Source organism: Denticeps clupeoides, chromosome 18, assembly GCF_900700375.1.
Source record: "Denticeps clupeoides chromosome 18, fDenClu1.1, whole genome shotgun sequence".
Lineage (NCBI taxonomy): Eukaryota > Metazoa > Chordata > Actinopteri > Clupeiformes > Denticipitidae > Denticeps > Denticeps clupeoides.
In genome coordinates this window covers 2704246-2773933 of record NC_041724.1, presented here as the reverse complement: position 1 = coordinate 2773933, position 69688 = coordinate 2704246, and the positions used below count along the sequence as shown (strand labels likewise).

General features: G+C 49.1%; 5 protein-coding genes across 5 annotated transcripts; 2 read left to right on the top strand and 3 right to left on the bottom strand.

Moving 5' to 3' along the window:
* Nucleotides 1-16333: 16333 nt before the first annotated feature.
* Nucleotides 16334-27030, bottom strand: kctd8 (potassium channel tetramerization domain containing 8). Its single transcript, XM_028960303.1, has 2 exons — nt 25913-27030; nt 16334-17502 (listed from the first exon to the last, which is right to left on the bottom strand). Exons 1-2 carry the CDS (start codon nt 26718-26720, stop codon nt 16994-16996), a joined length of 1317 nt encoding a protein of 438 aa, XP_028816136.1. The 5' UTR covers nt 26721-27030; the 3' UTR covers nt 16334-16993.
* Nucleotides 27031-32692: 5662 nt separating this feature from the next.
* loxl3a (lysyl oxidase-like 3a) lies at nt 32693-43191 on the top strand. The gene is made up of 14 exons (XM_028960877.1): nt 32693-32934; nt 33756-34218; nt 34298-34461; nt 36808-37019; nt 38941-39133; nt 39208-39388; nt 39708-39862; nt 40435-40605; nt 41444-41603; nt 41678-41921; nt 42179-42294; nt 42395-42531; nt 42859-42970; nt 43055-43191. The coding sequence occupies exons 2-14, from the start codon at nt 33927-33929 to the stop codon at nt 43126-43128; spliced, it is 2211 nt and encodes a 736-aa protein (XP_028816710.1). The 5' UTR covers nt 32693-32934; nt 33756-33926; the 3' UTR covers nt 43129-43191.
* Nucleotides 43192-43364: 173 nt separating this feature from the next.
* On the bottom strand, nt 43365-46112 carry tubb4b (tubulin, beta 4B class IVb). Its single transcript, XM_028960878.1, has 4 exons — nt 45889-46112; nt 45013-45121; nt 44822-44932; nt 43365-44740 (listed from the first exon to the last, which is right to left on the bottom strand). Exons 1-4 carry the CDS (start codon nt 45943-45945, stop codon nt 43680-43682), a joined length of 1338 nt encoding a protein of 445 aa, XP_028816711.1. The 5' UTR covers nt 45946-46112; the 3' UTR covers nt 43365-43679.
* Nucleotides 46113-47643: 1531 nt separating this feature from the next.
* On the bottom strand, nt 47644-54911 carry aup1 (AUP1 lipid droplet regulating VLDL assembly factor). Its single transcript, XM_028960254.1, has 12 exons — nt 54677-54911; nt 53422-53559; nt 53029-53179; nt 51121-51311; nt 49760-49832; nt 49487-49560; nt 49257-49323; nt 49033-49138; nt 48811-48954; nt 48535-48695; nt 48362-48450; nt 47644-47957 (listed from the first exon to the last, which is right to left on the bottom strand). Exons 1-12 carry the CDS (start codon nt 54784-54786, stop codon nt 47912-47914), a joined length of 1350 nt encoding a protein of 449 aa, XP_028816087.1. The 5' UTR covers nt 54787-54911; the 3' UTR covers nt 47644-47911.
* A 6585-nt stretch (nt 54912-61496) lies between these two features.
* Nucleotides 61497-66859, top strand: kazald2 (Kazal-type serine peptidase inhibitor domain 2). The gene is made up of 4 exons (XM_028960787.1): nt 61497-62099; nt 62824-62984; nt 64052-64199; nt 66683-66859. Exons 1-4 carry the CDS (start codon nt 61610-61612, stop codon nt 66796-66798), a joined length of 915 nt encoding a protein of 304 aa, XP_028816620.1. The 5' UTR covers nt 61497-61609; the 3' UTR covers nt 66799-66859.
* The last annotated feature ends 2829 nt before the right edge of the window (nt 66860-69688 follow it).

Here is a 69688-nt window from a genome sequence, read left to right as displayed (position 1 = left end):
TTTGCATTTTGTGCATGGCCATTTTAAATGCACTTTCAAACTGTGATCAGGAAGTGAAATCAGAACCCTGTCTTTAATTGAGTGTTTAACATTTACGCAGCAGACGCCCAAACGGCTACAGTCAAAGCACCAGACAGACCCAAAGAGCATGTGGGATGAAGTGAGCGAGCGATGATGATAAATAGGGTGTCAGCTGCCCCACGCATCCTGCTGAATGTGGAAATGCCAGATTCATTAGGAGAGGTTTTGATACTCCCTGCATGTCACGGCTGCACGAGGCTTTGTAGTTACTCAGCAATCAATATTTTGCATCTTATTTCCCTGCACGCATCCCTCTGGCCCATCTGCATACATGTAAACGTGTCATTTTAAACTCCATCTTACAGTCTGATGGTGGCGAATGCCAATAAGTGCAAAAAAAAAAAACGGCACGTATCTCTGCCCTGCGCCCGCTGCAAGGTCGACCCGGCAGCGCCACGCCGATGCCCTTGGATACTCTGCAGGGATCGCTACATGTGCCCTTAAATGTGGACAGCAGCCAACCTGGGCCAATGGCAAAGAGCCCACCTGCAGTGAAGTGGCGTGTCCGACTCATCCCTACAGTAACGAAGTGGCGCCCAAACGACGGGAGGGATCTGAGCCGCGAAACAAACCTCCCGCCACCAGCCACCGTTTAACGTGTCCTCGTAGTGAAGGTTCGACAGACCCACCATCGAATGTCATGTTGGGTCAGTGGATTCCGCTGTGACATACCCAAACAGCATCTCCGTGTTTGTATAGCATATAATATAGTATATTTGTATAGTGTGTGTGTGTGTGTGTGTGTGTGTGTGTGTATATATATATATATATAATACAATTCGATTTTTATTCTTCAGAAGATTATAAACATGCTGATGCAAAAAGGTGTTTTCCATTTCAACTCCAAAAGACACTTTCTTTGATGGGTTATTGCTCTGGATTTTTTCAAATATTTTAATTTTTTAAAATCCTTTTCAAGTATCACAATGTGCATTCTTTTTATTGCATAATATGTAAAAAGTTCTATTTGTGACATTGATACTCTAGATTCAGTCATGTTATTTATTATTAGACATACTCATCAGATATCTGCAATTGAATTAATATGACATGAGTCCAGTTTGTAATCAACAATGTCTAAGAACTGAAATGAAATTGTCACGACTACGGACTTACGGGGGAAGGAAGCGCAGAGGTCTGACATACTGGGAAGGGGGTTTTATTATACAACAAATAAACAAACTCAAAGAAATACAAAGAAACAATGGCGCGATGGCCAAAAACAGTTTAAAATAAATCAAGAACTGAAACAAACCCGTAGGCGTGTGGCGATTGCCAGAACTCAAAACGCATGAAACAAAACTAGGTCAAGTTCGTGCAGCGAGTTCACGAAAATGCCAGCGACCCCGAACGGGCGGAAACTTCCGGCATTTATGGGGTGGCAGGATTAAATTCCGGTGTGGAGCCCAGCTGCAGGCAATCCTGACAGAGCCCCCCCTCCAAGGGCTACGTCCTCGGAGCCCCAACAGTACCATCAGTGGAGGCGGCGGGGCGGACGGCGGCAACCACAGGGCTCCTGCCCTGCTGTATCCTCCACTTGGAGGACCCGGTCCCTCGGGCTGGCTCCCCGGCGTGGTCAGGCGTGGCGGCCCCGGTCCCTCGGGCTGGCTCCCCGGCGTGGTCAGGCGTGGCGGCCCCGGTCCCTCGGGCTGGCTCCCCGGCGTGGTCAGGCGTGGCGGCCCCGGTCCCTCGGGCTGGCTCCCCGGCGTGGGCAGGCGTGGCGGCCCCGGTCCCTCGGGCTGGCTCCCCGGCGTGGTCAGGCGTGGCGGCCCCGGTCCCTCGGGCTGGCTCCCCGGCGTGGTCAGGCGTGGCGGCCCCGGTCCCTCGGGCTGGCTCCCCGGCGTGGTCAGGCGTGACGGCCCCGGTGCCTCGGGCTGGCTCCCCGGCGTGGTCAGGCGTGGCGGCCCCGGTGCCTCGGGCTGGCTCCCCGGCGTGGTCAGGCGTGGCGGCCCCGGTGCCTCGGGCTGGCTCCCCGGCGTGGTCAGGCGTGGCGGCCCCGGTCCCTCGGGCTGGCTCCCCGGCGTGGTTCAGGCGTGGCGGCCCCGGACCTCGGGCTGGCTCCCCGGCGTGGTCCCGCTTGGCGGCCCCGGACCCTCGGCCTGGCTCCCCGGCGTGGTCCCGCATGGCGGCCCCGGACCCTCGGCCTGGCTCCCCGGCGTGGTCCCGCATGGCGGCCCCGGACCCTCGGCCTGGCTCCCCGGCGTGGTCCCGCATGGCGGCCCCGGACCCTCGGCCTGGCTCCCCGGCGTGGTCCCGCATGGCGGCCCCGGACTCCCGTACCTGCACACAATAATCAGGGCCGATCCATCTGGGTACGTGTGGGCCCCTGTCTCCACACGTCCCCTCTGACACTTCTTGTGTCACCCCCTGCACCGCGCAGGGAGATTGTCCCAGAGCCTCCGGCGACTGTTCCAGGCACCCCAGGCTGGTGCCTTCTGGGACTATGCAGCCCCTCTCGCTGCACGGCCTGGTGCCAAGGGGGGGGCATTGCCAGACCATCCGGCTAGCCCCTTCTGCGTCCGTTGGGACAAGCAGGCCCTCTTCCTGCCTGTCCCAGCTGGGTCCTCATGCCTACCCGGGGGCTCTATGGCGCTCCACCCCTCTGGAGGCAGACGCAGGCCCATGCCTGGCCCGCCCTCCTCACTGGCTACCGGAGGACCCAGCTCCATCGCTTCCCCACCTCCCCTCCCCTCAGGAGGAGTCCCCAACCCGAACTGCACCCCCCCAAAAAATTCTTTGGGGGAGCACCCCCCCCGGCTGGACTTAGGGGTACCTTGGGGCTCGTCCACCTCGCCTTGGACCGGTGCAGTCAGGTTGGGAACTCCCTCCCTGGGGTTCGGCTCTGCTGCTGGGTCACCATCTGGTGGACACAAAGAGGGGAAGTGGGGGCGACATACGGACACATATGCCACGCACACACACACAGACAGAGACAGACAGAAGAGAGGGTCGTCTGGCTCCCCCTCTGAGCACTCCGGGACCTCCTCAGGGGGCACAGCCAGGATCTCGGGAGGCGCGACCTTCTCGTCGCCCGCCAGTGCTTGGTCTTCTTGCCCCGGATCCTGACTGGCGCTGGATGTGGTGGAGGGGCAGAGTTCGATCCCTGGCTCAGGCTCTGGCCGATCAAACTCCGCCCTCAGTCTCTGCTGGAAGTCCCGAAAACTGCTGTCTGTCTCTCCCTGCTGCCAGAGGGCTGCGCTCCAGCCCCATGCTGACCCAAGCAGACACGATAGGATGGTGGTGGTCTTATCAGTGTCTGCTGCCCCACTGAAGGGTCCCGGGACAATTGGGCTGTCCCACACGGGGCTGGGCACGTCGCTGGAGATGGTGGTAGGTGTGTGGTGTGGAGGGGGGTGGACGTCTTCTCCAGCAGGTGTGGGCGCTGGTGCTGCGCTGCCATTTCGCTGGGGAACGTCCGGGCAGAGGGAAGGCGGGTCGGCGACTGGAGCAGGAATGGAGGATTCCCTGCGAGGCAGTCCCGGCAGCGCAGTTGCTGGCTGGCGACCTCCCGTCGCCCTCTTCCACCAGCTTTCCTCACACTGCTGGGAGGGACGTGGGTTTCCACGGACCTCGTGACGATCCTGGATGGGCGCGATGGGCGGAGCCATCCCGGCACCGACTGCCCAAACGGCGTCATCCTGGTCGTCGTCCGTGTCCACCTCGTACCCCCGGAAGTCACATGGGTCATCACGGACGCCGCGATGATCTCGGACGCGCACGCTGGGCGGAGCCATCCCGGCAACGACCGCCCACCGAAAATCCACGTCATCATCGCTTTCGTCATCCGTGTCCTCCCACCGGTGACTCCGAGTGTCGTCCACCCTGCGGACATCCTGGACCCATGGCGCGATAAGCTCCCATGGGCAGAACTCTGGCCATTCGGGCTGGAGGCTGCCCACCTCCTCGCTGGAGGAACGCCGCCGTTGTTGTTGCCGCTTCTCACCCCCCTGGAAGTGACGTGGGTCCCCACGGACCTTGCGACGATCGCAGACTGGTGCGATGGGCGGAGCCCAACTCTCGTCTCCCGTGCTCTCGTCGTCGTCCGTGTCGTCCCAGTCCACGGGGAGCCTTGCCAGCAGAGCGCAGAGTTCTTGGCTCGACATGCCGAAGATCGTGGGGGTCGCATCTTCTGCGCTCGCTGCCCACGTCACTTCCTCGCTGCTGCCGACGCCAACGTCCTCGCTCCGCCCACTCACCCGCCGACGTTGTCGCTTCCGGGTTTCGCGGAGTTTCCCGGGGGTGACGTCATCACGTGGCGCCGCGTACCACGGCTTCTCGGGGAGAAAACGCTCCACCAGAACGGGCGGCGCGTCTCTCCCCTGGTGTCCGCGTTCGCCGCGCCGGGCTGCGTCCTTCGCGGCGTTTCTTCTCCTCTGTTTTCCACCTCCGCGCTTTTGGGTGGGTCGCTGGCATTCTGTCACGACTACGGACTTACGGGGGAAGGAAGCGCAGAGGTCTGACATACTGGGAAGGGGGTTTTATTATACAACAAATAAACAAACTCAAAGAAATACAAAGAAACAATGGCGCGATGGCCAAAAACAGTTTAAAATAAATCAAGAACTGAAACAAACCCGTAGGCGTGTGGCGATTGCCAGAACTCAAAACGCATGAAACAAAACTAGGTCAAGTTCGTGCAGCGAGTTCACGAAAATGCCAGCGACCCCGAACGGGCGGAAACTTCCGGCATTTATGGGGTGGCAGGATTAAATTCCGGTGTGGAGCCCAGCTGCAGGCAATCCTGACAGAAATGAGTTACAGACTCTAGCAGCCAAACAGCAGACGTTATTGTCAGAGGAATCGCCTGAGCAATTATTATTTTTTAGATCTGCCAAAACACACATTTTCCAGTAGGAACGTATTTCCCCGCTGAACCAAGTGTGTCTGATGGAGTAATGCGCCGACACAGCCGGTGATGGGATGGAAACCGGAATGTTAAATCCGACCCGCCGGCTCCGGGAACGGGGGGGGGGGGGTCAAATAAGCTCCGGGGCGGAGCACATCCTCCCCATCCCTGCCAAACCCTTCGCCCGGGCACAAGGGCACCTGCCAGTCACCTCGCACTAATCCACAGAACAAAGAGTGCGGCGCTCGGCCCACAGAGCTGTGAAATCACCAAGGGGACGGATTCTTATTTATTTTCGCTCTCCCCGGACCGGGCCTCGGGATGGCAGATGCCACCTCTCTTGAGCAGGACCGGCCATCTTCGGTGTCGGGATGGACTGCCGTTATCATTGGGGAGCAGGTGCTTGGCGACTAATTCTGCCAGTCGTGACCTTCAGACGCTCTGATCCAAAAACCAATTTGGCCTATCTGCTGTGATAATGAAGACATGCATGTTAGCGCATGGCGGCCGTATCGAATGTTTTATCGTGACATCTCGGCGCATCGCGCAGAGAGGAAGAGCCGCTTATCGATGAAGCCTCCCACGGGCCCATCTCCATTTATATTGAACTGCAGCCAACTGCACGCCCTTCACAGTTTAATAAGAGCGCCCGTCGAAAATCAAACATGCTTTAGAGCTGCCGGAATTCTGAGATCTGGCCCCCCCAGCAGGAGAGATTCCAAAAAAAAAAAAAAAGAGCTTAACCATTTCATTCTCATCATGCTCATCAGCAGAACTTCAGTTCAGTTTTCAGTCTGATTGTCCAGAAGAGGGTCTCGCAGGGAGGAGAGCTATGATGGGGGTTCCCAAGGCCTCCCCAAGAAAACAGGACGATACAATCTCACCAGAGGTTCTTGGGCCTTCCCCGACATCAATGCCCAGTGACACTTTCCTTAACAGAGATGCATTGGCAGCTGCTCGTAGGACATTCCTACGCCATACCCAGCCAACCCCAGCTGGCTTCTCTTGATCTGGAGTAGTAGCTGCTGCTCAACTCCAAGGCTTGCTGAGCTCCTCATCCTGTCAAGTGGAGTAACTCCAGCGACCCTGCGAAGAAGCCTCGTTTTGGTCTCCTGGTTCAGGACAGTTTGAAGACCTGTGAACATGACCGTGAACTGTTGTTCAAACGACGGGCTAATCCAAAACGCCATTCCCCCCGCTCTTCTCACAGCAACCAGGTAAGCAAGGAAATGGATTATGGTACAACAATGAGAGCGGAGGACATTTTCCAGCCTGCACCGGCGTTGGCTGGATGGCGACGGTGGTGGTGGTAGCGGTGGTAGCGTGGGGGGATTTTCATTTGCTGCCAGGAGGAACGTGAGCTTCCTTGTCAGCCTGAGACAGATTTTCTCCGTCTGCCGTCAGGAGATTAGCCATCTCCCTTAGCCGTGAAAAAGCCTCTAATCCCAGCCTCGCCATCCAACATTCCGCCCCTCAGCAGCCTTTTATTTAGTCATTCTGATGTCTTCCGTATGAAAACTTTTCGGATTTATAGAATTTATAGACTTATATATGCAAAAGAAAATCCTTCTAGATGTTGCCATAGAAAGAATACGGTACGCACAAGTGACTGCATTGCTTTGACTTCTATAGCAAACAGTTCTATAGCAACTATGGATGAGTGGGTGCACTCAGGCGTGGACGATTCTGCATCAACGCAGCACAGAGCATAATCGATCGTATCATAATGACATTACTTGGTGATTTTTCTCTCGGCGGTATAAAAATTCGAGTTACAAAGTAGTGCCAGCAGTGACTGTGGCCGCCTGATCTGAGAACAGCGAAATATCCAAAATGGACGCCCTCTGAAGGCCATGCGCCTTTTTGCTGAGCTTTGTAGCTGCGTTCGTGAAGTGAAGTGATTGTCACATGTGATAAACAGCAGCACAGCACACGATGCACACAGTGAAATTTGTCCTCTGCATTTAACCATCACCCTGAGTGAGCAGTGGGCGGCCATGACAGGTGCCCGGGGTGCAGTGTGCGGGGACAGAGCTTTGCTCAGTGGCACCTTGGCGGATCGGGATTCAAACCGGCAACCTTCTGATTACGGGGGGCGCTTCCTTAGCCGCTAGGCCACCCACTGCCCCGCATGCAGTGATTCTGATGTCTTCCGCATGAAAACTTTTCGATTTATAGAATTTAAAGAACTTATATTTGCAAAAGAAAATCCTTCTAGATGTTGCCATAGAAAGAATACGGTACGCACAAGTGACTGCATTGCTTTGACTTGAAAACAGTTCTATAGCAACTATGGATGAGTGGGTGCACTCAGGCGTGGACGATTCTGCACAATCCATCGCATCATAATGACATTACTTGGTGATTTCTCTCTCGGCGGTATAAAAATTCGAGTTACAAAGTAGTGCCAGCAGTGACTGTGGCCGCCTGATCTGAGAACAGCAAAACGTCCGAAGTGGACGCCCTCTGAAGGCCATGCGCCTTTTTGCTGAGCTGCGCAGCTGCGTTTGCATGCAGTGTTTATTTGACGCCAGCCGAACGCTGGTGCTTAATGCAGCCCGCGCTCACCAGGAACACGGCGGGCTCAGGCGTCCGCGTCGCTCGTCTCAGTGGCGTATTTTAAAACACCGCGCGAAGTTACGTACAAAAATGGATGAGGTGCATTGTGACGCGCTGACAACCGCAATCGAATTGAATGGTGAGGCCAGTGAAGGTTCGCACCCTTACAGTGCACCAGGACGGGCAACTGACCTAAAGAAATGAGCAGAAGGCGAATGCACGCCAGAGTGCAGCGGCGTGGCGAATCTCTGCCGGAACGTGCCGGAAAGGAGGGGGGCGGGGAAGATAAGCTGACAGTAATTGCTGGCAATTTTTTTTTTTCTTCTTCTTCTTTTTTCGCTTTGATGGAGGAAGAAATAATGCCGCGGCTGCACACACAATTTTCTGCCAATTATCTCGCCGTAGCCGCTGAAGAGAGAACTCCTTTGACTTGAGCGGGGCGGCGCTGCCGCGCCCCGGCGGAGGCCTCGGCGGCTCGCGGTGAACCCCGGGGCTTGCGCCTCTCATCAGGAGGGTTCACGCAAGGTGTCTCGAGATGAAGCCGCCATCTGGAAACACGACCGGCGTTCAAAAACAGCGGCTCGCTTCAGCCCGGAAGACTAATTCAGTCTAGCGCAGAATATTCTGCGGTTCCGCCCCTTTGCCACGATTGAATCCGTCTTTCCTCGGAGGCCGACGGACTGAAAAACCTGCCCGACGAAGTGGGCGTAATTCTGCGAACCACAGCTACCCCCACCGAGTCATTACCATCGGGCGCCGTCCTTCTCCATCAAAAGGACATCCTGAGATGAATATGGGCCAGGCCTTGGCAAAGACTTTTTAATTCCAACCCCCCCCCCCACATCGCCCCCCCCTTGTGCATTGCGCCGGCGTTCTGCCGCCTCGGCGTTTCCCGCCTGCAGCCGATGGTGATGAATGGTGATCGGGGGAGAGGGCCGTTATCATTTGTTACCGGCCTGCAGCAAACAGATCGAAGCAGAAGGTCCGGTTGCTGCGTTCGCTGACACATTTGTCTACAGACACTTAAGCTCCGTCTCGGGCGCCGGATTGGAAGGCCGGTGTGAAGTTATGTCTGTTTCACGTTGGATGCGACAGACACTGGACACAGCTTACTGTAGACGACATTTTTTGGGGAGCAGGTGCTTGGCCTTTACTCATAGTTCGAAATTTTAAGGCAAATTATTTAATTAGCTAAATCCTGTAGTTACTATGTAGTTACTAAAGGTAGTTAGCATAGTGGACTTTTTTAATAAAGAATAATGTACAAATTTTGGAATGATATTTGTGTGATAAGGAGTGGTAGTAACATAGTGGGTAACACACTCGTCTATGAACATGAAGACCCAGGTTCAAACCCCACTTACTACCATTGTGTCCCTGAGCAAGACACTTAACCCTGAGTGTATCGGGGGGGGGGATTGTCACTGTAACTACTGACTATGTCGCTGTGGTAAATGCTGTAAATGTAAATATTAATATACACCATATTTTTTTAGATGAATAGACTGTAACATATTACAAATCATGTATTATTTTTTTCAGTTTCTTTAATTGGTCTTGATTATGCTGATTAGTGGTTCAATTTGGGCTCAAACTGTTTTGTAAGTGACAGAACGAAATTGTTTCCCTCAAAGTCTCAGTCTTGTACATTACTTGACCAGAGAACCTTAAATGAGACAATATGCCAGTCTTGCGCGCTATTGCCAGTGTAAGTGAATAAATCACACGACCAGCACTAACGATTCAGTAAGTAAGAACGAATTAACCACAGCGCACACACACACACACACACACACACACAGAGACCAGACAGCTGCTTATCTCAACTGCTGGGGTTTACACGAGGGCTGCTCTCGGTGTGAAGAATAGCACCACTTTGTTTTGATCTCTATTAGAGCTCCGCCGCATAAATGTAAAGCGGCTCTGGAGGAGACGAACTCCCGCAGGTCGAGATTAGACACACGGGCGCTGAATAGCTGGCAGTCAGCACTGCTCTATCGCCGAAACAATATCCCGTAGTGTCCATTGTCAGCAAGATAAAAGGGAGGAAGTGAAGATTTGAATCGCACAACCTGCTGAAGATACCGGGACTCCTGAGAGCAGAGGAGTGGCCCAATCTCACCGAGCAGAAAGCAATTGTGCGGCGGGCCACAAGGCAGCAGAAAACGGATGTGGGGAATCCGGCCGATAGCGCATCCAGTCATAACGCTTCCCTGTCAAGTACTCTCAGGGTCCATTTTGATGCTATCGGTTCAGCCGACTTCTGGGACGAAGGGATGAAGAAATCATGTGAGGCTCTTGCACCATTGTATGGTTTTAGTTTACATGCAGTTATATAGTATCTTGTCTGAAAGGATAATTCCCTTATTCATGGCCTCACCTTCTACTCAGTAACACTAAATCACTCTAATCCTGGGATTCATGAAAGTTTAAGCATAAGACTTTACAACTTTGCTCTTTGTCCCTTTTTATGTGAAAAATACAGACACGAAAACATAAAAAGCTTCAGTTTGTTGTGATGTAAAGGGGCGTCCGGCTAGTCACTGCGTTATCTGCACTGTGGTCTGTAGTGAAAATCACATTTACATTTACGGCATTTGGCAGACGCCCTTATCCAGATTTCAAGTTCCCATCGATGAAGAGATCAATTCCGGTTCACTAGGACCCCCAACTATGAATACATCTTTCTATTCACTCTGTTGTAGATTCTGTACACAAGTTCGACAATAAGAATGTTACAAGTTAATCTAAATTTTCTCGAAAGAGGAAGGTCTTGAGCTGTCGTTTGAAGGTGCTCAGTGACTGAGCTGGAAGTTCATTCCACCACCGAGGGGCCAAGACGGAGAAGAGTCTAGATTAATGTTTTCCTTTTACCTTCAGAGATGGAGGGACCAGGCGAGCAGTACTGGAGGCTCGGAGTATACGAGGTGCAGTGCGAGGTGTAATAAGGGATGTGAGGTAGGATGGTGCTACTCCATGTCTGGCTTTGTAGGCCAGCATCAGTATTTTGAATCTGATGCGTGAAGCTACTGGGAGCCAGTGGAGGGAACGTAGCAGAGGGGTGGTGTGGGAGAAAATCACGCCAGAGGACCAGTGGTTATTACAGAGATGAACAAGGTGGAGGTTCATCATTCGTTTCTACGGGCTACTCGCATTTTAAACCTTCTTCTGGGTAGTTATCCAGGAGACATACTGGATCATGGAGCGAGCCTTGTATTCTACGTCATGTTTAGCACCAGTAAAATAGCGGCTTGTGGAGGTGAACTGCTCCTGTGGATGTAGGGGTGGGGAAGTATTCAACAAAGCAAGACATCATGATGTATGCTGCTATCCAGTATCGATTTACACAGAATGTGTGAAAAAAGAACATTGTAACAGAACAGCAGTGATGTTAAAATGCTGATATAATGCAATTTTTTTATCATATATATGTGGCGATTTCAAAAAAAAATTTCTTCTCCAGTTATACCAATGTCATGATTGCATGCATGGTTGTGAACAGTCTTGCAACGTATGGAGAATCACTAAATTCACAGAATTGCAAGTTTATGGGGTCCTCAAGGTTCCCCATTCTGGGCCGGATTTTTATCTCCAGTGTGCATCTTCCTAATTTCCTGATTGTGTGCACCTGTTATGTTTAGTATAAATGTATCCATTTTGTGCGCTGTCCCCGCCTGTCACTGTGTATTTCACTGTGGCCCCTGTACTTATGTCAGTTATTACTATCTGTCATGATCCATATTTTTCCTGGAGCTCTGGGCCAGGATTTCCGTGTGTTCCTTGTCCTGTGCTTCCTGATTGTCCTGACTGTATCCAGCTGTACAAATAGTATAAATGTACTTTGGATGTGTTTTGTTGACATGTGATTATTGTCTCATATATATTATTGTTGACATGTGATTATTGTCTCATATATATATATATATATATATATATATATATATATACACACACACACACACACACACACACACACACACACACACACACACACATACGTACATATATATATATATATAATTAAATCCCCTGTATGTTCCATGGAGTCATGTGAATGCATCCTTCCCTGCACTTCCCCCCGTATTGTGAGTGAATCCCTGTTTTTGTTAGTCGTGTAATTGTGTCCCTTTCTTTCTTTCTTTCTTTCTTTCTTTCTTTCTATCCAGAGAGCATTGTTACTATATTGCCCGCTTTATGTTACCACGAGTAATTTCACCGGCTGTCACATGTCACACAATCAGCGGTCTCTGAAGTCCGCGGAGGTCATTTTTTTTTTCCATGTTCGTTTCGAGCGTTTGTAGTCGTTCCAGTCCCCGCTTCACAAATTGAACAGATTCCGAAGGAGAACCGCTGCTCAGCCACCAGAAAGTAAACTGCCACCCGCTGCAGGGGTTTAACTGCTGATAAATGTTTGACTTTTTTAGGTCATATAAATAAAACAGCGGCGACGTGCCACCAGCTGCAGTCTCTAAACTCATTTTCCAGCAGAACCGACTCGGTAAAATGTCCCGAGGGGTCAGACAGACGCGAGTGAGTTGTGCCTCTTCACCACTGCCAAGATGGATGTTGTCACAGGAAGCAGACTGACACTTCATCACTCGGCGCCCTCAGATATGAATTTCAGCTGGCCGGGTCACACCAGTGCAGATGCCCATCAGCAGACAACGACAGACCAGTAATGGAGAAGGAGCACAAATCGGACGGAGACGTGAAAAGACGCGGGATTGTTGCTGTAAAGCGGCTTGTAGCAAGATCTCGGAATGAACGGGCCGGGCCGGGCCTGCGTTCAGCCGGGATGAATGGATTACAAGTGGAAAGCTGCGGAAGGGGACGGCGGGGAGGAGGATGCCTCTGCTGGAGATGAATGGCGAGCTGATTGGGGAAGAAATGGCCCATTATGCCGGCGTTATCTTCCCCCCGCGGCGATAACCGGTTGGAGGCAGCGCCCGACTGCGCCTGGCTCAATTAGAAGCGGCCCTGAAAACGGCGTACGGAGACACACGCCCACACAGCTCAGTACTTACCGGGCCACAGACCGGCAGCAGTCAGGGAACCTGGCGGCAGTGGGGTGGAGCCGTTCACCGCCACGCCGCTGCTCGTTCGCTCGTCAGTTCTCACCTGTCACTGCAGGTAACTGCAGGTGGGAATTTGTACTTATTCTGTTGAATACAGAATCGATCGGCCTGTCGTGGCCTCGGAAACTCACAATAATGATAATAATAAGAACAACATTCATAATCTTAACAATGAAATCGCATTCCGGTCGACATTCCAATGGACATTGTATCAACGATGGAAAATTGGTTCACCTTAATGCTTTAAATATTGATATTAATGTTTATTGAAGTGAGGTTTCCAACCACTTGAATAGTCTTTTAGGCGCTGAGGCGCTTTCACACCTCAGCATGTTCACTTTGAACATTGAATTATTTTCCGCTTGATTTGGTTTCCTTTCACACAGGAAAAAATCGAAGTCAAATAACGCAAGAACTTTCTCCCTGCTGGTCAGATTTATCACCATGGGAACAACTAAAGTACATCCAGGAAGCAGATCTGCTGTTTGTAAGAAATTGGAGGGGTCAGCAGTGGGCAGCCATGACAGGCGGGGAGCAGAGTGTGGGGACGGTGCTTTGATCAGCGCTACCTTGGTGGATCGGGATTCGAACCAGCAACCTTCTGATAACCGCTAGGCCACCACTGCCCCTGCTAGGCCACCACTGCCACCACAACCACTGTGGTATCTAATAACACTCTTCTCTGATAAAGTGTATTATCCCACTGTTCAATGTACTACACTTAAGTTGCAAAAAAAAGAGAATACTAATAAATGCATATGCGACCATGAATAAATTTTTTTTTAATGCATTGCGGTTCAGTTCTAAACACTGGAGTCAATAAGTGAATGTTGTTCTATTAACGGTGAGCCACGTGCGTCCTGCTGTCAGCGTCAGGCTGTGACAGGCGTCGGTGTGAGGCAGTCACCCTCGTCATCGGGCCTTGACATGCAGGTCTCCCATCCCCCCATCACTGGCCCTGACCTGGAGAGGCAGCAAGAGGGCGTGCTCTGGAGAAGGGGGCGGGACGGCATCATTGTTTGTGGAGAGCCACTTACTCCAAAGTTGCCATGGAGATTTTTTGAACAACGGCCACAGACTCTTTTTCTTTTTCTTTTTTTCCCGCATTCAGATGCATTTTAATATTCTCCATCCTGCAAGGCATGTTGTTTTTGATGTTGCTGTATTGGCTGCGAGACAGGCGGCGTGGACAATGCTTCCTGTCAAAACTCGCCCCAAAAGGCTGTTCATTACAATATCTGACAGACGCACACAATGTCTCATAAAAGGCAATGATAGCATATGCCAGGCGTTTTTCGCTGCTTCTTCCCGTTTCATCACAGACCCAGTGGCTCAGTGTTTAATGGTGTTCCAGGGGAAAAAAGGAATTCCAGTCCATTTCCATTTAATTACTGAGCTGAAAATGAAATGTGGCCAAAAAAATTCAAGACTAAATATTTGACACCGTGAATGTAAATAAATGTTGCTGCCAATAAATGTGGCCAATTACTGCACTAATGAACTCATACTGATGCCAGATGACAATTGTTCCACCAATGCTGGGTTTACATTGCAGGCCTTGAGTTTTTACATCTCATATAAATGGAAATGTTAGCATTTTTATTTAATTGTTTAATTTTAATTTTGCCCATATTCACTTTTTTTCCGTATTGATACTGTTGTGACACATAATGTACTATGAAATTATGCAACGTTATTATCCCAACATCTCAGACGTAACCAGTCCATGAAGCAAGTGTTCTGTTAGGGTCCCTTGGCGGATTGCATTCTCACTGAACCTTACTGCTCTCAAAAAAACAAGTAAAAATGTTGATTGATAATTTTATGAACATGGAACCATTTGTCTTAAAGCTTTGTCTCTTTCTGCCTGGACAGACATAAAATAATTGCATGACATTAAACATGCAAAATCAACATTTGCTTTTTATGTTTTATGTACTTTATTAATGATTTATCATTGACTTTTCCCCGGACCAGGTATTTGGCATCTCCCATGTCTTCTGTCTGCCCTGAATGTTGTCTGCTGATTTAGGTTGTATAAATGTATCCATGTTGTGTCTCCCCTTGTCCAGTCGTTTGTCTTTTATTGCCCTGTGTAAAGTTACATTTTTCTGTCAAGTTTATTTATTACTGAACCCCTGTCTTTGTGAGTTGTGCTTTTGCGTCCTTCTCTGTCCTGTGAGATTGTGACATTTACGCTATTGAAGATTTACATTATTAAAGGTAGTTTCTTAAATTTGTATTTTTAAATTTGTATTTTAATTTAAACATCGCTTTTGGTGTTGGCCTAGAATTTACCTCAATGCACAAAGGCAGTGTCCTCTGTAGCACCTCCAGCAGAAATTCCCCAAAGACTCCGGTACTTAAAATTCTGCTGCGCTGCTGCTGACTCACCGTCACAATGGCCACCGCAGCCCTCAGCGGCTTCCAGTCGATACAGGATTCAATTCCAGGAACTTGTCATTACTTACAACGCTATCAATAGTGCTGCGCCACCCGTCCCCCCAGCCGGCCTCATCATTGCATCATGGCCTGTTTATTTCACCCATTTTTCTCTCGGCTCTCTACAGTTCAGAGGGAAATGCTATCATCGCCCACTGTAAGACAACACAGTTAAGTAGTAGACTAGCGAGTAAGACACTCGCCTATGACCACAAAGTCCCAGGTTCAAACCCCGCTTACTACCATTGGGTCCCTTAGCCCTGAGTGTCTCCAGGGGGGGACTGTCCTTGTAACTACTGATTGTAAGGCGTTCTGGATGAATGGAAACATAAGAACTCAATTTACACAAGCACTGACCAATAAAGTCCCACCTGGTTCATCAGGAACTGTCTAAAGACATTTTTAGTTTTACACAACGCTTTTATTACAACACATGCCACGAAAAAAAAAAAAAACAGCACGTTACGTTCTCCACGTCACCGCATGGTTGACATTTCACACAACGCTCCCACGTGGACGCAGGTTTTAAGAAACCAAAGACTCGTTTTAGAGAAAAGCTTCCGCGTTTGGACGGGGCCTAATCTGATACCACAAGAGGAGTGTGAGATCACGGTGAGCCCCGAAAATGAAGATCACGCCTTCAACTCTCCTGACAAACTGAGTCGGCAAAGACCAACACAATGTTCTCAAGAAGCTGAGTTACGTGAATGCCTCACCAACATCCAACCTTGGTTTCGGGTTCTTGTTGTGATTGTCTTACGTTACGGTATCCGCTCTACTTGACTCACCTGTAGAGATGAGTAGAACATCGCAAGTCTCCGGTGTTGTCTCTAGTACAGAAAGATGACCATTTGGTCCAAGAGGACGAGATCAAGGCTACAGTTCTACCACCAGGCTTTTCATGTTTTGATTGGAATCCAAAATCCAATCTCTCTGTGCCGATAAAGTGGAATCATGTGAACTGAGCATTTACACACTTGCTGCGTGTGCTGTGAACCTGTGCTGGCGGTTGCCTGGAACTCGTCTGTTCAAAACAGTTTCTTGTGAAAATCTGAATGGTGTGCAAACTGACCAAAAAGAGAGATTTGTCACATCAAGTTCACACAACTGGTATTTCTGATTAGTTTAATGCAATAGTAGAGTCAGAATCAATGGAGTGAATTAAGAATCCACACCTGGCAACTTGCATATCAGGGTCAACAAGAGCATCATATTTTTTTAATTGACTGTCATCCAAGCTGGCATTCAATACATCTCGGCACAATAACAGTACGGTAGCACTAAATGCAATAAAATTGGATTTAAATTCGGAGTGTGATCTTCAGCGGCAGTGATCAGAACCGGTTCAGAATTGGGCTACATTATGTAAATAAGAAGGCGAATGAGTGGCTTTCATGTTTATTATACAATTTTTAACATCGATTATTTACAGAACTTCACAACACCCGGTCATCCTAAAAGAATGTCGACGCACCCCTAAAAAAAACCATACAAGACACAGTCACCTCACCAGACACACGTGAGCAGCCCATGTACAACTAGTACAACTAGTAAAAAAAATTATGAACACCGCAGGACATTCCTATTTCACCAAAACACATCTTTGAGATGTTCCTCAGCATTCACAGTTGTCATTTGAAATCTGAGTGACAGATAGGATATCTTTTTTTTTTTTTTTTACGGATTAAGTTTTTATGCAAAGTAGACAGCTGCACAGCATGTGACTGTGCAGTTTTCACGTTCGCAGGAAACGCAGTCGTGGTTGGGTTGATGAAAGCTCTCGTTTGGCACTATGATGACAATTGGTAGCCCTTCAGGCAAGAGTGCTGTCCCTTCCCTCAGAAAGGGAATTGGCGTAAAGATCCCGTTCCCATGAATTCTGAATCGGGGAACAGTGTTCTGAGTTCACATAAAAAGAGAGTCTTATGTTAATGTGAATTTGTGAGACGGTCAGAAGAACAAAAAGAGAGAGAAGAAATGGCTGGGTGTTCTAGAGGCCGTACTTCTGCAGGAGTTCCGACTGCCACTGCCGCTTGCGCTCAGGGAACGCGGTGGGGATCTTAATCTTGTGGAAGTCCCGGATGCACTGCTTCATCTCCTCCTTGGCGCTGGGCCTCTCAGCGGGCTTCCGCCGACTCAGGGCCCCGCCTCCGTCCCGCAGCCCCACCCCGCTGCCCAGCGACTGGAAGAGGTCGCTGTTCCGCCGCTTCTCTGGGAGCTCCATCCACTGCACAGACGAGCCCTTTTTGGGCGGCCGGCCCAGGGTGAGGGTGCTGGGCGGGCGGGAGACAGAGTGGAGTGCGCCGCATGGGGCCACCGAGCCCCTGCCCACGCCGTCGTGGGACATGTCCTGCGGTGACGTGGCCTCGGAGTGAGTCTCGGAGCTGGAGGTGGAGAGCTCGTTCAGGGACGCGCCGCTCTCACTGCCTTTGTCTGGCATCTTCTCCGACTTTGGCTCCTCGCTGTCCTGCTTGTTGGAGACTGCCTTGGAGGCTGGTCCTGTGCGGAGAAACAGACATAACAATTCAGCCAACACTTCACACGTCATGTCATTGTTAATGAAGAGAGCGTCTGACCAGCTGCAAGACCCTACAGCGGATAGTGAGGACAGCTGAGAAGATCATCGTAGGCTCTCTTCCCTCCATAACCGACATGTACCACACAGGCTGCATCAGAAAGGCCACCAGCATTGTGACGGACTCTACACACCCCTCACATGACCTCTTCACCCTCCTGCCATCCGGAAAACGGTGCCGAAGCATTCGGGTCCTCACTGCCAGACTCTGGAACAGCTCCATCCCTCAGGCCACCAGACACCTGAACACTCAGGGACTAAAACACTCGCCTATGAACCAGAAGAACCGGGTTCAAACCCCACTTACTACCATTGTGTCCCTGAGCAAGACACTTAACCCTGAGTGTCTCCAGGGGGGGACTGTCCCTGTAACTTCTGATTGTAAGTCGCTCTGGATAAGGGAGTCTGGTAAATGCTGTAAATGTAAAATGTAAATGTTTTAATTTACATGTAGTTGAAATTACAATAAAGCTCAACTTGAACACTTGAATTCAACATCTCAAACCTGTCAAGGAGACCAGCGGTTGGATTTATTTGTCAGCAGGACAATTGTAACTCGTTCAAAAACCCCTGCAAAGGTACGTAATAGCACAGGGAGGGAACATCACTCAGTAAATAAATCTAAAGGAGCATGAAAATCATAAGTCTTTTACTAGCAATGCATTGCATACTAGCAAAAATGACAGAGCAGCCAGTGAGCCTTTTAATGCATGGCAAATTGAGCGCTTAATGGAAGTCCGATATTTTCAAATTCAGTAACAATTTGGAAAAAAAAACAGGTTTATTAAACCTAATATTGCAGAATCATTATGAAGCTGAGCTCTTGAAGCTTTCTAGAGACGATGTTTATTCTTTTTTTTCGGCTCGGGTTGGAAGGTGGCTTTTATTTACTGGACATCAAACCTCTGACCCACTCCTCTGAAGCACTCCGTAATGAAATGGTCTCTCTGGGGTGTTAACACTACTAATTTCCACAGCGGCAGCAGTCCCCGCCGACAACCAAGACATTCACAGATTTATCAGACGCCCTTATCCAGAGCGACTTACAGTCAGCATTTACAGGGACAGTCCCCCCCTGGAGACACTTAGGGTTAAGTGTCTTGCTCAGGGACACGATGGTAGTAAGTGGGATTTGAGCCTGGGTCTTCTGGTTCATAGGAGAGTGTGTTACCCACTAGGCTAGTACCACCCTATGTGTATAGATGTCATATTTCATCCCGATTGATGTCTTATGGTCCACGTGTGTCCGTGAGTCAGATTACTTTGTTGACAGGGGGTCCATAAATGTTTCAATTGATGTGGCTGTATAAACCAGGGACTGACCATATCTGACCATGTGTTCTCCGGTGGCCTCCTCCACTCCACCTGCCAGTGTGACGTGACTTTATCATAAACAGAAATAAGGGCGCTCAAACGAACGTTGGACGAGGCGTGTGAGATGAAAGTAAAGGTAAGTACATAACGGTCCATGCCATCTTGTTCCTTTTGTCACGTGCCCGTATAGGGAGGAGGAACATGGACAATGTGAACTAGGTGGACGGTGACAAGGAGGAACATCCGGACCAAACTAAAGGACAATAACAGTGTATTTAAATACTGTTTTATGGAGGGGACACATAGGAGGGAGAACCAACACTAGAGACAAGAACACAGCACAATAAACAGCAAGCAACTCTACTCCAAACACCTCAGTGAGGAGGAACCATCGTCTTCATACCCTGGACCAGACCATGGGCGGAGCCAGCAATCAGAAACCGCAACCCCACTGCCTGCAGAGGGACGTCGCCCCTTTAATCTCAACATCATCCAACTCTGTAAATGCTCCTCTATTCATACGAAATCAGACTAGCTCGGGTCGGGATTTGTGCCAGAAGAGACCCCCCCCATGTCCACTTCAGATCGAAGCTACTGAGCTCATCTCTGGTTCAACCTGGAGGTCAGGTGAATAAATCCAGTGTGAGTCCTTCAAGATGAAGCCTCAGTTATATCACATACACACACAAAGCCTATCAACCTGTCAATCTATGACAACATTCATATATTTTGTGTAAAAACCACGTTGCAAGGGCTGCAATGGGGAAATTATCATTTTATTATTATCTCTTTTTATTAATTGTGGAGCATTTGACAAGAGATCTGAGATTTATATCCTATGAAGCTTTCAGCACGAATATGAAACGCCAAACTTCCCTAATGGGAACAGGCTTGAATGAATGTTTTATAAACTGACCAGCCTGTCAGTCATTCGCTATTTGGGAGAAGCTGAGTGCAAACTGCAGCTGGGAGAACAGAAGGGACTCGCTTTGCAGAATCCTGCAGTAACGCAGTCACGAGAAACAAATAATTATTCAGCATGCAGAGTCTGAACATTTAGAAAAAAATATTATAATTATTTTTAATGCAGGCCTATTAAAATTAAGCTAATTGTTTCATCACAGAATGTTGACCCCGATGACTCTGACGATTGCTAAGCCATAAATAATTAGCGAAATTCATCACAATGATCCGCTGCAGGCCCCTCCCACAGTTTCAGGGTGGATGTCGGGACCCCCAGAAGCTGTAGGTCAGCACATCTGAGTGTCCTTGATGGGATCTGGTCGGAGGCGCGGGATGCAGACGGTTTCATGATGGAGACCAGCGCCAACATTTCATCACGGCATAACCATATTATTACCCAGTTTCCATAATCCACACCGGTCCTTACTGTACAATTCACTGCAGGTAATGTTTTTTCGGTGAGTGGTAAGAGTGTTATAAGGCATGTTATAAGGCTTTTAAAAAGCTCTACTTGTCGGGTTGGGTCGGATTCCCTCGGGCTCGGGCCTAACTTGTTTGGAGTCTGGAGGCCACAGAGTGGTGCATAAATGACTTATGAAATATACTACACAAAATAATTGTCTGCATACGAACCTTTGAAAATGAAGTAATTAATACAACTTTTTTAAAAAGCCCGTCCAAATCCCCTCCAGACGTGTCCCTCACTTTTACTCAATTTTCTGAAGACAGCGCTCGCAGCTCCTTTAACAGCAGAGACCTGGAATTCTACTAAAACACACACACACACACACACACACACACACGTACGGTTCAGGCATGCACATGCAGTTCAGTGCAACGGCACAGACTCGTTATTAATATTGTTAGTATTCAAGTCACTGGGACTCTCTATTATCTGTCTCCTTCCTACGCCTCAGTTGTTCCACTCTGCCACTGTATTCATTTTGTTCTTCGTAACTCGCTTTGTGCATTCAGCGCGACGCCGCGCCTCCTTAATCTGCGTGCGGATGGACACGTGTGGCGGCGTCTCCCTCCAAGCTGCCCCGTGCAGCGCTTCCACTTTCCCCGCCGGGATGCGTTCGAAACCTTTGGGCCGTACAAGGGGACGTCCAGCCATTAGCGTCCTGCCAACGTTCACCATAAAAGACCAAACGATGACAGCGAGCCATGCGGACAAGACACTCAGCCCTGCTCCGGCGCCACCTGGCTCGTTCGAATGCAGATTCGCACACCAACACACACCGTAACAGCGAGAAAGCATCTCGCGAGCTCGTGATCAAGGTGTTATTTAAATTGATTCTTTTTCTCTCTCTCTCTCTCTCTCTCTCTCTCGACTCGTACTGTGCAGTAGCAGATGTCCTCACAATCATCCCGTCCCCCGGAGGCGAGACGACGTCCCCGGAATAACGCGCCCGAGAGCGGTGTAAACATATTGCGCTCCCTGGTGCATCCTGGGTAATCTGCGCTGGCGTCCGCGCTCCGGGAGAAGCGAGCGAGGGTGTTCAGAGGGGAACCCGCGAACGGCATGCGACAATTCAATTAACGGACGCTTTTAATAAAACCTCGAGCTCCGGTGGGACCTTCGGATGAAGAGCCTCGGCCTTGTCGGAAACGCGAGGGAAGGGATTGTTGGTTCCGCCTGGCCACTTCCCCACCTGCCTCGTACGCCGGGCCTTATCTGCGCTCGCGAAAGGCCCGCAAGTCGAGCTAATTGGAAAGGCGCGCGGCACGAGCCCGGCGCAGGCCCGGCAGGCTTGTTATCTGCGCGGCGGGGGCGTATCGCTCCCGTCCACGCCCGGGAAAACACATCAGTCACTGTCGGAATGCTGATGAACGTCCCGCGCGCCGAGGAAGTTTGCAAACTTCTCCGGGAGACAGGTGTCGGGCCGCATCCATCACGCCAGCAGCCGCCGCGGGCCCGAGGAGCGCCCGTCTCGCCTGCGAACATGCCGAGGATCACACTTCAAATCAGTGACGGCCCTGCGCCCTCTTTACCTCCGACCGCATCGAGCAGGAAGTGGTTCAGTGGGAAGACAGACAGGCCTGAGCGCTTCTGCCCCATCTCTGTCCAGTCTTACTGGACCTTATTTTCCTACGGCATGGGGCACATTCATTCCTCAGATCTGGTAATCGGTACGTGGGTCATGGTAGTGGGCGTGGCCCTGAGATTTACATTTACAGCATTTACCAGATGCCCTTATCCAGAGCGACTTACAATCAGTAGTTACAGGGACAGTCAGGGTTAAGTGTCCTGCTCAGGGACACGATGGTAGTAAGTGGGATTTGAACCTGGGTCTTCTGGTTCATAGGCAAGTGTGTTACCCACTAGGCTACTACCACCCATTTACAGGGACAGTCCCCCTGGAGACACTCAGGGTTAAGTGTCTTGCTCAGGGACACGATGGTAGTAAGTGGGGTTTGAACCTGGGTCTTCTGGTTCATAGGTGAGTGTGTTACCCCACTAGGCTACTACATTTACATTTACATTTACATTTACATTTACAGCATTTATCAGACGCCCTTATCCAGAGCGACTTACAATCAGTAGTTACAGGGACAGTCTCCCTGGAGCAACTTAGGGTTAAGTGTCTTGCTCAGGGACACAATGGCAGTAAGTGGGATTCGAACCCGGGTCTTCTGGTTCATAGGCGAGTGTGTTACCCGCTAGGCTACTACCACCCTATTACTACTACCACCCTGATGTGGCACAGTATGGTGTTATATGAGGATACAGATGAACTGTTATTTCTCAGGCTCCGCTCCGGATCAGCTGAGGTTTCTGTAATTTAAGCTCTGGCGGGGTTTGAAATTGATTCGATCTGCAGAGTCCCCTGGTTCCGAGTTTGGAGTAGTCGTGGGATGACGCTTTGTCAGTTCGAACCGCGTTTCGTTGGACGAGTGACGAAAAGCAAATCACGAATGACGCAACTTCAGCAAGTCTCTCCGAGAGACCCAGCACACTGAGGAGATATGGAATTGCTTCTGGAGGAACCAATAAAAGAATGAGAGAACATCCCGCAGTAAAATCTGATGTCCGATCCAAAAGAATGGACAAACTCAGAGCACCGTGTTATGGAGATTGGAAGTCTGTATTTTTTTTTTTACTCCTTATGTTCCTAAAGGTGATATATGGATCACATTCCCATTTTCATCAAATAACCAAGTCAAAGGTTTATTGTTTTTTTCCATGTTTTTTTTTTCTTATTATCTGTATATTTCATTCAGTTAAATATGAACTATTTCAGAAGACTTCTATATGTAAATATTCCTATAATTACAAAACAAATGTATATTGTAAACTTACATATAGGTTAACATGGGTTCATATTATTTTAGATTTTGCTCAGTTTCTCCCCAGCTGGCCTGGACCCTCAACAGAGGCGACTGCTAAACAGTAGCAGGTACCTGATTCGAACTGCTGTTGCGGTGCCAACACAGTCCTGGGTGGCCATGTGCCACGCCAAGGCATTCGCCATGCGTTTCTCCTCAGCTTCAGCCATGGAATCCTCACTCAGCTGCTGCTGGCGTTGGCACCCGGTACCAATCATTCTGGGCGCCAGGGTAAATAAACCGGTCAGCGCCACCCTGACGGGCCAGCCTTTCCTCCAGAAGGAGGTGTCTGCTGAGCCTCGGTCCTGCCAGACTCGCTGGAGGTGTCAGCGTGTACAGAACTGTGCAAAATTCGATCGAATTTAACGCAACACAGTAGAACTGTAAATCCTGGCCCGGCCATCATTTTAGTCAGGTCGGGCTGGGTCGAGCTCCTGTAGTACCTGTCCCTGCCGTATGATTCGCTGCTTGTGAATTTGATTGGTAAAAGAGGTTCGCAGGTTGAAAATTTGTCTTATTAAATGTAAAAAATTTTTATTAAATGTTCACTTGATTTGCAATTCTCGGCCACCGTCGTCAGGTGATGCGTTTTAAACATCGCGAGAGAGATGCGAAAATGGACGCTGAGGAGGTGAGACGGAGGCTAGCCTCACTCATTTCCATGCACATTTCCTTTCCTTCTTATGCTCCTTTCCCACTGCTCTGGTTCCCCACACCAGCCCCTAAACTCTGCTGGTCTAGCAGCGGGAACCCGTGACGAGTGGTGGGTGGAGTAATTGGCAGCTTTAGAATAGAAAATGGCGGAGAGCCAACGTCTGGCAACATGGAGCACTGAAGCTCTTCTAGCTATATGGACGTTCACAGAAAAATAAATGAAGAATGAAGAAATAAGGGAAGAATTTCACATGAACAACCAAATTGTCAATAAGCTAAAACAAAAAATAATAACGGAAGAATGACAACAGGGACAAAAAGAATAGGCTGTGAAAGGGCCGTTTCTCTGTCATTTCATTTACGCCTTTTACCAGATGCCCTTATCCAGAGCACCTTGCAGTCAGTAGTTACAGGGACAGTCCCCCTGGAGACACTCAGGGTTAAGTGTCTTGCTCAGGGACACAATGGTAGTAAGTGGGGTTCGAACCTGGGTCTTCTGGTTCAGAGGCTAGTGTCTTACCCACTAGGCTACTACCACCCTTGGTTGGTTCCCAGGTCAGCACCGACTGAGTACCAGAACTGGCACCGCCGGCAGCACCAGTGCAGTGGAAATGAGGTACTGGTCTAGCGGGTGCATTTAAAAAGCCGCACCGGTTGGGTCGGCTTCGGCTCGAACTTTTTAGGCCCATTTACAGCTCGTACAGCACAGTTGGGATGAGGTTAGTGCGGTGGCTTCTAAACATTTCACTTGTTTCCACACTTTTGGGTTTTCACAATTGTTAGAATCATAAAAGAAAGATCTGAGGACGGTTAAAAAAAAAAACAAAAAAACGGAATTGTCGGCGAATATTAATCGGCCCGGCGTCTCTTCACCACTTAACCTCCTGTCATTGTAGATTTCATGCCTACAGCGGACAGGCTGCGCGCTCGCTCTCTCCCCGGCGGCAGAAGGGAAGAAGCAGCAGAGAAGACCAGACCGTGTTTGGATGGGTTCTTGGCAGAGCTGCGGGGGTATTCAGCCACGTTCCAGGAGACAGATAATCTAGAACAAATCATTTTCTTCTCGCTTGCTCCCGGTGACCGTCGCCACCTGTGCACGCTCGCTCGACGGATCCCCGTCTCCTCTCTGTCCTCTCTCGTTTCACCGGACTTCACCGCGTCCCTTTCTGCCTTTTCGGCTCCTGACAGCTCCGTAATCAGGCTGACTGGCTCCCTCTCCGACAGGAAGTGTCTGTACAAATGAGGAGGAGAGCGTCGGAGCTGTCTCATGATGGGCTTTTGTAATGAGCCGTGCATTACAAATCGCCCCGAATTGTCCTACCAGGGAGCTTCTACACACTTTCACGTCGTTTCAAGAGCCTTCATCAGAAGATATAGAGCCGTTTGAGGTCGTGATAAAACAATTATGCTACAACTTCCTCAAAGTGGGAGATAATTCTCACATGCTGTGTTTAGAACCCCCCCTAACATGCCAGCACTTGTCTCTCCTGCCTTCGTCCCTGTAGGCTCAGAAGCGATCATCAGCCTGACAAGCGATTAGATAACGTCCTGAGAGGCTGTCGCATGTCACAGTAAAGCTAAATGACGTCCCTGTCAACGGACAATGCCCAGAGGTTCCTGTCCCCTCGCATCAGGACCTGGGTAGACGAAGATCTGGGGTCTGGTGCGGGGACTGACAGAGATCGATCTGCACCCTAGAAGCCCTCCACTTTAATTACGGTGAACATGAAGCGTACGCATAATCGGAAGGTTGTGAATTGTCAAGGTGCCACTGAGGTCCCCTTGATCGAGGTACCGTCCCCACACACTGCTCCCTGGGAGCCTGTTTTTTTTTGTCACCATGTGCTTCACTTCCACGTTCACTTTGGAAGCCTCAAGCCTGATCTACCTCAATGGCTGGTGAGCAGAAAACCAAAGGGTACAAGGCAAGGACCTAAAAGTTCTACAGCGGGTACCTACGATGTCAGGCTGAACTCCTGCCTACTTCACCACACCAAGACATCCCCGCCAGCTCAGCTCTGCTATCGTCTGGACCGGAGGACCGGTCGTCACATGAAGGGACTCCCGACTTACTGAAGAAGATGTACTCGGTGTAGCTGCTCCAGACCTTATCGTCCCTGTACTGGTTGATGAAGGCCGCCGTCCCGGTCGTGTTGCACGCCACCATTTGGAATCCCGCCTCGGAGAGCTTGTCGAACGCTTGCTCCAGGTAGGTGAACTTCAGGTAGAAGCGGGACGTGTACTTCTCCGGAGGACGGTCCGGGTCCCTGCTCTCGTTCAGGGTGTCCCCAAACACCTCCTTCGCCAGGGCGATGCGGCCGCACACCATGATGCGCGCCACGCGCCGGAACTTGGCGTCGGCCTGGTTGTCCCGCACCACGGTGTAAGAGCCGCGGTAGCCCACGGTGATGAACCCGGTCCTCTTGTCCGCGGTGGCGGTGGCGGCGCGGCCGACCTGCTCGCTGCTCTGGGAGCTGTCCTCGATGTCGCTCTGGCAGCCCTCGTCGTTCATGGACGGCTGCTTGGACACCCGGGGGCCCAGCAGCCGGAGCAGCTCGGCCAGCTGGAAGTGCTCGGCCTCCCGCTGGAGGCGCTCCCGCTCGGGGAAGTGCTCCGGCAGGACCAGCTGCCGGTCGCGCAGGAAGTCCAGCACGTAGCGGAAGAGGAAGCCGTCGCGGTCGATGAAGAAGCGGCCGCGGCTGTCGCGGGGCAGCTCGCGGGGCGTGCAGCGGGTGAACATGGCGTGGAGGGTGGTGTCCGGGACGCTCACCAGAGTGGAGCGCTTGGTCACATACACCTGGCCGCCCACGTTGAGCTCCACCACCTCGGGGTAGGGACTGGACATCTCGCTGATGGGTAGGATGGTCTCTTTCATGGCCATGGTCCTCAGAGTCTGACCAAGGTGAGAAAGAATTGGAGAGAGTTCAGTTCACCACCTGTACAGATCCATAAAGGAAGGGGGGGGGGGGAGAAATGGAGGTCGCTTGGGGCTTCACGTCTGAAAGGGTTCTTGAAGTTTTGGAGGGAAAAAAGACCACATGTCTACTGTGGACAGAGTGGGAGAACAGAAGATGAAGAAAAAAGGAGGAAGGTTGAAATATCAAGTTCCCTCAACGGCGGACGCGGCGGTAATGAAGAGAACTGGAGAGAGGGAGGGAGAGAGGGAGAAAGAGAGAGAGAGAGAGGGGGGGGTTTGGGCTGAACGACTCTCATCACTATTTGTCCAGGATCTGGGGGAAGCCACAATGACATCATCCGCAGAATGTAAGTGGGCGGAGCCAGAGCAATTTGTGGGGTTCCGCCTTTTAAAGGAGAATCGGACCCGTTACAACGTGATATTTCAATTTTATTTTATATAAAAGCTATCTCACATGTTCACAGAAAAGCGAATTATGTCAAACCGAGCAATCTCATTCTGATTTAGGTTCTTGCATCCTCATATTTTTCCATCCCAGTTGAATCAGTCCTCCTCCTGATGGTAGTGTACAGCGCCATCGTGTGGACAGACACAGTACAGCCCAGAGCATTTGAAACCAATTGATCTCAATCATTCCTAAGACGTTGCTTGATTGGTGCACAGTGCACAATGTATTTGACACTGAATTGAACATCAAATAATTTACGTGCTCATTTGCAGTTCTGGGTTTTTTTCCCCTCACAGTGTTTTGTGTGGGTGCCGGTTCCACCCCCCACCCCTCTGCAGACTGCAGCCTTGTAACCATTGTAATCGCTGGATTCTCGGAGCGTAAACGCCTGCCATGCCAATTTAAAACCTCAGACGACGAAAGACTTGCAGGTTATTTTAGCAGCTTTAGGTTCTTAATAAGTGTCTCCTCGATAACAACCCCGCCTGGTGCACTGCCACAGGGCAGACGGAACACGACGCCATGCGTCGCTCTCCGTCTCTGGTGCATCCTTAACTGGTGAATCCTCCTCGAATGCTTCACAGACGCTTAGCTTCGGCATGATCGATCTCTCGATTTTTGTGAAAGTGAAACCGGGGAAGGTGCTCCGGCACAGGGGGGTCAAAGGTGACGGAGCCTGTTTCCAAAGTGCATGGTTTGCCGAGGGGCCAATGAACTTCACCTCCCCCAGGCCGGTTTCATTAATCCACAATCTCAGTAGGCCAGTGGTGGCCTAGCGGTTAAGGAAGCGACCCCGTAATCAGAAGGTTGCCGGTTCGAATCCCGATCTGCCAAGGTGCCACTGAGGTGCCACTGAGGTGCCACCGTCCCCACACACTGCTCCCCGGGCGCCTGTCATGGCTGCCCACTGCTCACCAAGGGTGATGGGTTAAATTCAGAGGACACATTTCACTGTGTGCACCGTGTGCTGTGCTGCTGTGTATCACAATGAAAATCACTTTACTTTATTTATAGGTAGTTGGGAACCTGTGGAGAGTTTCCTTTATGGCAGTGGGGCGTGACTTCGATCTGCCCTCTGCAACCTCCTCCCAACGAACCGCTACACTACAGATGCACAAATAAAGACGCAGTCCCGACAAGTCGGGTTAACAGCAGAGCCGTCATTGGCCGGTACTCGGGAGAAAGATGAGATGAGGGAGGCGTTTGGCTCGAGGAGCCGCTCTCGTCTCGGACGTGTGAGGTGAACATGGAGAGTGCGACCAGGCCGCCTGCTGCTCGCCTGTCAGACAGCGGCCCCGTTTGAAGAGATCGACGCCTCGCGCGGCTCCGGGAGCAGCTATTGAGAGCCATGTTTCACGCTGAGAGGCATCTTGGCCTCCTGTACCCCGCCGTCGCCCCCCCCTCGTACCTCAAGGCTATTTCAGAGCGTGCAGAGGGGCAGCCTTCTTCGGACAGTGGACAGACACACTAGCATGCTGAATACTGCAGCAAAGGTGGAGGTCACGCCATGTCCACCAGCTACAGGAATTGATAAAGTATGCAATTATTCAGGGGTCCAAGCAACGAAGCAACGGGAACCCTATTGTTTTTGGTCAGATTTTAATTACTATATTGTTATTATTATGCCTTAAAACGTGTTGGTGAGCAAAAAACGTAGGGCACAGAGCTTAGCAATCTACACAGCCACCCACTACTCGGGCACTAAAATGTGTGTAACTGTATGCTATAATAGTATATGCTATAATAAGACATAATGCGTTTTGCATAATAATTCCTATACCGTTTGTCCGATTTGCGAAGACTTTGTTGTACAGTGATGCTTGGCTTGAGCATAATTTGCATTATATGCAAAACCAACTTTTTCAAACTAGTCCGTTCCATCCATGTGCACAAATGGGTGTCATTTGAAGCACAAGACTGTTTTTAAATAACTATCAAAAATATGCCATACTTGTTGTAAGCCATACTTGTTAAGACCAAATTAAAGTTGTCAAGTTTGCCTAATTTCACAAAGCCAATAATGAACCATGTGGACTGTGGCCACCGAACTTGGAACGCTCATGTGGAATGGAACCGTAAGTAAGCTACAGCCAAATTGCAGCAGTCTTGGCCCTTAGGTGGCGAAATTCTGATTCTGCCAGACACACTCATGGAGTTCAGTTCAGCTTTAACTGGAATTGACGTCTGTCAGCGTTTGCAGATGAGAAGATTCCGTAGCTGAAATGTACTTCATGTTGCCCAATCAGGCAGCATTCAGGAGCAGAAACGCATGAAGTCGTGCCTCCATCTGGCAGATGCTTGAAGTAGATGCGCATCTTTCGCTGCCCCAGTCCTTTATGCCCTGTAGAAAATGCAACGATAACTCATTTTAATTACGGCAACTTTGCAGAAAGTACCACCGTGAGTCGAGTGACAGATGGCTCCAATTACAGCTGTCAGCTCGTCGGCCTGGAAGCCTGAATGGAGAAGATCTGCAGCAGGCAGATGTTGGGCGGCCGCATGGATGCTCCTTGCTGGTGATTGTTTAACAGTTTCGTCTGGCCAGCATGAGGGAACGCACTGCGACTGTGCCGGCCATCGTCCACCACCTACAGCTCCTATACTGGGACAAATGTGCAAGAAGGTGTCCTCGAACCGCCTTCTGTCCACAAAAGGTTGGGTGCACAAAATAAATCCTCACTTTGGATTTCTGTGAACGAAATAAAGTGATGACCTTGAACAAAAGTGTAAGTTGATTTTGTCGTGATGTTACTCGTTTCGTGTTGGAGTAGCCAAGTGAGCAACACACTTGCCCATTAACCCGAAGACCACAGAGTCCACTTACTGCCATTGTGTTCCTGAGCAAGACACTTAACCCTGAGTGTCTCCAGGGGGGACAGTAACCCTGTAACTACTGACTGTAAGTCGCTCTGGATAAGGGCGCATGATAAATGCTGTAAATGTAAATGTTTTCATTTCACTACATACCGTCTAACATATGTGTAGCTGAATTCAATATCTCAAACCTGTTGACCAGCGGGTGGATTTATTTGTCAGCAGGACAGGGGGACTGTCGCTGTAACTTCTGATCATAAGTCGCCCTGGATAAGGACATTGGATAAATGCTGTAAATGTAAATGTCCCTTGATGGTAGCAGCCCTCCTTGATGACAGTGGCTTCTTTAAGCTCATTGCCTGCTTCACATCAGAAATGGAGTGCTTGGAGGAGACGAGGGTTCTCCAAATTCACCAGATCTTAGTCCAATGGAGAACTGTGGCATGTCCATCTGGTCGACGGAGCTCCCACTTCACTCCCCGGGGCTTACAGAGTCTTAACACCGGATACCGCAGGACTCTCGTGGGATCAGGGGTGGTACAGGAGGAGCCAGGACAACATTAAGGATTATAAGACATCCTCATCCAGCAGGGGGAGCGGGTTCCTGTCGCTCTTTTTTGCGCGTTCCTGCACATCTTGCACATGTTTGTCTTGTGTGTCCTGTCCAACATATCCGAATATCCAACATATCCACTTACATGCATCCTACACAATCTTGTCCAGTTATGTCCTGTCCGACCCGTTCATCATACAGAAAAGTTCTACTTTTCTCCTATAGAGATAACCTGTACAGTATCGGTTTTAGTTTTGGTTAGTATAGTTTAATTTAGTGTGCGTGTGTGTGTGTGTGTATATATATATACAGGGAGTGCAGAATTATTAGGCAAGTTGTATTTTTGAGGAATAATTTTATTATTGAACAACAACCATGTTCTCAACGAACCCAAAAAACTCATTAATATCAAAGTTGAATGTTTTTGGAAGTAGTTTTTAGTTTGTTTTTATTTGTAGCTATTTTAGGGGGATATCTGTGTGTGCAGGTGACTATTACTGTGCATAATTATTAGGCAACTTAACAAAAAACAAATATATACCCATTTCAATTATTTATTTTTACCAGTGAAACCAATATAACATCTCCACATTCACAAATATACATTTCTGACATTCAAAAACAAAACAAAAACAAATCAGCGACCAATATAACCACTTCTCTTTGCAAGGACACTCAAAAGCCTGCCATCCATGGATTCTGTCAGGGTTTTGATCTGTTCACCATCAACATTGCTTGCAGCAGCAACCACAGCCTCCCAGACACTGTTCAGAGAGGTGTACTGTTTTCCCTCCTTGTAAATCTCACATTTGATGATGGACCACAGGTTCTCAATGGGGTTCAGATCAGGTGAACAAGGAGGCCATATCATTAGTTTTTCTTCTTTTATACCCTTTCTTGCCAGCCACGCTGTGGAGTACTTGGACACGTGTGATGGAGCATTGTCCTGCATGAAAATCATGTTTTTCTTGAAGGATGCAGACTTCTTCCTGTACCAGAAACTGGCAGTAGGACTGGGAGTTGAGCTTGACACCATCCTCAACCCGAAAAGGCCCCCCAAGCTCATCTTTGATGATACCAGCCCAAACCAGTACTCCACCTCCACCTTGCTGGCGTCTGAGTCGGACTGGAGCTCTCTGCCCTTTACCAATCCAGCCACAGGCCCATCCATCTGGCCCATCAAGACTCACTCTCATTTCATCAGTCCATAAAACCTTAGAAAAATCAGTCTTGAGATATTGGCCCAGTCTTGACGTTTCAGCTTGTGTGTCTTGTTCAGTGGTGTCATCTTTCAGCCTTTCTTACCTTGGCCATGTCTCTGAGTATTGCACACCTTGTGCTTTTGGGCACTCCAGTGATGTTGCAGCTCTGAAATATGGCCAAACTGGTGGCAAGTGGCATCTTGGCAGCTGCACGCTTGACTTTTCTCAGTTCATGGGCAGTTATTTTGCGCCTTGGTTTTTCCACACGCTTCTTACGACCCTGTTGACTATTTTGAATGAAACGCTTGATTGTTCGATGATCACGCTTCAGAAGCTTTGTAATTTTAAGAGTGCTGCATCCCTCTGCAAGATATCTCACTATTTTTGACTTTTCTGGGCCTGTCAAGTCTTTCTTTTGACCCATTTTGCCAAAGGAAAGGAAGTTGCCTAATAATTATGCACACCTGATATAGGGTGTTGATGTCATTAGACCACACCCCTTCTCATTACAGAGATGCACATCACCTAATATGCATAATTGGTAGTAGGCTTTCAAGCCTATACAGCTTGGAGTAATACAACATGCATGAAGAGGATGATGTGGACAAAATACTCGTTTGCCTAATAATTCTGCACTCCCTGTATGTGTATGTGTGTGTGTGTGTGTGTGCACGTACACGTACACGTACACACACACACACACACACGTACACGTACACACACACACACACTTCTTTTATTATTGCACATAATAAAAGAAGTGTGTCTGTGGGGGTGTCTGTGTCAAACATTATTTTAAAACACGGTATACTGTGTATACTGTTGCACTGAAATAAACCAAATCTCGAACCTTTTAGGCAAGGCAATCGTTTTTTTGGGGATTTTTTTTTTTTTGCGTTATGCAACCGTTTTTCTTCTCCAGGTTTCTCGTCCCGAGGTCGGCTCCGCAGATCCCGTGGAATAACTTACACAGCGCGTTGCGTTGCGTTGCGTGCGTTGCGTTGCGTTGCGTTGCGTGCGTATTATTACGACTGCTGCCTGGCGGCCGGACCCGAGTTCTGGACACCGCGGTCCCAGCGCGGATAAAACGGGCCGGACATGCTGATCCAGGAGATTCCTGCGGGTTTCGGGGTGCAGCGTCTCCTCGAGTGAAGAAGTCAGGTGAGGGTCACCAAACGACGTCACGGTCATCGATAACCGTCGTAAAAAGTTCTCAACAAAGACACTATTAGCAGCGTATTTAGTTCTTTGCAGTAGTGACGTAACAACAGATCCGTGTGCGTGTGACGCGCTCGCATGAACAGAAAAGTATAAACGTTGCAGCCGAAATCGAATAAAACCGTCTCGGGGATCGGGCTGGTTTGCTCATTTCCCTTCTTTCGGTTTTAAGCAGCCTGTAATGTGTCCCCCGTATTCACAAATTATTGTTTTTTTAGACATTTACAGCATTTACCAGACGCTCTTATCCAGAGCGACTTAAAGTCAGTAGTTACAGGGACAGTCCCCCCGGAGACACTCAGGGTTAAGTGTCTTGCTCAGGGACACAATGGTAGTAAGTGGGGTTTGAACCTGGGTCTTCTGGTTCATAGGTGAGTGTGTTACCCACTAGGCTAATACCACTACTAATGACAGCAATAAAAATGGCATTTTTTCTGCCTTTTTTATTGCTGTCATTATAATTAGCGTTATATATAGAAAAAAAGAAATAAGAATGAATCGAGTCAAATTAATACACTCCCGGAGACACTCAGGGTTCAGTGTCTTGCTCAGGGACATGATGGTAGTAAGTGGGATTCGAACCCGGGTATTCTGGTTCATAGGCGAGTGTGTTACCCACTAGTTCTGTTCTGGAAATGCGATATATCACATTATTTTAGAACATCTTTTCCGCGTCAGAATGTTGTATTATTATCCCAGAGGACGATTTACTTTACGATCCTTGGAAAATTCTGGAACGTTGTCTGTATGGAACTGTTTTTCAGGGCGTCGTGTCACCCCAAGTCGCCGCTGACCTCTGCTCAGAGAGCTCGCGATTGAGAGTCCGAATCCCGGGCGGAGTTTGCTCGCTCACCCCGCGTTCTCCGGTTTCCTGCCGCCGTCCGAGAGGGCGAGAGCGCCGGATCAACGTTCCGCTCTTCCACCCAGGCGCTGACATGGCGAGAGGGGGGCACTGGGGGACCGCGGGGTCTCTGCTGCTGGGCGTCTGGTTGCCCGCCGTGCTCTGCCAGACCACGGCCGCTCCCGGCAACGGTCAGCCGAAGCTGCGTCTGGCCGGTTACCCTCGCAAGCACAACGAGGGCCGAGTGGAGGTGTTCCACCAGGGGGAGTGGGGCACCATCTGCGACGACGACTTCACCCTGTCTACCGCCCACGTCCTGTGCCGACAGCTCGGGTTCGTTTCGGCCACGGGCTGGTCGCACGGCGCCAAGTACGGCGCGGGCACAGGTGAGTGCCGTTAAACCGCGGCTCGCCGCCGCGGCACGCGGACTGACGCCGGTCCCCGGCCTGCTCTCTCGCTCACAAGGCAAAATCTGGCTGGACAACGTGGTCTGCGGCGGCGCGGAGACCAGCGTCGAGAGGTGCCACTCCCGTGGGTGGGGCAACAGCGACTGCACCCACGACGAAGATGCCGGGGTGGCGTGCAAGGACGAGCGGCTGCCTGGTTTCAACGACTCCAACCTTATCGAGGTACCGTCTGGTGGGCACGGCCCAGGGCAGAAGATGCCCGCGTAGACTGTTTCCGTTGGGAAGAATAAGTGAAGTGAAAGTGATACACAGCAGAACAGCACACGGTGCACACGGTGAAATGTGTCCTCTGCATTTAACCCATCACCACTGGTGAGCAGTGGGCGGCCATGACAGGCGCCCGGGGAGCAGTGTGTGGGGACGGTGCTCTTGCTCGGTGGCACCTTGGCGGATCGGGAATCGAACCGACAAACTTCTGATAACCGCTAGGCCACCGCTGCCCCTAATCTAAGAATATTGCGAGACCACACAGCAAAACACTTCAGTTGTTCCTCTTCCCGCCAGGATATTCAGAATTTTGGTTGTTTTGTTTTTTTGCCCTTTTACAACCCTGTGATTTGGTGCTAGGAGTAAACTTCCTGTTTTCCCTGTTTGCCCCCTTTTTTTAATATGTTGATGAGCTCTGCTCCAATTGGCTGCTGATCACTGAGGCTCCTCCCCTTTCAGTTACCATTCATTGCTCAGGAGTCATCTGCATAGCAAACAACTCGACGCGTTGTCTTCTGGTTCAGGCCGGATGAGGTTGAGACTCGAGTTCTTCCAAATCTCTCAGCCAATCAGAATGTAGACACTTCAAGCCCAATTTTCAGAGCATTTCTCCTGGTGTGAACGCCACGTGTCTCCTCATTTTCCGGCGTGCAGCACAAGGCTGGGAGAAGGGCTGTTGTGTAACAGTTTTAGTTTTTAGTCTTGCATTTGAAAGAGGCTTTCGTGCTTCTTTAACCATGCGTGGATTACTGCAGCGGGACCTTTCTTCTTAACTTAAACTCTACCCTCTGTGAACGCGTTTCATGCTCAGCAGATGCGGTCGGCGGCGGGAATGCCAAGAACATCTCCAGGGTCTGCAGTAAATTAGCCGGCGGTGGGCCGAGCCGGGAGCTCGTGAGGGCCGGGTTTTTTTACGAGAGGCCGTCCACGCAGCCAGCCTGCACAGACAAGGCATGCGAGGTTGCACAACCCAGAACGTTCCCGAGCGTGACAAATTCACAATTCCCCGTTTGGGAATGCTGTTCTTTTCAGGCGAGGCTAAAAATCGATTTAAAACAACAACAAAAAAAGCTTAATTGACATATGAGCGAATCCAAGTCAAAGGTCAAAAACGACAAAAAGAAAAAAAGGGGACTGTCACGGGTGGGCTGGACATGGCATGAAGGAGGACGCATTCGCACGATCACAGGACAGGGGTTTAATACAAACTTCACGAGACAGGGGAACATGAACACGCACAATGACCCGACGGCAAACAGACACAAACAGGATAGGTATATACAATTATATAAATATACACCAGGTGAACACGATCAGGGAACATTACACAGGACGAACATTAAACTCCGGTCCGGACTCCGGATCCGGAGTAACCCCTGCCGGTCCGGATCATGACAGGGACTGATACTGGTTAACAAGGGATTTTCCTGCACAAGCGTGTTATTTTTCTATAAGAGGCAGACCCCTTTACACCCCTCTTCAGGGGATGTGGGGATTAATGTTTTTTTTTTTTTATAGTATTTCATGTTGGACATAAACCCCTTTACACCCCTCTTCTGGGGATGTGGGGATTAGTGTTTTTTTTTTATAGTATTTCATGTTGGACATAAACCCCTTTACACCCCTCATCTGGCGATGTGGGGATTAGTGTTTTTTCTAATAGTATTTCATGTTGGACATAAACCCCTTTACACCCCTCATCTGGCGATGTGGGGATTAGTAGTTTTTTTTTTTTTTTAAGTGTTTCATGTTGGACATAAACCCCTTTACACCCCTCATCTGACGATGTGGGGATTAGTGGGTTTTTTATAGTATTTCATGTTGGACATAAACCCCTTTACACCCCTCATCTGGCGATGTGGGGATTAGTGTTTTTTTAAATAGTATTTCATGTTGGACATAAACCCCATTACACCCCTCATCTGGCGATGTGGGGATTAGTGTTTTTTTTTTTATAGTATTCCATGTTGGACATAAACCCCTTTACACCCCTCATCTGGGGATGTGGGGATTAGTGTTTTTTTTTATATAGTGTTTTATGTTGGACATATACCCCTTTACACCCCTCTTCTGGGGATGTGGGGATTAGTGTTTTTTTTAATATAGTGTTTTATGTTGGACATATACCCCTTTACACCCCTCATCTGGGGATGTGGGGATTAGTGGTTTTTTTTATATAGTGTTTTATGTTGGACATAAACCCCTTTACACCCCTCATCTGGCGATGTGGGGATTAGTCTTTTTAATTTTTTTTATAGTATTTCATGTGTGACACTGAGCTGACCGGATGCCACGTTGCAGATGCAAGTGGACGAGAGGCGTATGGAGGATGTCCGGCTCCGCCCACTGTCCGGCGCCGCCAGGCTCCCCATAACTGAGGGGGTGGTGGAGGTCAAGTACAAGGAAGGCTGGGCTCACATCTGCAACGTTGGCTGGACGGCGAAGAACTCCCGCGTGGTCTGTGGCATGATGGGGTTCCCTGCGGAGAAGCCGGGGGGCAGGAGCTCCAGCAGGTGACGAAGTTGAATTTTTTTTTTCTGCCGTGTCACATGACCAGCTGCTGCTGAAGACATTGCTTAGGGATGCGCCGCGAAAATCTGAGAGTTTATCGGATTTGTTCCACTTTTTTAAAAGCTCCCGTGACAATTTATTTATCCAATTACTGCTCCCATAAAGTGGAGCTGTCTGTGGTGCTGATTCAGCTGCATCACAACATTTTATAAAGGTGACGTGATTGTCATTGTGAAACACTGCAGCACAGCACACGGTGACACAACTAAATGTGTCCTCTGCATTTATCCCATCACCCTTGATGAGCAGTGGGCAGCCATGACAGGCGCCCAGGGGAGCAGCGTGTGGGGACGGTAACTTGATCAAGGGGACCTCAGTGGCACCTTGGCGCGTCGGGATTCGAACCCACAACCTTCCGATTGTGAGTCCGCTTCCTTACCTGCTGGGCCACCACATTTGTACGTGGAATGGGGTTCAGCTGATTTTTCAGATCTGATTTTCAGAAAGTTTTGAGAAGGGTCGCTCTTGTTCAGTGTGCTGAAATGGCTACAGAATTCATGCGTTTTAATCTAATTAAAAGCCAGTCTAATTCCTAAACTTTTGGGTTTCTCTTGTTGGCCATAAACAAAATGCCACAATTCTGAGGTAGTTTAAGTTTGTGGCATTTGCCGGACGTCCTTATCCAGAGCGAATTACAATCAGTAGTTACAGGGACAGTCCCCCTGTCCCCCCTCGCTCCGGTAGTAAGTGAGGTTTGAACCTGGGACTTTGTGGTGAGTGTGTTACCCGCCAGGCTACTAAAAGGTCCCTTAGAAGGATCTCATTTAAATGTATGTTCTCACTCATTCTAATACTGCACGTCCACATCGTAAAGAGTCCCGTCTTCCCTCGCGAGGACCACGCCAGTCGCGGCATCTGAGCCCGGCATGTGGAATATTTTAACATACCAGAGACCATTTCCTCCAGGACCCACGCTCGGCTGAGATGAGTTCCCATCTACAAAATCTGCCTGGACGTCCTTCAACGTGGGGACTGTTTAACAGATCCGTCTCCCTCTCTCTCCGTCTCCATCACGCCACACGTGGCGCTCAGACCTCATGTTCCGAATCACACCAGATGGTGAAATGCCAGCAGTCTGCAACGTGACAAAGTATGAGGCACCAGGGACGGAAGGAGAGAGAACGATCGAACGTTCTCAACATCTGAGCTTCAGGACATGTGGCTGGAGCTCATCACACGTTCCTCAAAAGTACATTTTGTTATTTCTAATTTAGGACGAACGTGTTGTTGGTCTGAATCTGTCCCGTATGTTGATGTGATGATATTGTCTTATAAATCGGTATTAAACACAGATGGATTTCGCAGCAGAAGACGTAGCGGCGCGCTACAACAATTCCAAAGAATTTCTTCCTGAGACCAGCGATGGGTTCAGCACAAAGGCATGAGAGGAAAAGCGTCCGCTGTCAAGCGTCCATTAAAGACCTGGAGACCTCTTTCTTTGTCACCGTACGGTTCAATTTTTACAGTAATGGCTGCACTATCTGCAGCAATTTTAAGTATAGAGGTGCGCTAGCAGTCAAAAGCCTGGACGCCCTACTCCGTGGCGGTTATGGGGGTTGCGGTGGAGCCGTTGATCGGTCCATCTTGGAGTGACAGATGCAAGTCACTTCAGAAGGGGGTTTGAGATGCAACGTGTCTGAGTGCATGTAGTGGTAGTAGCCTAGTTGGTAACACACTCGCCTATGGACCAGAAGACCCAGGTTCAAACCCCACTTACTACCATCGTGTCCCTGAGCAAGACACTTAACCCTGAGTCTCTCCGGGGGGGGACTGTCCCCGTAACTACTGATTGTAAGTCGCTCTGGATAAGGGCGTCTGGTAAACGCTGTAAATGTTAAAAATGTTCTTGCTGCTCTCTACTAGTCCTGGCGCGTACAGGATCCGCTCGGTGGCCTGCACCGGTAACGAGGTGCACCTCTCGGCGTGCGCCGCGCAGTTCGTCTCGGCCAACGAAACCGCGCTGTGTGTGGGCGGCGGTCCGGCGGCGGTCCGCTGCGTTCCCGGACCTCAGTTCGCACAGACCAAGAGCCAGAAGAGGAGAAGGACGAGCCCCCTGGTAACGAGTTCCAACAGGAACCTGCAGCCGGGGCCCGCGACCAGCCGCTAACGGAGCGTCCCTTTGTTTTTCAGGTCAAGGCGAGGCTGAAGGGCGGCGCCCGGGTGGGTGAGGGGCGCGTGGAGGTGCTGAAGGGCGCGGCCTGGGGCACGGTGTGCGATGACCGATGGAACCTGCAGTCCGCCAGCGTGGTGTGCAGGCAGCTGGGCTTTGGCAGCGCCATTGAGGCCCCGACTGGGGCCCGGATGGGCCAGGGTGAGGAACCAGTTCTCCGTGGCGCCAGGTGGAATGTCCATGTTTTTCCAAAAAGCAGCGCATTGTGCGGTTTGAAATGACTTTTCTGTCGTAGATGATTTATTTACGCGTTTGAGTATTTTTCATCTGGGGAGGGGAAGCCGCGACCGAGATGGATCAATGAGACGTGAGCTCGATTTCTCAGATGGGTCGATCTGCTCAGAAGGGCTCTTAAAGCTGATGGATGTCCCTGAACTCCATGATGGACTGACCCACGTTGTCCTTCACTGGGTGATCGATTTAGATGAATGAGTGAATGCTTGATGTGCTGCTCCTGCAGGCGTCGGCCCCGTCTACATGAACGAGGTCCAGTGCCGAGGGGACGAGCGCTCATTGTGGGACTGTCCCCACAAGGCCATCACATCCGAAGACTGCCAGCACATGGAGGACGCTTCAGTCAAGTGCAACGTCCCGTACATGGCGTTCGACAAGACGGTCAGAAAGCCTTTATGAAACTGCCCATCCTCTGCTTTATTAGAATAAAAATTTATTAGAATTTCTTTTTGACTCACACTGTCAAGTGTGTTCGATGCTGCTCGTTTTCAGTCCCAGCACTGATAATTTACAGGGACAGTCCCCCCCCCTGGAGACACTCAGGGTTAAGTGTCTTGCTCAGGGACACAATGGTAGTAAGTGGGATTTGAACCCGGCTCTTCTGGTTCATGGGCGAGTGTGTTACCCACTAGGCTACTACCACCATAATGATAATGATGCCTGGACTATCCAAGTACTGAGGGTTTCATTCGCAATCGTAATACCTGGATGGGACGATGATTATTTAAAACATAGCTTGACTTTCCGAGCTTTCCCAAGTAGTTCATTCATGTCGGGTGACATTCTTCTCTTGGATATCAGAATGGTGCATCTCTTGTCCTTCTAATGGTTCCCTGCGTGCCTCACTCAGGCTCAGGGAGAGGATTTTGAGCCACTGTTTCAGAGCGCGCGGACGCTTGAAACATGGGCCGGCTGCTTCTCCATTTGACCTCTGACCTGTTCGTCTGGCATAGATACGTCTCAGCGGGGGGCGCAGCCGTCTAGAGGGCCGCGTGGAGACTGTGATTTCCATGGCCGCTGGGACGGAGACGTGGGGGCTGGTGTGCGGCGATGGCTGGACGATGCGGGAGGCCAGGGTGGTGTGCCGGCAACTGGGCCTGAACTTCGCCAGCAGTGCCCTGCAAGTAAGAGTAAAGAAAATGTGCAGCAACGTCCCCAAAAAAGTCCAAATGAGCATGTTACTCTTTACCCAAAAACGGAAAAAAACCAAACTGTCCTTTCATTTAAAAAAGAAACACGCTACTCATTACATTTCAAGATCGGAATATGCAGACCAGGAATGTCTTTTAAGTGGCTGCTGGAAATGTCTGCCTCTGTTCTCTTAAGGTATTCTGGAATAGTTACCACAAGCATAAGACTTGATTATAAGTCATAAAACATATACAGCATTTATCAGACGCCCTTATCCAGAGCGACTTACAATCAGTAGTTACAGGGACAGTCCCCCTGGAGCAACTCAGGGTTAAGTGTCTTGCTCAGAACACAAGGGACACAATGTTAGTAAATGGGATTTGAACCTGGGTCTTCTGGTTCACCCACTAGGCCACTACCACCCATTAAAGGGACGAATAATGTTTATGCTCTGCATGCCTTGCAACTTTTTTTTTGTTTTTCATCTAATCTATTACCTCACATCCTTGCAGTAGCTTTTGTACGCTGTACTGGTCACGGGGCGGGGTCACCTCTGCAGATTCGAATCGCTGGGAGGTCGGGTGTAGGTCCACGTGGGCTCGCAGTTGGTCACGGTATGGACCACCAGAGAGGCCATGGTGGCCTGTGATTATGGGTACCCTGGTCCCGGCAAAGTCCAGCTGTGGATGCCTATTCTTGAGTGAATTCCAGATGACCTGCTTTACTCGATCAAGCGTTGCCAGATTGGGCCGTTTTGCTTCTCCAGAACAGGTTCCAAGGTTTTTAATCGGAATGTTTTCCATTTCTTCCTGTGCTCACGCTGTTGGAAAGGAAACCTGGTACTGGGACAGCAGTAACGTGACGGACATGGTGATGAGCGGGCTTAAGTGTACGGGGGACGAGATGGCGCTCAGTGACTGCCAGCGCCATCGCTCGGTCAGCTGCCAGAGGGCGGGGTCGCAGTTCTCTGCCGGGGTCATCTGCTCAGACAGTGAGTTGGTTTCCCTCCCATCTGCGAGTTCGGTTCTCCAGGAATGAAGTGTTTCATCCCCCGGCCTCCTCCAGCTGCCTCAGACCTGGTCCTGAACGCCCCCCTGGTGGAGCAGACGGTCTACATCGAGGACCGGCCGCTGCACCTGCTCTACTGTGCCGCTGAAGAGAACTGCCTCTCCAAGTCGGCCGCCAAAGCCAACTGGCCTTACGGGCAGCGCCGCCTGCTCCGATTCTCCGCCCAGATTCACAACATTGGCCACGCCGACTTCCGCCCTAAACTGAGTCGCCACTCTTGGGTGTGGCATGAATGCCATAGGTAAACACTGGACACCCTGTCCCATCAAACATGGAGGCTGTACTGTGTATAATTTGCATAAATTATTTAAATCTGTTTTAAATGTATGATACATGGATGGCCACGAAAACCACTGATATCTTTTGTACCATACCCAGTGTTGCCAGATTGGGCGGTTTTGTATTTGATTGGGAACAATCAAATTATTTTTAATTACTTTGGACTTGGGTCCAGCTATAATGGCCAGTTGACGTTGGATGGATACTCTCATTTCACAGGCACTACCACAGTATGGACATCTTCACCCACTACGATCTCCTCACCACTAATGGAACCCGGGTGGCTGATGGCCACAAGGCCAGTTTCTGTCTGGAGGACACCGAGTGCCAGGAAGGTATGAAGCCCTCCATAATATGATCAGAACCATGAATGGAGATGGCCAGAAATTAAGTGAAGAGGGCTGTAGTGACACCTGGTGGTCACCATGTGTCCAGGCGTGTCAAAACACTACGAGTGTGCAAACTTTGGAGAGCAGGGCATAACCGCTGGCTGCTGGGACTTGTACCGCCATGACATCGACTGCCAATGGATTGATATCACTGATGTGATGCCTGGGAACTACATTTTGCAGGTACATCTTTGGAAAAAAGTCATTTCAAATATATATATCCATGAATTAATTACTTATAAATTCTTCTCATTCTCAGGATTTTGGACCTGCTGAAGGTCCTTCACATGTGGTGAAGTTCTAATTCTAGAACCCTGGAATTGTTCACTTCTTACTTTTTTCCTTGTTGTAGCCCATGTGGAAACTGAAATCAGATTTTTCTTTTTTAATTCATTTTAATTGAGCTGCCAGACGTTGCAGGAACGTGCCCGACTAAAGGACAAGTGTTGCCGGGCTACCACGCTTCATACCTGGACCCGAGCTTCATTTCAGTGTTTTATTCTTTCTCAGGTCGTCATAAACCCCAACTTCGAGGTGGCTGAGAGCGACTTCAGCAACAACGGCATGCAGTGCAACCTCAAGTATGACGGCCATCGGGTCTGGCTTCACAAGTGTCACCTCGGTGAGTCGCCGTGACGCAACGCGCGGGAGAGTGGCTGCAATCGCGACCTCTGACCTGCGGCGGACTTGTTGTGCCCCCCCCCAGGCGATTCGTTGAGCGAGGAGGCGGGCCGGAGTCCGGAGCTGTACCCCGGGCAGCTGAGCAACCAGATCTCCTAACCTAGACCGTGCTCATCACCCCAATACTGCTGCGGGGGCAATAAAAACTGAGCTTTTTCATTCCGACGTGGTCACGTGACTCCAGCGAATCGTTTTTGGCGTCTTCGTCGTACTTCTCCCTCTTTCAGAATCAGGGAGTTTCATAGGAGAAAAAAAAAAAAAAAAAAAAAAAAAAAAACCCAACTTACCTGAAGGCAGATTCTACCAGATGATAAAAAGCACACGAGGCTACGCCACATCGTGAAAGGAATCTTTATTTCAGGTTTAAGCCATACAGCAGTCATAACTTGTTATTATCCGTCGATCTAAGAACAACTGACCCGAACGTCTAAACTCCGTGGAACGTACAATTCGCCGGCTCTCTAAATAAACTAAAGTTCATAGTTGAACATCACAAAAAGGAAGCCAAAAAGCACAAGAACAGCACTAGGTTTTTTTTTTTTTTTTTTTTTTTTTTTATTATTTCATTCGCGTGAGAACAGCAGCTTGTCGCCGAAGACAAAAACCACGTAAATAAAGTGAGCGGCGTGGGCGCGGGAGGCCGGCGGTCTTCAGGCCAGCTCCTCCTCGCCCTCCTCCTCGAACTCGCCCTCCTCCTCGGCGGTGGCGTCCTGGTACTGCTGGTACTCGGACACCAAGTCATTCATGTTGCTCTCGGCCTCGGTGAACTCCATCTCGTCCATGCCCTCGCCGGTGTACCAGTGCAGGAAGGCCTTGCGGCGGAACATGGCGGTGAACTGCTCCGAGATGCGCTTGAACAGCTCCTGGATGGCGGTGCTGTTGCCGATGAAGGTGGCGGCCATCTTCAGGCCGCGCGGCGGGATGTCGCACACTGCCGTCTTCACGTTGTTGGGGATCCACTCCACGAAGTAGCTGCTGTTCTTGTTCTGGACGTTGAGCATCTGCTCGTCCACCTCCTTCATGGACATGCGGCCGCGGAAGACGGCGGCCACGGTGAGGTAGCGGCCGTGGCGCGGGTCGCAGGCGGCCATCATGTTCTTGGCGTCGAACATCTGCTGGGTGAGCTCGGGCACGGTCAGGGCGCGGTACTGCTGGCTCCCCCTGCTGGTGAGGGGGGCGAAGCCGGGCATGAAGAAGTGCAGGCGGGGGAAGGGCACCATGTTGACCGCCAGCTTGCGCAGGTCGGCGTTGAGCTGGCCGGGGAAGCGCAGGCAGGTGGTGACGCCGCTCATGGTGGCGGAGACCAGGTGGTTGAGGTCGCCGTAGGTGGGCGTGGTGAGCTTCAGCGTGCGGAAGCAGATGTCGTACAGCGCCTCGTTGTCGATGCAGTACGTCTCGTCCGTGTTCTCCACCAGCTGGTGGACGGACAGGGTGGCGTTGTACGGCTCCACCACCGTGTCGGACACCTTAGGGGAGGGGACGACGCTGAAGGTGTTCATGATGCGGTCGGGGTACTCCTCGCGGATCTTGCTGATCAGCAGGGTGCCCATGCCGGAGCCGGTGCCGCCGCCCAGCGAGTGGGTGAGCTGGAAGCCCTGCAGGCAGTCGCAGCTCTCGGCCTCCTTCCGCACCACGTCCAGCACCGAGTCCACCAGCTCGGCCCCTTCGGTGTAATGGCCCTTGGCCCAGTTGTTGCCGGCGCCGCTCTGACCTGGAGACGTTCCGACAAAAATAGGTCAGCGGTTCATTCAAGCGCGAACCGCAGCGGCATCAGCGCATTAACGGGGCTTACCGAACACGAAGTTGTCGGGCCTGAAGATCTGCCCGAACGGCCCGGACCTCACGGAGTCCATCGTCCCGGGTTCCAAATCCACCAGAACCGCTCGGGGAACGTACTTGCCGCCTGTAATAAAATATTACGACCATTATATATGGAAACCCCGCTTCGTCAAGTAAAAAAAAGAAAAAGGGCCCCGTACCAACCTGAAGCTTCATTGTAATAGACGTTGATGCGGTCCAGCTGAAGATCGCTGTCGCCATGGTAACTGCCGGTGGGGTCGATGCCATGCTCGTCGCTGATCACTTCCCAGAACTGGGGAGAGAAGAAAAAAATGAAAAAAAGAAATTAGCAACGTCTATGGGTGTCGGCCATGAGCTCCGTGTTGCCAGGTACGCAGCCTCCGCGCCGAAATCTCAAATATGTACACACAGACATAACGAAAAAAACACAACGTATCCAAACGCCCGGGTTCGTAAAACACCTGACGTCGGTTTTCCTCCCCCACTCCACATGTACGCGGCAAAAAAAAAACAAAAAACCGAGCAGATATCGAACCACTGGTTGAGGTTTAAAATGGCGCCGGGAGGAGAGGGGACCAGGAAAGGGTCCGCGTGGTAAAGGCGGCACCGACATATTTAACTCGCATCCATCGATGCAAGTTTAATACACGTTAAAGTCTTAAAAAAAAAAAAAAAAAAAAACCTTCAAAGATTAAAAATCCGTCGCTTGAAAAGCAGGCACCTGGCAACACGAACATGAGCTCAACCAGACACAACCGGCCGCATTACGACACCGCGGCCAACACCCTACACGAACTTTACTCCATCCGAATTAACCATTCTCTCAAAAGGTTTTTCGGACATAATCTGAAGCGAACATATACGGTATTAAGGCGGTTTTAATAAAGATTTATGGAGAGTATAAACGGGAGGCTCTGGGGGAACAAAATACGTAAAATGAGTTATAGATTTTAAAATAGCTTCCTCGCCAAACGTTACTTCGTTCCTCTGTAATGAGAAAATAACGGGAAAACGACGGACTGCGCACAAGTCGAGCTACCCGGCGTGGAGAATACAAACCTTGGCCCCGATCTGGTTCCCGCACTGTCCGGCCTGCAGATGGACGATCTCCCTCATGGTTTTCTGAAAGTTGGCTGACTCTTAACCGTAAATGGGAACAAAAGGAACAAGTGCTGCCGCCTTCACTTATAGTGCCTGCCGCCGTCGCCCGGATTTGAACAGGTCCACCTGGCCTGAATAAGCGTGGAATGGGGTCAGGGCGGGACCGCAACTCTCGCGAGATCTGCCGCAGTCTCTGGCGCGCATGCGCACCTCTGAACACTCGCTCAATCTGCCGCTGTCTCTGGTGCGCAACTCCTGAGATTCGCCCAACCCCATGTTCACGAAATGGTTTAGTACAAAAAAATACACACACACACACATATATATATATATATATACATACAATTACAGAGCCAAACATGAAGCAACATTTGCAATTCTAGTTTCAGGGCGGGACCGCAAGTCTCGCGAGATCTGCTGCTGTCTCTGCCGCGCATGCGCACCTCAGGACATTCGCTCAATCTGCCGGTGTCTCTGGTACGCAACTCCCGAGATCAGCCCAACCTCATGTTCACGAAATCGTTTAGTACTAAAAAATATATATATACATATATACATACAATTACAGAGCCAAACACGAAGCAACATTTGCAATTCTAGTTTCAGGGCGGGACCGCAAGTCTTGCGAGATCTGCCGCCGTCTCTGGCACGAATGCGTACCGCTGGACATTCGCTCAATCTGAGGGAGTCTCTGGTGCGCAACTCCCGAGATTCGCCCAACCTCATGTTCACGAAATCGTTTAGTACAAAAAAAAAATAAAACATATATACATACAATTACAGAGCCAAACACGAAGCAACATTTGCAATTCTAGTTTCAGGGCGGGACCGCAAGTCTCGCGAGATCTGCCGCCGTCTCTGGCACGAATGCGTACCGCTGGACATTCGCTCAATCTGAGGGAGTCTCTGGTGCGCAACTCCCGAGATCAGCCCAACCTCATGTTCACGAAATCGTTTAGTACTAAAAAATATATATATACATATATACATACAATTACAGAGCCAAACACGAAGCAACATTTGCAATTCTAGTTTCAGGGCGGGACCGCAAGTCTTGCGAGATCTGCCGCCGTCTCTGGCACGAATGCGTACCGCTGGACATTCGCTCAATCTGAGGGAGTCTCTGGTGCGCAACTCCCGAGATTCGCCCAACCTCATGTTCACGAAATAGTTTAGTACAAAAAAAAAAAAAAAACATATACATACAATTACAGAGCCAAACATGAAGCAATATTTGTAGTTTCAGGGCGGGACCGCAAGTCTCGCGAGATCTGCCGGCGCAGATGACTTAAAAAAAAAAAAGAAAAAAAAAAAAAAAAAAGAAAATTTTATTTATCTGATCCGTTTTCATAGTTCAACACCAGGCATGCACAAACACTATAAAATCTGAGGAATTGCACACATTGTAATTCATAATCTTTGCAATCGGTGTAACTGCCTACTTTATTCATCCCCCCTCATCACACAAATCTTAAATCAAAGGTTGGCTCAAGTTCTCCCTACAGTACATTGAATCTTCTCTCCATCCTTGTCTCTGTAGATGACGTCACGTCTTTATAAGTCAATACTATGGTAACAGGCACATGGAAGATTTAATGAGACTCATGTAGCAGAACAGCTGGAACAAGGGAGAAGAGGAAAAAAAAAAAACTCCTAACTTTCAAATAGTCCTCTGTACTGTATAAAAATAATTAGGTTCACCAACACTGAGTCTTCATAGAAATTTCTTCTTTTTTATTATTATTATCTTATTTTATTACCAAAAATAATCACTTCTGGAGAGAGTAAGAGTTAAAAATACATGCATGATTGCCATGCAGGAGGATTAAAAAGAAAATCCACGCAAGTCTTCAGAAGCACGTATTCTCATCAGCAGCCGCAGGGGACGACGGCATCGTGCCCTCTCCATGCCTCGAAAGCGATTTCTTTTGGTATCTGTGCACCCTGTCCCCAAGTCTTAATATTAAAACTCTGGATTGCGTCACATATCGTCCTCTGGATCCAGCCCGTGCTGCTCAATGTAGCGTCTGTAAAACCAGAGGGGAAGAAAAGTAAAAAAATATAATTCCAAATTTCCAGAGTTTTACGTTGCATAAAATAATTGTAGTCTATATAGAAAAGCAAAATATGAATGACATGTCAATTTAGGCCATAAGTATGATCCTGTACAAAAACAGATTCAAATCATTTGTAAAGATGATCATGGTAAAAATTACTTCAAACCCTAATGTCACCAGGGCACCACACCATATACCCTTTGATTGTTATGTCCATAATAATAAACATAGTTCCAGCCGTTGAAAACCAGACATCTAACCCAAAAATAAAAAATAAAAAAAGCTCACAAAAACGGCCATGTCAACCAGTTACATTTAAATGACGTCTTACTATGACAGACTGTTTTTGGACCAAGTCTGTCTGCTTGCCATACCTTCTTGCATATTCATACAAGGCTTCTTTTCTCTCTTGCAAGGACATGTGTCTTTCACAAGGGGATTTTCCAAACATTTTGGCAGCAGGCTGTTTATCAGGTGAAGAGAAGGAGATGCAGGTTAACCGAGAGATTTTGTTGCTGGTAGTAGAAAGAAAAGGCCTTCTTCAGACCTTAACGGTTGAAATAGCAGCAGTTGAGGAGAAAGATGAGGAGGAGGAGGGATGCTGCTGCCTGGCCGCCCCTGACGTAGACCCTCCGGTGACCTCTGGCGGGTACTCCTCCGTGCTCTCCAGCAGGTTTGTGATGGTCGTGTCCACGCAGTTCGTCTTCACTGGGAAGAAATAATCATACCACAAGCTGTGTCAGGACATTATTGATCTCCGTGTGGGGTTTTATAGAGCAACGGCCCGTGGGATCGAGGAGTAAATCAGCAGTCGGGAACGTACTCAGGTCTCTGGTGATCACGCCGAGGGGCACGGCAGGGAGCACGTCCTTCACCTGCTGAGCCATCCGGACGATCTTCGGGTCCTCCGTCACCGGGCCGGGAGCCACGAAGCCCACGTTCGCCGTGCGCTGCCTGGCACCAAAACCTGACAAACGAAACAAACAAATTCATTCATCGCATCATAACTGACGTTGCAGAAAATAAGTGGAAACATCTCCCATACTCAAGGCTGCGGTTGGGGCAGCTGTGTGCCTTTTTCTCTTAATGTGCTCAGCTTTGTCAGCCCTGGTGATGTTCGTGGAAACCACACCCAGATCGATGGCCAGGAGCTGAAAAAGGAAGTTAAATAATAATAATAATATATATATATAAATCCATTCCACTTGTACAACTTGTATCTGCACGAATTCAACATGCGGGGAGCACTGGTGCCGACGTCCACCGCACCTGCTGAACTCTGCCGGCGAAGTCCTGCAGCGAGTCGCCGTCTCGCCTGGACACGGGCGGGAGCCATCTGCAAAAGTAACATCATCTATACAAAAAAAAACACACACACACACACTGCAGAAGTAGACTGAGGTCCACACAGAGCGAATCCAACGCGATTTAGCGTACCAACGCGTTAACTGTGCCCTCTGATATTTACTTAAACGCCAAGAAAGCGGAGGTCATAGTACCTTACTTGGTAAACTGTAAACGGAACAAAAAAGGTCCACAGCAACTCAGCCAGCCAAGACGACTCGGGCGTGGTCTTTTGGAGAGAAAACGCAGTCAGGTGAAGGTGATCGGCATTTTTGACAGGAACGTGGAAACGTGTGCGGTGACCCAGTAAACCAACTAACTCCCACGGCGGGACAAAGAGGCTTATTTACGGATTAAACATGGCGGTAATAAGGATATTGTGTCTGAGGCGGGAGGCCGCGGGGTTCGCGTGTTGGGCGTGACCCTACCACAGCCAGGAACGGCCTCTTCACCAGCAGCGTCACCGGCTGGACGCAGTCGGTCAGGGAGAACGGCCAGGAGCTGCGAAGGACAAGGCAGACATGGCGGCTGGGGTCAGTCCCGGGACATGGCACACGAACGCCGCAGAACGTCACGTGCAGTCATTACACACCACTCACTTCCAGAAGTCCACAAAGGCTCAAACCCCACTTACTAGCAGTGTGTCCCTGAGCAAGGGGGACAGGGACACAATCCCTCTAACTACTGTTGTTTGTCAACCAAATTTATGACGAAAAGTCTCATCAACTAAACTTTTTGACGTGACAAAGACGAGATTTTAATGCTGGTCATGTAATGATAACAAAACAGATCATGGAACATTTTTGACTAATAAAAATGAGACTAAACATGGTTTAGTGAAAGTTGTTATGAAACACGGCAGCACAGCACACGATGACACGGTGAAATGTGTCCTCTGCTTTTAACCAGTCACATGAGTGAAGTGGGCAGCCATGACAGGCGCCCGAGGAGCAGCGTGTGGGGACGGTGCTTTGGCGGTTCAGGGATTCAAACCTGCAACCTTCAGATTACGGGGCCGCTTCCTTAACCGCTAGGCCACAAAATTACACTAAATGAGACGTCATTTCCTCTCATTTTAATCGCAGTGTCTGTTGCCCATATCTGCCACCCGATCGTACAGATGACGTCACTTCCGCAGTACGCCATTGTGGCATTATTTACATTTCAGGACACTTCTGATGGGCGAGCTGAGAGAAAACAACACGCGATATTTGGGCGTTTTCTTTACAACGGAGTGGGAAAGAAAGCAGAATGTTTGTCAAAAAACATGGACACTGGAGGGTCTCCGGTGTCTGGAATGGATGTAGAGAGTTCTTGAGTCTAGAAGAGGTAACAATAACATAATAAGATAACTTAAAATACAATTTTCATTGACTAAAATAAGACTAAAATGCTCAGGCCTTTAGTCGACTGAAACTTGACTAGACTATGATGAATCATGAATAAGGCTAATAAACTGAGGCAGTGGTGGCCTAGCGGGTAAGGAAACGGACCCGGACCACCAAGGTACACACTGATCCCCGGGCGCCTGTCATGGCTGCCCACCGCTCACTAAGGGTGATGGTTAAATGCAGAGGACACATTTCGCTGTGCTTAACAATCGCTTCGCTTTCAGTAAAATTACAGCTTCCGAAACTAAAACTAAAATTAAAACAGCCCACAAAACCAGCGTTCACTCTGGATAAGGGCGTCTGGCAAATGCCGTGCGAGGCCATTCCCAGCAGGTCCATTAATACACGATTTAATTCCCGACGAGCTGCAGATCCGCGGCTCGGGTTAAATCCGTTACCTGAACTTGAGGAGGCCGGCCCGGCCGTTGGTGGTGTCCTCCTCGGGGAAGAGCAGGAGGGGCGGGGCACCGGGAGACGAGCTGTACCTGCGCAGGGCGTCCGACAGCTCCGCCCGAGCCCGCGTCTCCGCTCCCAGCTCCATGAAGCCCCGTGCCCAGCACACGAATCCGGCCGAGTCCTCCAACATGGGCTACGAAACAGAGGGGTCACAGACAGCGTTTAAAACGGACGTGGACGGGAACGTCACGGGACCTGAAAAAGACTCATTTTACGGAAGGCCATGCATTTTGACGGGAAACCGAAGTTTAAGCGATCTTCACGGTAGCAGCAGGAATGGAGTTCACCTCCAGCCTTCTGGTGGACATCACGCAGACGTGTCCTCGTTTAAATGGACACGATCGACGGACCAGAGGCGCTGGATGAAGGTTACGCCTTATTAAAAAGGTTGTACGGCATCATAGATCACCACCGCGGTAATGGTGGCGAAATGATGCCACTTGAAGGCGGCACTGCGGCAAGCACGCCACATGGTGACACAATGAAATGTGGCCTCTGCGGGCGCAGCGAGCAGTGTGCGGGGACGGCACCTTGATTAAGGGGGTGGGGGGGGTCCCGCTTGCTTACCAGCCACTCCGTCACTAAGGGCCAGTGGTGGCCTGGCGGGTAAGGACGCGTAGCCGGCAAAGGCGCCACTGCTCTCTGGGCGCCTGTCATGGCTGCCCACTGCTCTCTAAAGAGATGGTTAGTTTTGTCACCGCGTACCGTGCTTCACAACGACGAAGACTTAACTGGCCCCTCTATTACAGAATGCTTGTGTACCGTGTACTTGTGTAAGGGGACAGTGGTGGCCTAGTGGTTAAGGAAGCGGCCCCGTAATCAGAAGGTTGCCGGTTCGAATCCCGATCTGCCGAGGTACCACTGAGGTGCCACTGAGCAAAGCACCGTCCCCACACACTGCTCCCCGGGCGCCTGTCATGGCTGCCCACTGTTCACTCAGGGTGATGGTTAAATACAGGAGGACAAATTTCACTGTGTGCTGTGCTGCTGTGTATCACAAGTGACAATCACTTCACTTTTTTTTTTGTACATTTTTGGTGAGCTTTCACGGACCACTAAAAAAAAAGTAGGAGCCCAGTGGGTGTGATGCTCACCTACAAATGGGACAACCACATGGTCACAGCAGCCACTGAAACGTACATTTAGAGCACTTATCCAGAGCGCCTTACAATCAGTAGTGATGGGGACAGTCCCTCTAGAGACACTAAGGGTTTAGTGGTCCCCTAATACTGTATCTGGAGCCACGTTGATCCAGTCACACAATGAGATTTCCCAGGACGCGCCGTTTTGGCGTCTGTAGCTTAAAGGAGGGAGGCGGGACGAGGAGGAGGGCGGCCTATAGAAGTTGGAGGGGCATTTGCGGAAATGACGTCAACACCATCCACCAACCACCATGTTTGACACAGGCAGGAAGTTGGATCTGTTTTTCCAGGAAAAAAAATTTATACATTTGAGAAACGGGAGGTAACAAATTTCAAGATCCGACTGTCTGAGCTGCAGCTCTCTGAACGGTGAAAGCACTCTTTACCCCTATCGCCATGTCTAGCCACTGCAGGACCATAGACAGGCTCGGGGAACTCATATTAGTGAAAGTGAAATGATTGTCACACGTGATACACAGCAGCACAGCACACAGTGAAATTTGTCCTCTGCATTTAACCCATCACCCTGAGTGAACAGTGGGCAGCTCGGTGGCACCTCAGTGGTAACTTGGCGGATCGGGATTCGAACCAGCAACCTTCTGATTACGGGGCCGCTTCCTTAACCACTAGGCCACCACTGCCCCATGCTAAATCATCTCACAAAGTGACATTTTCATGACAGGGGACCTTTAAAACGCAGGAACTCACCGTGCTACACGAGGTAAGGAGGTTTATGACGTTGTGATCAAACTGAGTCACGTGGTTGCAGATGTAAAGCTTGACGCTTCCGTCCCTCATCTGGGGTCTCCTCTGCCTCACGTGCATGCCGAGCACCGAGCACATGATCCTCACGACGAACCTGCAGAGAGAATAGGACACAGACAGACAGACAGCTTCTTCAGCAACTCAGACCGTAACGTGAAATACGGTCTCAGTCGAGGGAGGGCGGGACAAAGACATCAATACGGCAACATATCGTGATTTTTCCTTCGGGAATAGATGATCAATACTGCGGTATCCGGTATAGAAGGGACGTTAAAACCGCCCCGCAACGTGACAGAACTGCTCTCTTACTGCACGGATCCCCAGGTGCGTCCTCACCTCCTAATGAAACTATCCGGAAGGGCGCAGCTCACGAGGAAGACGTGGACCCCGATGAACAGCCGCATTAACATCAGACAAAGGCCGACGGGGGAGTAGAGCAGCAGCAGCAGGAGGGCCAGCCTGTTGTTCGGCAACCTGTGGGAAGAGCAGGAGCCAGAAGAAGAAGATGATGATTCACATGAAAGTCACAGGGGTTCGCCAGACCGGACATACTGGGTGTAGACAAATTCGGCGCCTAAGGAACCGGACTTGAGGTCCTCGCCGTCCCCACACACTGCTCCCATGGCCGCCCACTGCCCACCAACGCTGGCGGTTCAACGCCGAGGACACTTTTGTCACCGTGTGACAACTTGCCTGTAATATTATCTATTAATGCGCCTCATTCAACGTGTTTTCTTTATTTTAATGACCATTTACGTTGGTAGATTCTGACTGAAGGCATCAAAACTATGAATGAACACATGTGGAGTTATGTACTTAACAAAAAGTGGAGACCTGGCCTCCACAGTCACCGGACCTGAACCCAGTCCAGATGGGTTGGGGTGAGCTGGACCAACAAGTGCTAAACACCTCTGGGAACTCCTTCAAGACTGTTGGAGAAGCATTTCAGGTGACGACCTCTTGAAGCTCATGAATAGAACGCCAAGAGTGTTCAAAGCAGTAATCAGAGCAAAGAAACTAGAATATAAAACATGTTTTCACTTATTTCACCTTTTTTTGTTAAGTACATAACTCCACGTGTGTTCATTCATAGTTTTGATGCCTTCAATGGGAATCTACCAACGTAAATGGTCATGAAGATAAAGAAAACACATTGAATGAGGAGGGGGGGGGGGGGGGGGGGTCCTGTGTAAAACATTATTTCAGAGACACTGTCCCCACACGCCGCTCATCAAGGCCATTTTGTCTCCCAACGATGATCACTCCACTTTGAAGGAAGCCGCTGGTCTACACTGTCCTCCATGTGTTGGTCCTCAGGTGGCGGGACACTTAAAGACCAACTTGTAACTTTCTTGTAGTCTGACTGAAATAAAACGACAGTATTGACGGTTTGAGTCCCAGTTGAACCAGAACCGACTACTTCGCTGACGGCCACATGGCTGTGTAAATGTGCATAATCTCCCTGTCGGCGCGGCGGCCTGCTTGCCGCTGGACCGAAGCCCCAACGGAGCGGAGCGGGACAGCGAATCCACGGGTGACGACGACGATGACGGCGGCGAAACGCGCGCCCGTCGCCTCGGCGTCCGCTTACCGCTGGAAGTCGAACATCTGCTCCACGCCCGGCGCCTCCATGTCGCCGCCCGGTCTGTTTCGCCGCGAATCGCTCCCGCTTCCCAGCACCGGCCGGTCAGCGCGCCGCATGCCGCTCGCCGGACCTGCTCGTCCGGCGGACTCGCGGCGCCATGTTGGAGTCTTGATGGCGCCTCAGGAGGGTCTCCATAGGTTGAAAGGACGCCGCGTCTTTTGTTGCGCGCCTGACAGGCGGACGGTGGCGCCCCCTGGCGGCTGGACGTCAGCAGGGCCGCTTGTTTACTGCAGCCGGAGGTGGCAGACTATGGAGTGTGGAGAGTGTCACAATTCAATAAATATAATAAGAATTTAAATGACATTTTAAGTAGTATACATATTTATTTCACTGTCATTTTAATGCTTATTATATTTATTGAATTGGTTTCACTCTCCACACTCCATAGCAGACGGCCACAGGTACGAGTAGATACCTGTGTGTGTGTGTGTGTATTTTCTTTTTTATTCCATTATTTCATTCTCCTTATTTTTTTTATGTTTTAGTTTTATTTTGTTCAACCGTGTTTGCCTTTTGTTTATTCTTAATATCGTGAAGCACGTTGGTCAACCTGAAATGTTTGATTTTATTTTATTTCATTTGTTAAAACAATACTGATATAAATCATAAAATTAATATTTTTCTTTAAAGATAAAAACGACTTGATCACGTGTCACATTACTGCAATAGCAAGGGAACAGAAACTTAATTTAATAGCACATGAACAAGCGAGCACAAGTACGAGTCAAAATAAGTTTTCAAAGCTAAAGTGTTATGGGTTTTTTTATGTGTATAACCACATGTAAATACTGTATTATAATTGTATGTTTTAAACGTGTTTTTCCTCATTTTCGAAACATCGCATTCATGTTCTACGGGCTGAAAACTCCCACTTTCAAAGCTGTAAGTCTGTTGTTCCAGCGGTAGAGGGCGCAACGAACCACAACTTCATCAATAAAAAACAACCAAAACAAAGACAATTCAAAGCCTGTTCCAATAAGGATAATTACTCTCTATATTAGAAACCCTATTAGCAATAAAACAAAAAAGTTTCATTCAGGGTCTTGAACACGAACCCTGGGTATTTTGTAAAATGGGTAGATAGGAGAGTCAATTCCACAGTTTTTCACCTGTTAGAAAGCCATTAAAAGTTCTGCAGGTCTGTGTCTGCTGAGGACCCTTGACCTTATCGGAACCCCCATTTAAGTCGACCCCCAAAACCAGCGACCCCCCCCTCCCGGCCCCCCCGTCTGACGAATAGCAGTGATGTTCCTTTGGCACGGCACTGTACCCTCCAGCTGCTGCTCCCCGATATGTCTCCACAGCAAGAGATTGAATCTACCCCATTCATTAGACTAAGTGGATGAGGATCCCTAATAGGAGCTCCCCTTCCCCTCAATAATTGCCACTGATTGGCGTAAATTAGACCCTAGTTGCCAGACGAGTGATTCTCGACGACGATAATCCGATTCCCAACTCAAACTAATAGGATTTTAACTCCGGCATGGCCTAATGTCCGTCTGCAAGGCCTGCGCCCCACGCCCCGTCCAGCCCCTCCGTCTTTCGCATCATATCTGCGGCGCTCGGAAGGCGTCCGTCCCCCGAGGTGGAAATGCTGAGCAGGAGAGGGGACAGGGGCCCGGGCGGGGTGGGGGCTTATTAAACTTTTTGCTGTCGCAGTACTGCAAAGAGCTTAATAAAGACCCATTCCGCTTTCTCCTCCTTTTTCCCCACCTCGGTTGATGAATTGTACTAATAGTGAGGGACCGTTCAGAGGTCTGGCTGTTTTTAATGGTTCTTGCCCTGTAGTAGTCTGCACTCATCCATCACTACAAACGTATACGTACGCGCATTTCAAAGATACATTAGGATTGCTATTAGTCATCTAAACATTGCATCAAACGCACAACGAACGTTATTCATTATTCATGTGGGACATAAGAGCTCTCAGACATTTTCGGACCGTGAAACCGTTCAGGCAACTCGCCCCGTTGCTTTAATGAAAAACGAAAAAAAAAAAGGCGTCATGTTAATATTTGATGTTCTGATGTGTGCGTCATTTGGACGATAAGAGGACGGCGTTGCATCTTATAGGCTCAGAGTCTAATGAAACTCCACTCCATTACCAGTGAATGGGACAGATTGCCCTCCCAAAGAAATGAATTGAGTTTTTTGTATTTGTGAGATCATTCTCCCTCCATTAACTGCTCTTTATCCCGTCTCTTCATCACAGCGAAATCGGGTTAGACGGCCATGATTAGCTAGGGTGGCCTCCCTTTTTAAGCTGTAATTGGGTTTGGCGGCTCAGCTGATAGCGCCATTAGGACCAATAAAGTCTGGGCTTGGCTCGCGGAGTGAAACAGATTCTTCGCGAGCAGATGGCGGATGGAGGCAGAGGGCTCTGACGCGAGCGAGACAAAAGCAAACTTTGTGTAACCGCAGAAGTCGGTGCGCTTTAGGCCAGCGAGGAGCACGGAGGCGTCGACTCATGTGCGGCGTGTCAGAATATAATTCAAATTCTGCTGCAGGGATTTCACTTCACATGGCCAGACGAAGAAAAGATGGTGAAACACCGCAGCACAGCATAAGGTGACACAAAAAAATGTGTCCTCTGCTTTTAACCATCACCCTTGGTGAGCAGTGGGCGGCCATGACAGGCGCCCGGGGAGTAGTGTGTGGGGACGGTGCTTTGCTCAGTGGCACCTCAGCGGCACCAATCTCGGGATTCGAACCGGCAACCTTCTGATTACGGGGCCACTTCCTTAAGCGCTAGGGGCCGCTTCCTTAACCGCTTGATGGTCAGACTAGATGGTCCACCACCTCAACCATGGTTTTTTTTGTTTTGTTTTTCCCTTGCAGACTTGTTTACCGGGATGCTGCATTTTTACGATGCGGAGGATCCCGCTAGATCGTCCCAGGGCAGCTAATGGCCGGGCACTTTGGTTGAACTACGGCACGCGCGCAGCTTTTAATTATTCAGAAAGTTGTAATGTGGCCCATGCCGGAGTGTTTCTCCCGACAGTGGGCCGTTGGTTCGGTGTTGCCAGATGCAGCTTTCTAGCCCAAATAACGTACAATGAAAAAAACCTGTTAAATATCAGAGCACAACGTTTACATTTACAGTATTTACCAGACGCTCTTATCCAGAGAGACTTACAGTCAGTAGTTACAGGGACAGTCCCCCCCTGGACAGACTCAGGGTTCAGTGTCTTGCTGAGGGACACGATGGTAGTAAGTGGGATTCGAACCCGGGTCTTCTGGTTCATAGGCGAGCGTGTTGCCCACTAGGCTACAACCACCCTGTTAAACCAACGTTAAACCAACAAGAGCAAGTTATGTTGCGCTGCTCTTTGTAGCATCTTATCTCGTTTAACCCCATTTTTAACCACAAAATTTGAATTTGAAACAAACCAACTGGGCAACGCTGCTTCGTTCTACTGTTCGTGTCCCATCTGACTGATCGTTTAATGAGGTGGTAGAATAGAAAACCAAAAATGGAGCTGCCTCGCACATCCCAGAGGTGTAAAGTTCATGAAACATGTCTGTCTGCTCTTTTGAGTATTTATTTTCTCGATTATTCAGTAGTGCTCTCCAACAAATATAGGACTTGCTAACCCCCTGATAGATTACTTTGCTTTCCTTATTATTATTACAGACCAGTAGTGTTTGTTAGAGCTGTCGAAATTAACACATTTATTGCTGCGATTAATTGAATTTATTTAATGCATAAAAAAAAAAACAGCATGCATTTTGTTAGTCGTGTGTTAGTCGTGTCACACGTCCGCATTGCATCAGTGCTTGAGGGCGGGTGTGTCTGCCATGCAGGAAGTTCAGGAGTGGCAACCAAACGTTGATACTCACACTGTTGAAACCGTGAGCGGAATAATCACGATCAATCGATTGACAGCCTTTTTAATTAAGTAAGTGATCTAATAAAATGCATCCAAAAAAAATACATGTAGTGTAGAACAGGACTCAGTTTTTTTAATTCCATGCAATTCCGATCAAAGACAGTTCGATTCAAACAGTACGCATCGTCTGCAAATCCTGCTGTAAAGCCCCGATCAGCGTGGTAACCTTGAAGCAAGCTTTCCTATTAGCAGAATTTGTGGCGTACCGTCCCGGCGGTGGGGCGTATCCTTCCCCTGTTAACACTTATCATAATACAATCGCCATTTGGGCAGCAGATACGCTCTCAGACTTTTACTAGCGCCCGCTCCGCGAGCCATCCGGCCTGTGACATCGTTATAAAGGGAATTGGATTTGCTCCGGCTCCATGATGCCTGGATGGCTCTTTCCCTTTTCGCCTGCTAGTATATTGCTTTTACACAAGGCCCATTTTAATAAGGGAGAAATAAATGGCCATTGATCTCCGCGGCATTGACATGCCCTGCCCATTTAAAAAGAATCATTACGGGGCAAAAGCATCCATCATAGGTGCATTTAAAAGTTCATGTCATTGATAAACAAAAAACTGAATACAAAGGCCAGCTGGAAATTGAGATCATATTTCCGCTGTTCGGAACAGACAGCAAATCTTTACAGGCCACGGCGGCTTTGATTGGTTGGTCGGTTGTCAGCCTCATTGCAGAGCTTCTGCTGAGCCGTTCATCGTCTCCTTGCAGAACGCGTCAATGTTATTTTAACTTGCAAACGCTAGGACGCCATGTCCGATCTCTATCACAAAAAAAGAATATATTCATGTCCTGGTACATACAGTCTGGGAAATGTATTTGGCAGCCACCGGTTAAAAAGATGAGAGGTCTGTAATTTTCATCGTAGAGACAGAATGTAAAAATGTATTTGTATAATGGTGCAGAAAATAAGTATTTAGCACCTAGAAACGAGCAAGAATTCTGGCCTTCACAGACCTGTTACTTCTTTTTTAAGGAGCTCGTCTATCCTTCACTCCTTACCTGTATTAATGGCACATGTTTGAACAGGTTATCGGTGTAAAAGACGCATGTCCACACCATCATGGTAGTGGAAACGTGATGCTTTAGGTCTTTCAGCATGACAATGAACCCAAACACGCCCCCCCTGGCAATAAAGCATTACAAGGTTCTGGAGTGGCCGAGCCAGTCTCCAGACATCAATCCAATAGAGAACCCGTGTCAAAGCGACAGCCCCAAAATCAGATCTTCACAGCTCTTGAGAAGATCTGCATGGAAGAATGAGCCAAAATACCAGCTACAGTGTGTGTAAACCTGGTTAAAACCTACAGGAGACGGTCATTGCCAATCAAGGTTCAACATTCTACAAAAAATGTTTGTCTCTCATCTTTTTTCCACTGTAGGAGGGGGCAAAAAAGTCAAATTGCTTCTGTTTTCTGTCCTTGAAAATGATCTTGTCGTATTAATTGTATTTTGAGACTTTATTAAGATGCTTAGTATTTAAGTATAGTAATTCATACTATTTAATCTGTATTTTATTTTTAAAAATGAATTGTGCTCTTATAAATTGTGCAGAATTTTATAAACCTCAGTTTTCATGTCCTATGTTTTCTTTTGCTTACAGATTAAAAACAATAAAAATTAACTTTGTTGATTAAAAAAAAAAAAGGAATATGTTGTTGAGATTCCGACTTGACCTGTACACTAAAGACTAAAAATTTGTCCCAATCTCAGTTAAAAATAAAAAGATCTTCTGTGATGAAGGGAATCGTGATGGTTTTGCACCCATTTACATTTCTTTCACATACTTGATTTCATATTCAGACCTGGGATACAAACCCATTGAGAAGCCCAGAGCATTATGTCTTCATTCTAGTTTTGGGTTGTGTCCACCAGTCTCTTAATTCCATGAAAATGTCTGGATTCACACTGTCAAGGCTAAACAACCAAAAGAGGGGAGCGTCTCAAGCAAAAAAAAAAAAACGAATTTACATTCAAACAGGGTTTCTTTTCTAAGGGTCTGACTTTGAAACTCCTCAGTGGCGACCCCCCCGGAGCTTAATACCATTCATCCCCGCGTTTCTCTCCTTTTCACAGTGTTGTTTCGGCGGCGCAGTCCTCCGACCCCGCGGCGCCTGCAGCTTTCCCTTCATTGCATGGAAATAGGCCATTCATTCCTGCGGCCCGCCGAAGCTGCAGGAGCAATTACGTCCAATGAGCCCCTCTCATTAGGTGGCGTGGTGGTGAATGAGACGTGCTCGGCACAGTTAATCAATATTAATGATAGATTATTTACAATTAACAGAGGCCCCTTAATGGCCCTCTAATGGTTTGCTTTGGTTTAAAGGGCGAGGTGAGAGTTGGGAGTTGTCCACATATTAAGTAAAATGTTCTTATTTATAAGATACATCTCGGAATTGCATCACGTGCCCTTCCACACTGATAAAGCGTATAGAAACACAGGATGGAACAAATCCTTGGGGGGGGGGCCTTAAATCACAGCGATGAAGTAAAAGAAATATGAGTTTAGGAAAGCGGTACATTGGGGGATTTTTTTTTCCAGATCTATTTCAAGCTCAGACGCCCCGAGCTCTTCAGACTCCTCCGTAATAACCCACCTTTTATCGTGGGCCAGGAGAGAGGAGCTGAGTTTACCGCCAACCGGGCCGACCTTTCGACCCGCCCCCTCCCGCTTCCCTGGACAAAGGGAGGCCTTTGATTGGCCAGCTGCAGTGCTTAGTCCCGCCCTGTCCTTTCGGTGCAGTATTTTGGGGCCATTTGAGCAAGGGGACGCTGCAAAACTTTTGTCTGAGGGCCTTTTCTTCCGCATCTCTCTTCACTTTAGCAAAAGCAACCAAGATCAGCCCTGCAATGCAGACTGAGAATTAGTTCATTCAGATTTTCGGGACTTTCACCGCAACACTGACACAACATTTTATTTTTTCCAGAAGAACTTTGTGGAGATCTTGTGAAGGCCCTGCTGGAAAACCTTCGAAGAAACCGGCCAATGGATCTCATTCTGGTCACCTTTGCTTTGGTCCTGGCGATCCCCGGCGAGCCACTGCCCATAGAACGTCTCCAGAACGTAAACTGGCAGCATGGCCTTCGTCCCGGAGAAGGCTGTCCCAAGAAGTGCCAGGCCGACCAGTGCCCGGTGCCCGAACGGTTGCTGCACTGCCCGGCAGGCCGGGTTCGGGACGGGTGTGGCTGCTGCTGGGAGTGCGGTAACGGGGAGGGGCAGCTCTGCGACCCGGACTCCTCCACCAGGACCAGCTTCTATGGACGCTGCACCGAGGGCCTCCGCTGCCGGGTCCCGCGCCGGGGCAACGCCAGCCTGGCCGCGGCGCCCAAAGCGGTGTGCATGTGCGCCAGGCAGGAGGTGCTGTGCGGCACAGACGGGAAGACCTACGAGAACGTGTGCCAGATCCGGGACGGCCAGCGGAGGCGGCCCAAAGGCAACAGGCTGGAGGTGGCGTACCAGGGTCCCTGCAAAGCGAGTGAGTCCAGGGTGTTTTACACGGAACTTCTTACCTTAAATCCGCTCCTTAAAAACCTGCTTCTTAAAGCAAATGGCCCGTTACCCCAGGTTTTCAGTTGACACCCCAAATGAGGGCAAGGCTTGTTTAAAACGTGTTAAAGGTCGCAGCTCTGTGAGGGTCTTTTCTAATGGGGACGGGCCCCATCATGCAAACGCGCCATTTGGCCGTCCCTTTTGGCAGGCCAACATCCCCGCGGTGCGGCAGGTAAAAAACAAAAGGGCCGGGTCGCCGTGAGGCCTTAATGCGTCTCATTAGCAGGACAGAGACGGCAGATTGTCCATTACGGAGGGACGGAGTGAATAAAGAGAGCCTCATTCGATTATCCGCAAACGAGTGCTGGAGCAAGATCGCGCTGATTATTATATTCTGCGTTATTGACTGTGGGTTTTTTTTTTTTTTCCGTTACTGATCTGATAAAGTCGGTTAACACACTCATAATAAACAAAAAAATAAATGCATATTTCTAAATTGTTTAGATGTGGACTGTTTTTATTTGTCTGTAATTGCACTTCCAAATTATGGCTATCGGTATATTGGTTTTCGGTGTTTATTCAGACAATGAGATCTTTAGTAGGTCCGGAGGCTCGATCGCCTTGCAGTTACAGTTTTAAAACCTCGTCTGTGCTCATCAAACCGTTGAGTTTGCAGGACTTCTAATTTTCACACGATTCTTGCTCTTCAGAGCCGGTCATCACCATCGCTCCTCGGGACGCCCACATGCTGGAAGGAAGTGATGTCATCTTCGCATGCGAAGTGTCCTCCTTTCCCGTAACCTCCATCCAGTGGAGGAGAGAGGGCGACCCCATCTTCATGCCCGCTGACGAGTCCAACATGGCCATGCAGGTAGCAGAGATACAAACATTGGGCTCAAGATTCCAGCTTTTTATTTGTCACGTGCATTGTTATATCAGTACAACATGCGTTGAAATGCATCCAGAATTGCTCTCTTATTTGGCTGTGCGTAGTAAAATATTTTAGACTGCAGCACAGCACAAGGTGACACAACAAAATGTGCCCTCTGCTTTTAACCCTTACCCTTGGTGAGCAGTGGGCGGCCATGACAGGCGCCCGGGGAGCAGTGTGTGGGGACGGTGCTTTGCTCAGTGGCACCTCAGTGGAACCTTGGAGGATCGGGATTTGAACCGGCAACCTTCTGATTACATCCTGGACTTCTCCAACCCTACAACCGTAGGACTTATCATTATATCATATCCAACCCTGCACTGACACCATTTGTAGGCTCACTCTACCCTGGAAGGGGGTCCCTCTCTGTATCACTCCTTCCCAAGGTTTCTTCCTTTCTTTTTTTCTCTCTCCTAGAGTTTTTTTGTGTGGAGTTTTTCCTTGTGTGCAGAAGGGTCAAGTGTGGGGGGTGTCAACTGTAGGGCCTGTCAAAGCCCATTGAGACATACTGTATGTGATTTTGGGCTATATAAGAAATAAATGTTGTTGATGTAAATGTTGATTACAGGGCCACTTCCTTAACCGCTATAGGCCACCACTGCCCCTGAAGTTGCGAAACGAATAAAATTGAATTAAAGAGGAATAAGGCTAGGAAAAGCAACTCAATTCTTAATGCAAGTTCTGTCTGTTCATATTTGATTTAGTACATGAGCCATGCAACAGTGAGCATGTTGTCACAATGTAGCATCAGCATGGTGAGTAGCAGCATAGCTACTCGTCCAAGAAAACCACAACGTCCCAGGTTCAAACCCCACTTACTACCATCATGTCCCTGAGCAAGACGCTTAACCCTGAGTGTCTCCAGGGGGGGGAATGTCCCTGTAACTACTGACCGTAAGGCGCTCTGGATGAGGGCGTCTGGTACATGCCGTAATTTAAAATGCAGATAAATGCCAAGAATGTCATTGTCTGTTCTTTTTTTGACTCCACCCCTCTGTAATTGCCAGGCTCATGGAGGGCAGAAGAGGTTTGAGTTGACTGGCTGGCTGCAGATTCAAGGCGTCCGGCGTGATGACGAGGGCGTGTACACGTGCACGGCCACCAACGCCTTCGGCCAGGTGTCTGCCTCGGCCAGGCTGCAGGTTGTTGAGAAAGGTATGTTTGAAACGCACTCGCCTATAGACCAGAAGACCCAGGTTCAAACCCCACTTACAACCATTGTTTCCCTGAACAAGACACTTGAGCTGCTCCAGGGGGGGACTGTCCGTGTAACTACTGATTGTAAGTCGCTCTGGATAAGGGTGTCTGGTAAATAATGTAAATGTAAAATGTAAATGCAACCGAGGTCAGTCATTTGGGGCTCTATTTTAACAGGCACCACGAATGTGGATTTTCCACCCCAGACTCTGCCCACCATTTACACTTGTAACTTCTGAACTTGCAGTTCATGTCATTTTCTTAATTTTATTCATCCTCAGCGTAAAACAAAGTATATTTATTTGGTAGTGGAAGCTTTAGTCATTAGTGAAACTAATCAGAAAAAAGTAACTCTGAAATAGTTTAGGAAGGGACTATGTTTCAGGAAAATAAATTCTGCAATAAATAGTTTAGGTGATCAATTTTTGACGTACGGGGTCGTGTTGCGTTAACTTTTTTGCACAGTTCAGACACCAGTGTGCATCCCGAAGTGCTGTACACAAAACTACATGGACCAACTGTACTTGTAAAATAAGTAATAACAATTAATATTGTAAGAGCTAAATAAAAACAAATGAAGAAATTTACATAAGGCGGAAATTAATGACAAACACCCGCCTCATTTCAAATGTGTACTTTCAACCGGGTTTTAAAAGCATCCAGGTCGGCAGATAATCTGAGCTGCAGAAGGGCGTGGCCAGTAGTAACTGCTCAGGTGATGGGATGTAGGGTCGGAGAAGGAAAGGAAGGAAAACTTTTTTTTTGCACTTTTTGGGCGCCCCGTGGTTCGAGGAGATGTACGAATCAACAATCAGGGCCAATCGATCTCCTCCCCGAACTATCATTGCCTATCATCTTCACTGTGAGCAAAGGTGAACTTGCCATTCCGAGAAATTTCACAGTGCCGCAGATAACCTTACATTGTCAGGGGCTTGATTGTGAAGGAAGGGCTATGATGCTGGTGACAGGCGGTCGGGGGGGGGACTCGCGGCGAACGGACGCTTCGTGTATTATGTGGCATCCCGTTGCTGTGACCGTCTCCCTGTTATCTCCATCTCTGGGGGGGATCTGCTCCCCTCTTCCCCTTTATCTGCGCATCCAGGATCCTTTTTCCGAGCCTCCTTCCCGGAACGCGCCCATCTCACTGAGCTCTGGCAGTGAAAGATGACTCTGGATGGAGGGAATACCTTTATGCCTTTATTCCCGACTGTGTGTTGGGAGTCTGGTAATATTGGCATTTTATCAAACTCATGTCCTGGCTGTCTTTCCAGGACAATTCTGGCCACCACAGAACTTCATATCCACTCGGCCCTTCACTGTTCTGCCAACTAAAAATAATAAGGCAACTTATTTCACTCCGAGTTTTGAGAAAAGCCAACTTTTAAGAAATGAATCAAGTAAACAAAACTTAAAAACGTACATGGTGACAGTCCGTGAAACTTTATGTAATCTGCAACTGTACCGTGCAGTACCGTGTATTCATAGTTGGGGTCCTAGTGAACCGGAATTGATCTCTTCACCGATGGTAACTTGAAAGCACCTTGTAAGTCGCTCTGGATAAGGGCGTCTGCCAAATGCCGTAAATGTAAATGTAAATGTAAAAGAACTTTACGTGTACCGGTATAAGCACACTGTTTGTGGCTGTTATCATTAATGTTCTGTAAGTCAAAGCTCCTGCTTTATTTGTAATGGCAGTGGCTGGCAATAAAATTCTGGGAAGCTCCGCCCCCAGATGCCACTGCCCTCTAGTTTGTGGAGAAAGTGGACTGACGCCCCGCCCCCTACTGCTGCCTATAACTTTGCACTGAAACACTGCAAGTAGCCCTAACCTGACAAAACCATCAAAATGGTTCTAAATGTCATTCCATCATTTGTCAAAGGAGCAAGCAACAAATTCCAATCCAGTTTGATTTTATAGTGTGACGTGCCAAAATCTGCAATAACACACCAATTTAGTATAAGTTCCCTTTAGCAGAGCAAAAAGGAGGACATTTTGTTAATATGACCTTTTATGTTTATTAGGGCTGTCAGACCAGTCGCTGTGTCAAATTATACATTAAAATGACATTGCAAATGCAAATGCACTTGAAAAAAGGTGACAAGGAATTGCCTCTGTGGACACCTTCGGGCGCACCATTGCGGCCTGAGCCCCTTTCCCACAGCTGTCTCTGTAAATCGATTGTCCTAATTTATATCTATAAAAAAAATCTAATCCCTGTTATTTTATAAGAGGGATCCCAGACTGGTTGAGAACTGGTTTACAGTAAACCCATTTACAGTTTCCGAGGACTCTACACCAGTTCTACCTAGCAGGTCCAGCCCTGCTAGTCACCGTGGCAACACGTCCTCATCTCATCACTCTGGAATTTATCTTTGCATGCGGCCTTAAAGTTGTCTGCATAGCGAGATTTGATTATGACCGATTATGGCTTCTTTTTCAGGTCCTCACGTGGTTAATGAGCATCAGCAGCGTAAGAACGGACTGTACGCTGTGTCCGATGACGAGGACATCGAAGAAGATTACGAGAATCAGTCCAGTGGATTGATGTACATGTAAAGGTTCTACAAAAAAAAAAAAAAAAAGAAATTGATTTATACATATAAATATATATATTTAATTGTTGTTCAGAACATTATTGAACATTATTGGGGCCAGTGGTGGCCTAGCGGTTAAGGAAGCGGCCCCGTAATCAGAAGGTTGCCCGATCCGCCAAGGTGCCACTGAGGTGCCACCGTCCCCACACACTGCTCCGCCCGCTGTGTCATGGCCGCCCGCTGCTCACCAAGGGTGGCGGTTAAATACAGAGGACACAATGACAATCACTTCACTCTCACTATTCAGCGCATCACTGGGATCTGTGTAAATTCTTCAGTCTTATGCCATCTTATGATTATTCTCGTCGTCCGTTTGGCGAGACGGATTTCATTACAACCTGCTGATGAGACGCCGGACGCTTTTAATTTACCGCAATGAACCATAACTGATGTCACACGTGCTGCCAGTCAGGGATATTATTGTCCATAGTGTGTCTCGGCTGCCTTGTACTTACAGCAGTGTAGTGTGTATGAGTGTGTGTGTGTGTGTGTGTGCGAGAGAGAGAGAAATGGGTTTCTTTTAAAAAGATAAAAGAGCCCCTAATGAAGAATAAAAGCCCAGGCAGCTGTTTCGCTGCACTTACCCCTGTGTACGGGCCGCCTGCTGTTAAATAAAACATCGACAAGCTGCGTCTGTGTGTCCTCAAAGAGCCGAAGGAGGGAGGAAAAAAAAAAAGCACCCAGGTTAAGTTGTTTGAAAGCTCCGGTATTAAGAGGCGTTTTACACTTAAGAAGTTGGTTTCTCTGGGTTTTCTGTTTCCTCTCGATATTGATTGATGCTCAACTATCAATGCATAATAGAAAAGCACTCAGAGCAAATGCGGGGTTATGGCCTTGGAGGGAGTCGGTAGACGAGCCTGAAGCCCAATACCATTATTGCCCCATAAAGGATCCCGCGGGACGGCCGCGGTGTTCACATCAGCACACACCAAATACCCAATTAAAAAAAAAAAAAGGCCTTTAAATTCCCCCCTCTTTCCTGGGCAGAAATCAATCCGAATTCAATCTGTTCAGCTAGGATTCCGACAGGCCAGGTAATTGCTCATAATCGGCCAGATAGGTGACAACAGCTTAAAAGGTGGACACTAATACAATCGGGTGTTTGCTTTCAGCGCCCGTCCTTTGCCCGGGACGAGGGAGGGGGCGGACCCGCCGCGCAGGGGCAGAGCCTGCATGCCGGCGTAATAATGGCCGCCTTTAATTGGCAGAGCACCGGAAATCGTTGCGAGTGGGAGGGAGGAGGGGTGTGATTTACGCAATGATTCGTAACCGTGGCGGCGGTCGTCGGCCTGGCCGCTTCCCCGGCCCCGCCTCTCCCGGGGAAGGCCTTAATGATTCCTGCCCCTCGGAAGCGGAGCGTCTGCTGCCCGCGGGCGGGGAGGCGGGCGCGCGGGGGCCGCCGCTCTCCCTCCCGGCTGGTAACACGATGTGCCAGGGGTCGGCCGGGGTCAGGGGTCGCCGGCAGAAGGCCGCGATTAATGGATGTCTCAATAAAGCCAGAGTTTAGATTACCAGCTCCCGCCGCCTGACCCTGCACAAGTCGAGTGAGAGTGGACAGGATTATTAGACCAGAGGGGGGGTGTCCATCCTCAGCCCCCCTTTTTAATTGGATTTAGTGAGACGTCAGTCGGGGAAAAAAAGAATCTTCTCACTTCATCCCACTGAAGTTCCATCTACAGTAGAACAGTCCTATTAATGCACCATAATACAAAAAAATCTATCTATCTATCTATCTATCTATCTATCTATCTATCTATCTATCTATCTATCTATCTATCTATCTATCTATCTATCTATCTATCTATCTATCTATCTATCTATCTATCTATCTATCTATCTATCTATCTATCTATCTATCTATCTATCTATCTATCTAGTTTTAGTTTTGAGACACCACTCCATTATCTAGAGCAGCTGGACGAGTGGAAATTCCCAAATCTCTCCCAGGGCTCAGCGGCATCTCAGCCAGGCAGACACAAAATGATCCCAGAGGAACGTCCCAAGAAAAGCTGGCGCCTCCGCTCACCACCACGGAAGCCGTAACGGGGCAAGATGGGGTTTATGCATGACCTTTATGTTTCTGTGCTTGACCTTTACCACACCGCTCTTGCAGAAAATGTCCAAACGTCTGTCCATGAGTTCACATCTGCACAAATAACGATGCATGCAGTATGTGTGATCGCATGCAGGCCTTTTCGGTGTGAACAGGGTGAGCCAGGTACGAAAGTGGCCATTGGGTGGCGTGTGCTGCACTCCTCTACCCCGCCTCATTAAGATGCGTGAATGAGTGAAATACGTCTCTGTCTCGCGCTCCGGAGGAGTAATAAAGAAGCAGCTGCATGCGGGATATTGCCTGCCCTCAATTGTGGACAATTGTGGCAACTGAGGACAAATTGCAATTTAAGCACTCGTCTCTCACATTTTCATACTTGTTTTGCCTAATTAGCTGGCTAATAGATTAAAAGTCGTTAAAGTGCAATTTGATAATTGCACCATCACTGTATGCCACTAAGACTGTATCTCACCATGACTGTATCTCACTGCATAATGACATGTTACAATAGTAATGACATTGTTATTACCTTTTTACTGCATAAGTACGTATATTGGATGTTTTGAATATATATACACACACACACACACACACACACACACACACACACACACATATATATATATATATATATATATATATACACACACACATATATAATATTATATAATAATATTATACTGTATCTGAGGTCTCTTTCTGAAATTCAGCCGTGGTGCAGAATTACAGCCACATTGATCCAGTCCCTCAATGAGATTTCCCAGGACGCGCCGTTTCACCGTCTGTAGCTTTAAATGCT

Excerpts from the sequence above, each read along its gene's own strand:
- kctd8 (XM_028960303.1), bottom strand. The coding sequence starts at position 26,720 with ATGGCCATGAAAGAGACCATCCTACCCATCAGCGAGATGTCCAGTCCC. Across the intron at positions 17,503-25,912 it reads CACCGAGTACATCTTCTTCA|GACCAGCCTCCAAGGCAGTC; the intron begins GTAAGTCGGGAG and ends TTCTCCGCACAG.
- loxl3a (XM_028960877.1), top strand. The coding sequence starts at position 33,927 with ATGGCGAGAGGGGGGCACTGGGGGACCGCGGGGTCTCTGCTGCTGGGC. Across the intron at positions 39,134-39,207 it reads GGAGAAGGACGAGCCCCCTG|GTCAAGGCGAGGCTGAAGGG; the intron begins GTAACGAGTTCC and ends TTTGTTTTTCAG. Across the intron at positions 42,971-43,054 it reads GCTTCACAAGTGTCACCTCG|GCGATTCGTTGAGCGAGGAG; the intron begins GTGAGTCGCCGT and ends GCCCCCCCCCAG.
- tubb4b (XM_028960878.1), bottom strand. The coding sequence starts at position 45,945 with ATGAGGGAGATCGTCCATCTGCAGGCCGGACAGTGCGGGAACCAGATC. Across the intron at positions 45,122-45,888 it reads GGAACCAGATCGGGGCCAAG|TTCTGGGAAGTGATCAGCGA; the intron begins GTTTGTATTCTC and ends TTCTCTCCCCAG. Across the intron at positions 44,741-44,821 it reads GCCCGACAACTTCGTGTTCG|GTCAGAGCGGCGCCGGCAAC; the intron begins GTAAGCCCCGTT and ends GAACGTCTCCAG.
- aup1 (XM_028960254.1), bottom strand. The coding sequence starts at position 54,786 with ATGCGGCGCGCTGACCGGCCGGTGCTGGGAAGCGGGAGCGATTCGCGG. Across the intron at positions 53,560-54,676 it reads CAGATGTTCGACTTCCAGCG|GTTGCCGAACAACAGGCTGG; the intron begins GTAAGCGGACGC and ends CTCTTCCCACAG. Across the intron at positions 48,955-49,032 it reads TGCCCCAACCGCAGCCTTGA|GTTTTGGTGCCAGGCAGCGC; the intron begins GTATGGGAGATG and ends TTCGTTTGTCAG.
- kazald2 (XM_028960787.1), top strand. The coding sequence starts at position 61,610 with ATGGATCTCATTCTGGTCACCTTTGCTTTGGTCCTGGCGATCCCCGGC. Across the intron at positions 62,100-62,823 it reads CCAGGGTCCCTGCAAAGCGA|AGCCGGTCATCACCATCGCT; the intron begins GTGAGTCCAGGG and ends CTTGCTCTTCAG. Across the intron at positions 62,985-64,051 it reads AGTCCAACATGGCCATGCAG|GCTCATGGAGGGCAGAAGAG; the intron begins GTAGCAGAGATA and ends TGTAATTGCCAG.